At 45.0% G+C, this 52,339-nt stretch overlaps 1 protein-coding gene across 2 annotated transcripts; it reads left to right on the top strand.

Annotated features, from left to right (window-relative positions):
* Window positions 1-19,869: 19,869 nt before the first annotated feature.
* Window positions 19,870-51,478, top strand: LOC138672543 (oocyte zinc finger protein XlCOF8.4-like). Of its 2 annotated transcripts, none has more exons than XM_069760615.1 (7): window positions 19,870-19,933; window positions 34,215-34,383; window positions 35,978-36,145; window positions 36,218-36,377; window positions 36,466-36,563; window positions 45,471-45,522; window positions 50,750-51,478. In XM_069760615.1, exons 2-7 carry the CDS (start codon window positions 34,282-34,284, stop codon window positions 51,346-51,348), a joined length of 1,179 nt encoding a protein of 392 aa, XP_069616716.1. In that variant the 5' UTR covers window positions 19,870-19,933; window positions 34,215-34,281; the 3' UTR covers window positions 51,349-51,478. The 2 variants fall into 2 exon arrangements, with proteins under 2 accessions (XP_069616716.1, XP_069616717.1); XM_069760616.1 differs by having other exon boundaries at window positions 19,875-19,933; window positions 34,234-34,383.
* The last annotated feature ends 861 nt before the right edge of the window (window positions 51,479-52,339 follow it).

The following is a 52,339-nucleotide window of genomic DNA, read 5'->3' as shown; positions in this document are numbered from 1 at the left end:
CAATACTGAGCCGCTGCTGCCGTATGTGTCCCTATTACTGCACCTGATACCCCAATACTGAGCCGCTGCTGCCGTATGTGTCCCTATTACTGCACCTGATACCCCAATACTGAGCCGCTGCTGCCGTATGTGTCCCTATTACTGCACCTGATACCCCAATACTGAGCCGCTGCTGCCGTGTGTGTCCCTATTACTGCACCTGATACCCCAATACTGAGCCGCTGCTGCCGTATGTGTCCCTATTACTGCCCCTGATACCCCAATACTGAGCCGCTGCTGCCGTATGTGTCCCTATTACTGCTCCTGATACCCCAATACTGAGCCGCTGCTGCCGTATGTGTCCCTATTACTGCACCTGATACCCCAATACTGAGCCGCTGCTGCCGTATGTGTCCCTATTACTGCCCCTGATACTCCAATACTGAGCCGCTGCTGCCGTATGTGTCCCTATTACTGCCCCTGATACTCCAATACTGAGCCGCTGCTGCCGTATGTGTCCCTATTACTACAACTGATACCCCAATACTGAGCCTCTTCTGCCATATGTGTCCCTATTACTACAACTGATACCCCAATACTGAGCCACTGCTGCCGTATGTGTCCCTGTTACTGCCCCTGTTACCCCAATACTGAGCCGCTGCTGCTGTATGTGTCCCTATTACTGCCCCTGATACCCCAATACTGAGCCGCTGCTGCCGTATGTGTCCCTATTACTGCCCCTGATACCCCAATACTGAGCCGCTGCTGCCGTATGTGTCCCTATTACTGCCCCTGATACCCCAATACTGAGCCGCTGCTGCCGTATGTGTCACTATTACTGCACCTGATACCCCAATACTGAGCCGCTGCTGCCGTATGTGTCCCTATTACTGCCCCTGATACCCCAATACTGAGCCGCTGCTGCCGTATGTGTCACTATTACTGCACCTGATACCTCAATACTAAGCCACTGCTGCCGTATGTGTCCCTATTACTGCCCCTGTTACCCCAATACTGAGCCGCTGCTGCTGTATGTGTCCCTATTACTACAACTGATACCCCAATACTGAGCCTCTGCTGCCGTATGTGTCCCTATTACTACAACTGATACCCCAATACTGAGCCTCTGCTGCCGTATGTGTCCCTATTACTGCACCTGATACCTCAATACTGAGCCACTGCTGCCGTATGTGTCCCTATTACTGCCCCTGTTACCCCAATACTGAGCCGCTGCTGCCATATGTGTCCCTATTACTGCCCCTGATACCCCAATACCGAGCCGCTGCTGCCGTATGTGTCACTATTACTGCCCCTGATACCCCAATACTGAGCCGCTGCTGCCGTATGTGTCCCTATTACTGCACCTGATACCCCAATACTGAGCCGCTGCTGCCGTATGTGTCCCTATTACTGCACCTGATACCCCAATACTGAGCCGCTGCTGCCGTATGTGTCCCTATTACTGCCCCTGATACTCCAATACTGAGCCGCTGCTGCCGTATGTGTCCCTATTACTGCCCCTGATACTCCAATACTGAGCCGCTGCTGCCGTATGTGTCCCTATTACTACTACTGATACCCCAATACTGAGCCTCTTCTGCCATATGTGACCCTATTACTACAACTGATACCCCAATACTGAGCCGCTGCTGCCGTATGTGTCCCTATTACTACAACTGATACCCCAATACTGAGCCACTGCTGCCGTATGTGTCCCTGTTACTGCCCCTGTTACCCCAATACTGAGCCGCTGCTGCTGTATGTGTCCCTATTACTGCCCCTGATACCCCAATACTGAGCCGCTGCTGCCGTATGTGTCCCTATTACTGCCCCTGATACCCCAATACTGAGCCGCTGCTGCCGTATGTGTCCCTATTACTGCCCCTGATACCCCAATACTGAGCCGCTGCTGCCGTATGTGTCACTATTACTGCACCTGATACCCCAATACTGAGCCGCTGCTGCCGTATGTGTCCCTATTACTGCCCCTGATACCCCAATACTGAGCCGCTGCTGCCGTATGTGTCACTATTACTGCACCTGATACCTCAATACTAAGCCACTGCTGCCGTATGTGTCCCTATTACTGCCCCTGTTACCCCAATACTGAGCCGCTGCTGCTGTATGTGTCCCTATTACTACAACTGATACCCCAATACTGAGCCTCTGCTGCCGTATGTGTCCCTATTACTACAACTGATACCCCAATACTGAGCCTCTGCTGCCGTATGTGTCCCTATTACTGCACCTGATACCTCAATACTGAGCCACTGCTGCCGTATGTGTCCCTATTACTGCCCCTGTTACCCCAATACTGAGCCGCTGCTGCCATATGTGTCCCTATTACTGCCCCTGATACCCCAATACTGAGCCGCTGCTGCCGTATGTGTCACTATTACTGCACCTGATACCTCAATACTGAGCCGCTGCTGCCGTATGTGTCCCTATTACTACAACTGATACCCCAATACTGAGCCGCTGCTGCCGTATGTGTCCCTATTACTGCCCCTGATACCCCAATACTGAGCCGCTGCTGCTGTATGTGTCCCTATTACTGCACCTGATACCCCAATACTGAGCCACTGCTGCCGTATGTGTCCCTATTACTGCCCCTGATACCCCAATACTGAGCCGCTGCTGCCGTATGTGTCCCTATTACTGCACCTGATACCCCAATACTGAGCCGCTGCTGCCGTATGTGTCCCTATTACTGCACCTGATACCCCAATACTGAGCTGCTGCTGCCGTATGTGTCCCTATTACTGCCCCTGTTACCCCAATACTGAGCCGCTGCTGCCGTATGTGTCCCTATTACTACAACTGATACCCCAATACTGAGCCGCTGCTGCCGTATGTGACCTTATTACTGCACCTGATACCCCAATACTGAGCCACTGCTGCCGTATGTGTCCCTATTACTGCCCCTGATACCCCAATACTGACCACTGCTGCCGTATGTGTCCCTATTACTGCCCCTGATACCCCAATACTGAGCCGCTGCTGCCGTATGTGTCCCTATTACTGCACCTGATACCCCAATACTGAGCCTCTGCTGCCGTATGTGTCCCTATTACTGCACCTGATACCACAATACTGAGCCGCTGCTGCCGTATGTGTCCCTATTACTACACCTGATACCCCAATACTGAGCCGCTGCTGCCGTATGTGACCCTATTACTGCACCTGATACCCCAATACTGAGCCGCTGCTGCCGTATGTGTCCCTATTACTACACCTGATACCCCAATACTGAGCCGCTGCTGCCGTATGTGACCCTATTACTGCACCTGATACCTCAATACTGAGCCGCTGCTGCCGTGTGTGTCCCTATTACTGCACCTGATACCCCAATACTGAGCCGCTGCTGCCGTGTGTGTCCCTATTACTGCACCTGATACCCCAATACTGAGCCGCTGCTGCCGTATGTGTCCCTATTACTGCACCTGATACCCCAATACTGAGCCTCTGCTGCCGTATGTGTCCCTATTACTGCCCCTGATACCCCAATACTGAGCCACTGCTGCCGTATGTGTCCCTATTACTGCCCCTGATACCCCAATACTGAGCCGCTGCTGCCGTATGTGTCCCTATTACTGCCCCTGATACCCCAATACTGAGCCGCTGCTGCCGTATGTGTCCCTATTACTGCACCTGATACCCCAATACTGAGCCTCTGCTGCCGTATGTGTCCCTATTACTGCCCCTGATACCCCAATACTGAGCCACTGCTGCCGTATGTGTCCCTATTACTACACCTGATACCCCAATACTGAGCCGCTGCTGCGTATGTGTCCCTATTACTACACCTGATACCCCAATACTGAGCCTCTGCTGCCGTATGTGTTCCTATTACTGCCCCTGATACCCCAATACTGAGCCACTGCTGCCGTATGTGTCCCTATTACTGCCCCTGATACCCTATTACTGCCCCTGATACCCCAATACTGAGCCGCTGCTGCCGTATGTGTCCCTATTACTGCATCTGATACCCCAATACTGAGCCTCTGCTGCCGTATGTGTCCCTATTACTGCACCTGATACCACAATACTGAGCCGCTGCTGCCGTATGTGTCCCTATTACTACACCTGATACCCCAATACTGAGCCGCTGCTGCCGTATGTGACCCTATTACTGCACCTGATACCCCAATACTGAGCCACTGCTGCCGTATGTGACCCTATTACTGCACCTGATACCCCAATACTGAGCTGCTGCTGCCGTATGTGTCCCTATTACTACACCTGATACCCCAATACTGAGCCGCTGCTGCCATATGTGACCCTATTACTGCACCTGATACCCCAATACTGAGCCGCTGCTGCCGTATGTGTCCCTATTACTGCACCTGATACCCCAATACTGAGCCACTACTGCTGTATGTGTCCCTATTACTGCCCCTGATACCCCAATACTGAGCCGCTGCTGCCGTATGTGACCCTATTACTACACCTGATACCCCAATACTGAGCCGCTGCTGCCGTATGTGTCCCTATTACTACACCTGATACCCCAATACTGAGCCGCTGCTGCCGTATGTGTCCCTATTACTGCACCTGATACCCCAATACTGAGCCCCTACTGCTGTATGTGTCCCTATTACTGCACCTGATACCCCAATACTGAGCTGCTGCTGCTGCCGTATGTGTCCCTATTACTACACCTGATACCCCAATACTGAGCCGCTGCTGCCGTATGTGTCCCTATTACTACACCTGATACCCCAATACTGAGCCTCTGCTGCCGTATGTGTTCCTATTACTGCCCCTAATACCCCAATACTGAGCCACTGCTGCCGTATGTGTCCCTATTACTGCCCCTGATACCCCAATACTGAGCCGCTGCTGCCGTATGTGTCCCTATTACTGCACCTGATACCCCAATACTGAGCTGCTGCTGCCGTATGTGTCCCTATTACTACACCTGATACCCCAATACTGAGCTGCTGCTGCCGTATGTGTCCCTATTACTACACCTGATACCCCAATACTGAGCCGCTGCTGCTGTATGTGTCCCTATTACTGCCCCTGATACCCCAATACTGAGCCGCTGCTGCCGTATGTGACCCTATTACTGCACCTGATACCCCAATACTGAGCCGCTGCTGCCGTATGTGTCCCTATTACTACACCTGATATCCCAATACTGAGCCGCTGCTGCCATATGTGTCCCTATTACTGCACCTGATACCCCAATACTGAGCCACTGCTGCCGTATGTGTCCCTATTACTGCCCCTGATACCCAAATACTGAGCCGCTGCTGCCGTATGTGCCCCTATTACTGCACCTGCTGTGTGGTTCTCTGTGCCTTCTAAATTTTAAAGCAATCCTCTAGAATATAGTAATGCCGGGTGCAAGTGCCCTAGAAAACAGTGCCCACATTTTGCCCCCTAGAAAGTAATAATGGTCTGTGTGCCCATTTGATAGTCACAGTAACCAGAGTTCCCCTATAACAATAAGTGCCAACTAGTGATTAGTGAGCGTGCTCGGAGAAGGTGTTATCTGAGCATCAGGTGCTAACCAAGTGTCTTCGTTGTGCTAAAAAAATATGATCGCGTCACCGCAGCTGCATGTTATGAAGTGGGCTCAGGTGCTGAGCCTGCACCATAACCGGCAGCCGTAAGGCTACTTTCACACTGGCGTTTTTTTGAATACGTGCCAATGCGTCGTTTAGGGGAAAAAACGCATCCTGCAAAGTTGTTTGCAGGATGCGTTTTTACCCCATAGAGTAACATTACCGACGCATTGCGACGTATTGACACACGTCGCAACCGTCGTGCGACGGTTGCGCCGTGTTGTGGCAGATCGCCGGGAGCAAAAAAACGTTAAATGTAACTTTTTTTGCTGCCGACGGACCGCTTTTTCTGACCGCGCATGCGCGGCCGGAACTCCCCCCCCACCTCCCCGCACCTCACAATGGGGCAGCCGATGCGCTGGAGAAATGCATCCGCTGCACCCGTTGTGCGGCGCATCAAACGCTAGCATCGGAATCTCGGCCCGACGCAATACGACGTGCCGAATCCGACGCTAGTGTGAAAGTAGCCTAATCTGCCTTTTTGCAGCAAGCAGGACTTGTTCTGATTGCTACTTATTAACCATTGAAATGCTGTCGTCAATCATAAATAATGATAATGCCAATGCACACATGCACTGGATTTCACCAGCCTCCCGCTATGGGATTGCAGCTCGCCAGTTGGTTATCACAGCAGCTAGAGCCAATTCTAGTTTTCTTACTGCCTGAAGTGAAAATTAAAATAACTCTCTTCCCCGCAGTGTAAATCTGCAGTGAATAAGCACAATTCAGTTACTACGGTAAAAATGGCCAGTGAACCTGATTCTCTACGGCTATAGCAAACTTTTATAGATTTTTTTCATACATTTTATTTTTGATATGTAATGCCATTTTTAACATTTTTATTTTTACCTTCCATGGAGTTGCGCGAGGGTTTTGTTTTTTGCGCGGCGGGCTGATGCTTTTAATGTACGAATTTGGGGAAGGCATGATGTTCTGATAGAATTTTATTGTATTTTTTAGGTAGATAAGGTCCCAAAAAGCTGAGTGTCAGTCAGTGCCGGGGTCACTACTCACTGTATACTGATAGGTGACTGAAGTAGCAGCGGTTCTCCCCTATGACTGAAGGCCGGATGGTGCTGGGAAGAATAAAGTTCATTTCCTCCCAGTAGTCGGACCTGGTGAAGCCCCCAATGACTGCTGACTTTGTTCTCCAGTGAAGCACAGCCTGTTTATTCTGTCCTCTGTAAGGCCGGTTTCACACGTCAGTGGCTCCGGTACGTGAGGTGACAGTTTCCTCACGTACCGGAGACACTGACTCACGTAGACACATTAAAATCAATTTGTCTCTGCACATGTCAGCGTGTTTTCACGGACCGTGTATCCGTTTGAAAAACACGGAGACATGTCAGTGTTCGTGGGAGCGCACGGATCACACGGACCCATTAAAGTCAATGGGTCCGTGTAAAACACGTACCGCACACGGATGCTGTCCGTGTGCAGTCCGTGTGCCGTGCAGGAGACAGCGCTACAGTAAGCGCTGTCCCCTGTTATGGCTGGCAATCAGGCAACACAGCGTGCAGTAATCAGCGCACATACAGAGATCTGGCAATAACCAAAAACAATAGGACGAGCTCTGAGACGTGGAATCTCTGTAGACTGCAGTACCTGATCTATCCTCACACAACTATAAGCAGCAGTGGATTGCGCCTAACAACTACCTATGCAACTCGGCACTGCCTGAGGAGCTGACTAGCCTGAAGATAGAAATACAAGCCTGACTTACCTCAGAGAAATACCCCAAAGGAATAGGCAGCCCCCCACATATAATGACTGTTAGCAAGATGAAAAGACAAACGTAGGAATGAAATAGATTCAGCAAAGTGAGGCCCGATATTCTAGACAGAGCGAGGATAGCAAAGAGAACTATGCAGTCTACAAAAAACCCTAAAACGAAAACCACGCAAAGGGGCAAAAAGACCCACCGTGCCGAACTAACAGCACGGCGGTGCACCCCTCTGCTTCTCAGAGCTTCCAGCAAAAGACAATAGCAAGCTGGACAGAAAAAAAACAGAAAACAAACTAGAAGCACTTATCTAGCAGAGCAGCAGGCCCAAGGAAAGATGCAGTAGCTCAGATCCAACACTGGAACATTGACAAGGAGCAAGGAAGACAGACTCAGGTGGAGCTAAATAGCAAGGCAGCCAACGAGCTCACCAAAACACCTGAGGGAGGAAGCCCAGAGACTGCAATACCACTTGTGACCACAGAAGTGAACTCAGCCACAGAATTCACAACAGTACCCCCCCCTTGAGGAGGGGTCACCGAACCCTCACCAGAACCCCCAGGCCGACCAGGATGAGCCACATGAAAGGCACGAACAAGATCTGGGGCATGGACATCAGAGGCAAAAACCCAGGAATTATCTTCCTGAGCATAACCCTTCCATTTGACCAGATACTGGAGTTTCCGTCTAGAGACACGAGAATCCAAAATCTTCTCCACAATATACTCCAATTCCCCCTCCACCAAAACAGGGGCAGGAGGCTCCACAGATGGAAACATAGGTGCCACGTATCTCCTCAACAACGACCTATGGAATACATTATGTATGGAAAAGGAGTCTGGGAGGGTCAGACGAAAAGACACCGGATTGAGAATCTCAGAAATCCTATACGGACCAATAAAACGAGGTTTAAATTTAGGAGAGGAAACCTTCATAGGAATATGACGAGAAGATAACCAAACCAAATCCCCAACACGAAGTCGGGGTCCCACACGGCGTCTGCGATTAGCGAAAAGCTGAGCCTTCTCCTGGGACAAGGTCAAATTGTCCACTACCTGAGTCCAGATCTGCTGCAACCTGTCCACCACAGAATCCACACCAGGACAGTCCGAAGACTCAACCTGTCCTGAAGAGAAACGAGGATGGAACCCAGAATTGCAGAAAAATGGAGAGACCAAGGTAGCCGAGCTGGCCCGATTATTAAGGGCGAACTCAGCCAACGGCAAAAATGACACCCAATCATCCTGGTCAGCGGAAACAAAACATCTCAGATATGTTTCCAAGGTCTGATTGGTTCGTTCGGTCTGGCCATTAGTCTGAGGATGGAAGGCCGAGGAGAAAGATAGGTCAATGCCCATCCTACCACAAAAGGCTCGCCAGAACCTCGAGACAAACTGGGAACCTCTGTCAGAAACAATATTCTCAGGAATGCCATGTAAACGAACCACATGCTGGAAGAACAAAGGCACCAAATCAGAGGAGGAAGGCAATTTAACCAAGGGCACCAGATGGACCATTTTAGAAAAGCGATCACAGACCACCCAAATGACCGACATTTTTTGAGAAACGGGAAGGTCAGAAATGAAATCCATCGAAATATGTGTCCAAGGCCTCTTCGGGACCGGCAAGGGCAAAAGCAACCCACTGGCACGTGAACAGCAGGGCTTAGCCCTAGCACAAATTCCACAGGACTGCACAAAAGCACGCACATCCCGTGACAGAGATGGCCACCAGAAGGATCTAGCAACCAACTCCCTGGTACCAAAGATTCCTGGATGACCGGCCAGCACCGAACAATGAAGTTCAGAGATAACTTTACTAGTCCACCTATCAGGGACGAACAGTTTCTCGGCCGGACAACGATCAGGTTTATTAGCCTGAAATTTCTGCAACACTCTCCGCAAATCAGGGGAGATGGCAGACACAATGACTCCTTCCTTGAGGATACTCGCCGGCTCAGATAACCCCGGAGAGTCGGGCACAAAACTCCTAGACAGAGCATCCGCCTTCACATTTTTAGAGCCCGGAAGGTATGAAATCACAAAATCAAAACGAGCAAAAAATAACGACCAAGGGGCCTGTCTAGGATTCAAGCGCTTGGCAGACTCGAGATAAGTCAAGTTCTTATGATCAGTCAATACCACCACGCGATGCTTAGCACCCTCAAGCCAATGACGCCACTCCTCGAATGCCCACTTCATGGCCAGCAACTCTCGGTTGCCCACATCATAATTACGCTCAGCAGCAGAAAATTTCCTGGAAAAGAAAGCACATGGTTTGAACACTGAGCAACCAGAACCTCTCTGTGACAAAACCGCCCCTGCACCAATCTCAGAAGCATCAACCTCGACCTGGAACGGAAGTGAAACATCAGGTTGACACAACACAGGGGCACAGCAAAAACGATGCTTCAACTCCTGAAAAGCTTCCACGGCAGCAGAAGACCAATTAACCAAATCAGCACCCTTCTTGGTCAAATCGGTCAATGGTCTGGCAATGCTAGAAAAATTACAGATGAAGCGACGATAAAAATTAGCAAAGCCCAGGAATTTCTGCAGACTTTTTAGAGATGTCGGCTGAGTCCAATCCTGGATGGCCTGAACCTTAACCGGATCCATCTCGATAGTAGAAGGGGAAAAGATGAACCCCAAAAATGAAACTTTCTGCACACCGAAGAGACACTTTGATCCCTTCACGAACAAGGAATTAGCACGCAGTACCTGGAAAACCATTCTGACTTGCTTCACATGAGACTCCCAATCATCTGAGAAGATCAAAATGTCATCCAAGTAAACAATCAAGAATTTATCCAGATACTCACGGAAAATGTCATGCATAAAAGACTGAAAAACAGATGGAGCATTGGCAAGTCCGAACGGCATCACCAGATACTCAAAATGACCCTCGGGCGTATTAAATGCCGTTTTCCATTCATCTCCCTGCCTGATTCTCACCAGATTATACGCACCACGAAGATCAATCTTAGTAAACCAACTAGCCCCCTTAATCCGAGCAAACAAGTCAGAAATCAATGGCAAGGGATACTGAAATTTAACAGTGATCTTATTAAGAAGGCGGTAATCAATACACGGTCTTAGCGAACCATCCTTCTTGGCTACAAAAAAGAACCCTGCTCCCAATGGTGACGACGATGGGCGAATATGTCCCTTCTCCAGGGACTCCTTCACATAACTGCGCATGGCGGTGTGTTCAGGTACGGACAAATTAAATAAACGACCCTTAGGGAATTTACTACCAGGAATCAAATCGATAGCACAATCACAATTCCTATGCGGAGGTAGGGCATCAGACTTGGACTCTTCAAATACATCCTGAAAGTCCGACAAGAACTCTGGGATGTCAGAAGGAATGGATGACGAAATAGACAAAAATGGAACATCACCATGTACTCCCTGACAACCCCAGCTGGTTACCGACATAGAGTTCCAATCCAATACTGGATTATGGGTTTGTAGCCATGGCAACCCCAACACGACCACATCATGCAAATTATGCAGTACCAGAAAGCGAATAACTTCCTGATGTGCAGGAGCCATGCACATGGTCAGCTGGGCCCAGTACTGAGGCTTATTCTTGGCCAAAGGTGTAGCATCAATTCCTCTCAACGGAATAGGACACCGCAAAGGCTCCAAGAAAAATCCACAACGTTTAGCATAATCCAAATCCATCAGATTCAGGGCAGCGCCTGAATCCACAAACGCCATGACAGAATACGATGACAAAGAGCACATTAAGGTAATGGACAAAAGGAATTTGGACTGTACAGTACCAATAACGGCAGAGCTATCGAACCGCCTAGTGCGTTTAGGACAATTAGAAATAGCATGAGTAGAATCACCACAATAGAAACACAGTCTGTTCAGACGTCTGTGTTCTTGCCGTTCTACTTTAGTCATAGTCCTGTCGCACTGCATAGGCTCAGGTTTACTCTCAGGCAGTACCGCCAGATGGTGCACAGATTTACGCTCGCGCAAGCGACGACCGATCTGAATGGCCAAGGACATAGACTCATTCAAACCAGCAGGCATAGGAAATCCCACCATTACATCCTTAAGAGCTTCAGAGAGACCCTTTCTGAACAAAGCCGCTAGTGCAGATTCATTCCACAGAGTGAGTACTGACCATTTCCTAAATTTCTGACAATATACTTCTACATCATCCTGACCCTGGCATAAAGCCAGCAGATTTTTCTCAGCCTGATCCACTGAATTAGGCTCATCGTAAAGCAATCCGAGCGCCAGGAAAAATGCATCAACATTACTCAATGCAGAATCTCCTGGTGCAAGAGAAAACGCCCAGTCCTGTGGGTCGCCGCGCAAAAAAGAAATAATAATCAAAACCTGTTGAATAGGATTACCAGAAGAATGAGGTTTCAAGGCCAAAAATAGCTTACAATTATTTCTGAAGCTCAGGAACTTAGTTCTGTCACCAAAAAACAAATCAGGAATCGGAATTCTTGGTTCTAGCATCGATTTCTGATCAATAGTATCTTGAATCTTTTGTACATTTACAACGAGATTATCCATTGAGGAGCACAGAGCCTGAATATCCATGTCCACAGCTGTGTCCTGAAGCACTCTAATGTCTAGGGGAAAAAAAAGACTGAAGACAGAGCTAAGAAAAAAAAATGATGTCAGGATTTCTTTTTTCCCTCTATTGGGAATCATTGGTGTGGCTCCTTGTACTGTTATGGCTGGCAATCAGGCAACACAGCGTGCAGTAATCAGCGCACATACAGAGATCTGGCAATAACCAAAAACAATAGGACGAGCTCTGAGACGTGGAATCTCTGTAGACTGCAGTACCTGATCTATCCTCACACAACTATAAGCAGCAGTGGATTGCGCCTAACAACTACCTATGCAACTCGGCACTGCCTGAGGAGCTGACTAGCCTGAAGATAGAAATACAAGCCTGACTTACCTCAGAGAAATACCCCAAAGGAATAGGCAGCCCCCCACATATAATGACTGTTAGCAAGATGAAAAGACAAACGTAGGAATGAAATAGATTCAGCAAAGTGAGGCCCGATATTCTAGACAGAGCGAGGATAGCAAAGAGAACTATGCAGTCTACAAAAAACCCTAAAACGAAAACCACGCAAAGGGGCAAAAAGACCCACCGTGCCGAACTAACAGCACGGCGGTGCACCCCTCTGCTTCTCAGAGCTTCCAGCAAAAGACAATAGCAAGCTGGACAGAAAAAAACAGAAAACAAACTAGAAGCACTTATCTAGCAGAGCAGCAGGCCCAAGGAAAGATGCAGTAGCTCAGATCCAACACTGGAACATTGACAAGGAGCAAGGAAGACAGACTCAGGTGGAGCTAAATAGCAAGGCAGCCTACGAGCTCACCAAAACACCTGAGGGAGGAAGCCCAGAGACTGCAATACCACTTGTGACCACAGAAGTGAACTCAGCCACAGAATTCACAACAGTCCCCCCAGCTTGTGGTGCTGAATCCGGAATTAATTCCTTCTTCCTAGCAGGTTCGCTGGAGAGAAGGAATGAAAAATCATTGTTTTTTTATTTTTTTTTGTTGTTAAAATAAAGTTCCCTGTTACATAGGGGTGGAGCCGCATATTCATCACTGTAATAAGCGGCACCACGTTACCGCTCATACAGGACAAGCTGCAACGCTGAGAGGAAGCATCGAGGGAGCTGGGTAAGTATTTTAATGCCAGCGGGCAGGCGCACAAGGGGTGGGAGGGGGTGGGTTACAGGGAACTTTATTTTAACAACAAAAAAAAATAAAAAAACAATGATTTTTCATTCCTTCTCTCCAGCGAACCTGCTGGGAAGAAGGAATGAATTCCGGATTCAGCACCACAAGCTGGGGGGACAGCGCTTACTGTAGCGCTGTCTCCTGCACGGTCCGTGTGGTACCGAGTCGGCACACGGGCGGCATACGGCTGCCGCACGTGTGCCACACTGATGTGCCACGTGAGCACACGGACACGGATAACTCCGGTACCGATTTTCCGGTACCGGAATTATCTGGACGTGTGGGACTGGCCTCAAACTGCAGAATATAGAGAACAAGTGATCACACAAACACAGGTTCAAATCCCCCAGGAGGACAAAAATATTAAAAAAAAAATCAAAGTGTGAATCAGTTCCCTTTTTCCTGTGCAAAAAAAAAAAACTATCTTGGTAAAGCCACATCTGTAAAAGTCTAATCTTTGAAAATATTGGACAGGGGAACACCGTAAGGCTGTGTGCACACGTTGCTGAATTTTTGCGTTTTTTTCGCTATAAAACCGCAAAAAAAAAGCATACATTATGCATCCCATCATTTAGAATGAATTCCGCAATTTTTGTGCACATGATGCGTTTTTTTCCGCGAAAAAAACGCATCGCGGTAAAAAGCAGCATGTTCATTAATTTTGGGGATTTCCCACTATATAATGCATTTGGAAATGTCCGGAAAAATCCGCAAAAAAAAAGCACCAAAAACGCGCAAAAAATGCATGCAGATTTCTTGCAGAAAATTTCAGATTTTTCTCAGGAAATTTCTGCAAGAAATCCTGAACGTGTGCACATAGCCGAAAGATAAAAATTAAAACTTGTATTTTTTTTGCAAATATTTAAATGTATCCGTCATTCTTTTTTAACACAACAGGTGATAACAAAAGCCAGTATTTATCACCCAGATTCTGCAGCTTTTAAAGCAGGTCCTCCTGGGTGCAGCAAAACCTCAAACGTGGAGATAATATGTTGCCTGAGTTCACAGCAGAGATCAGAATGGTGGGACCGCCATTTGGCTTTTGAAGGACAGATTTTCGCAAATGATTTTCAGGTACCATCACAGTATTTTGAAAAGTATACCAATCATGTGATGGGTTCTCGAAAAAAAACAGAAATCTCCCAAATGTGGACATAATCTGTTGCCAGCACACACCGCAGGGCTCCAAAGAGAAAAAAATACTATCTAGTTTTTGAAGTACGGATTATACCTAGTAATGAGTGAGCGTGCTGGGATAAGGTGTTATCTGAGGATGCTCATGTGCTAACCAAGTGTCTTCTGCGTGTTCAAATAACATGTTTGAGCCTCCACGGCTGCATGTCTCACAGCTATTCGACATGCAGGGATTGCCTGACATCCACGAGACATTCAGGCACGGCGATTCAAATGTATTTTTTGAGCATACCGAACACATTCAGTTAGCACACGAGCATGCTCCGATAACGCCTTATCCGAGTACGTTCACTTATCACTAATTATACACAATGGTTTTCAGGTGTCATGTTGCATTTGCAGAGCCCCTGAAGTACCACTACAGTCGAAACCTCCAAGAAGTGACCCCATTTTGGAAACTACACCTTTCAAGGCACTTGCATAGGACTGCAGTGAGTTTTGACCACATAAGTGTTGGTTTGTTTTCAGAACTTACTATGCAGTGTATAAAAATTACAAATTTTTCACTGTTATCACAATTTTCACAGCCTAATATTCTGTGCCCAGCTCAAGTCGCTGGAAATATAAACCTGATTAAATGTTATGGGGATACAGCAATAGCTACAAGTGGCTGCAACCTGGTCAAATAAGTGGTATGAGAAGGGACGGACTGTCCTAAGCCCGCTGGAGCACAGAGTTTGCACCATAGTTTGTGGGCACCGTATCATGTTGGTAGAGCCCCTTATGGAAACTACACCTTTCAAGACACAGACCTAGGGGTGTGGTGAGACTTGTGACCCCACAGGTGGAAGGTTCAGGGTCAGAATTACAAGTTCTCCATAATTGTGCCATTTCAGTGCCCAACTTGTGCCTTTCAAGATATTTTCCCAATAATTGTTTTGTAAGTTCTCGGAGATACGCCAATATCCAACATGTAAGGCCACGTTCACACGATCATTATTTGGTCAGTATTTTACATCAGTATCAGTAAGAGATGTGGTGCTCGGCTCTACATTGAGGTCGGCTGTCTGCACCCTCAATTAGTACCAACTGGCACCTGTGTTGATTGACCTTGCTGGCTTGACCAGAGCCAGCCTTGTCTGAAAAGAATACGTCGCTATTTTGTTCCACAGACCCGTAACGTAATAGTCATGAAGTGAGAAGGGGTTAAAGCTGGTTGTCAGTTACATTAGCCCCTTTTCGTGCCCTGACATACATGTACATCAGTGTCAGTGTGTACATATACAGAGCGGGATCAAGAGCTGAGCCCGCACCATACTAAGCTGGTGCTGGCTGTGTTACACAGCTAACTCTTGCTTCTAACAGCAGCGACTAAAACTAGCTTCCACTATCAATCACTGACAGCAGCATTAACATGAGAAGTTGCTGATGCGTGCATATACCGCCAGTAGTGATGACTGAATATGCTCGTTACTCGAGATTTCCCACGCACGCTCGGGTGTCCGAGTATTTTTTAGTGCTCGGAGATTTAGTTTTCATCGCCGCAGCTGAATGATTTACATTTGTTAGCCAGCATAAGTACATGTGGGGATTCCCTAGCAACCAGGCAACCCCCACATGTACTTATGCTGGCTAACAGATGTAAATCATTCAGCTGAGGTTAGGAAAACTAAATCTCCGAGCACTAAAAAATACTCAGAGGACCCCTGAGCGTGCTCGAGAAATGTCGAGGAACTCGTATATTTGCTCATCACTCACCGCCACCCATTGCTACCTCTGCGTGATGCAATCTCTTTGTGTCAATTGATTGTCATGGCATCTGGGGCCAACTGAAGGCCCCGGCTGCTGCCCTCTTTGACAGCCCATAGTACAAGTGATGAAAGGAAAGCGGTTTCAAGTACCCTACTGCAGACCTGGGCAATCTACAGCGGCGGCCACCCTCCCAGCCTTTATCCCGTTTTCACTGGTATCTACATCCTTGGTTTGCAAATACCAGTGTATGTAATGGTGGAGGAGGGAGCTGTCGGCTCCATCTTCCACCATTCAGTCTGCATGACTGAGTATCTCAGCGCAGCAGGCACGATGATGTCATTAGATCGCACCTGCTGTGGAGCCTCAGTGTGCAGAGCAAAGCCTGGAGCGGCATTCCGGGGGATCTGGGGAGAGGTGAGTAGTTTTTTTGTTATTAACTTGTGTGGCAATCATTGTGTGCTTTCCAGTGGTGGGTCATAGTGTGCGGGGGTTATCATAATGTGTTTGGGGCCTGTGAAGAATCATACTGTGATGGATATCATTCTGTGTTGGGGTAGTGGGGGAGTCATACTGTGTGCAGGACATCATAAAGTGTTGGGGGGCTGTGAGGAATCATACTGTGGGGGTCATCATTCTGTATTTGGGGAGCGGGGGTCATCATGTGTATGGGGGCTGTGCTGGCTAATGCTGTGAGGGGTTATAATTCTCTGTTTGGAGACTGTGGAGATGATCATTCTGTTTGCGTACTGTGGGAGATAATACTGTGGGGGGGAAGGGTATGTGCATGCGTTCTGGATTTTTCGCATTTTTTCGGCGGTTTTCCGCAGCAAAAACGCATAAAAAAGGAAACATTAAGCATCCCATCATTTTGAATGCATTCCGCAATTTTTGTGCATATTTTTCCGCTATAAAAACGCATTGCAGAAAAATACGCAGCATGTTCATTAATTTTGCAGATTTTTTGTGGATTTCCAGATATTTAATGCATTGGGAAGCTCCGGAAAAAAACGCAAAAAATCCGCACAAAAAACGCGAGTTAAAAGCAAGAAAAACGAGTACGGATTTTCTGCAGAAAATCTCCGGTTTTGTTCAGAAAATTTCTGCGTAAAATCCTGACGTGTGCACATACCCTAAAGGGAGATTTTCTGGGGTACTGTGGGTATGATTATTCCATGTTTAGGGGACTATGGGGTATTATATTGTGTTGGGTGCTGTGGGGCGGATCATTTTATATTGGGGGATATGGGTGTCATCATTCTGTGTTTGGGAGCTGTGCTAGCTAATACTGTGAGGGGTTATAATTCTCTGCTTGGAGACTTTGGAGTTAATCGTTCTATGTTTGCGTACTGTGGGAGATAATATTGTGAGGGTAATTATTCTGTTTGGGGTTGTGAGGGATCATATTGTCTTTGGGGGACTGCGTGGGGCATTATTTTGTGTTTGGGAGTTGTAGGAGATAATGTGAGGGACATCATTCTGTGCTTGGGGCTATTTAAGATCATACTGTGTTTGGGGGACTATGGGGGTCATTATTGTGTGTTTTGGGATTGTGGAAGATAATACTGTGTGGGTCATCATTCTGTATCTGGGGGATCATACTATGATGGGGTACTGTGGGTATGATCATTCCATGTTTAGGGGACTGTGGGGGATCATATTGTGTTGAGAGTGCTGTAGGGATGATCAGTTGGGGGGCTATGATGGTCATCATTCTGTCTTTGGGGGCTGCAGGGGATCATACTGTGTTGGGGGTGCTCCATGGGCCATCATATTGTGTTGAGGGCTGTGGGGGTCATCATTCTGTGGTGGTTTACATTGCATAGTGGACTATCGGAACTATAGTATAGGGGACTTTAAGGGATATCAATGTGTTGGTGCCGTGGAGTATATAAGAAGCTGCATGGAATCACCCTGAGTGGGTGTCATAATTTTTTGTGTTAGATCAGACTCTTTGCAGTGCTGTGGAGTTCATCATACTATGTATGGGGGACCGTGGGTCCAGTATACTCTGTGGGTAGCTGTGAGGAGTCCGGGGATATCATACTATTTTTTAGGGAAGCTGTTGATTATAGTACATGCCTTGAATAACAGGAGCAATGTGACTTACAGTTTTTCTTTAAACTATAAAAATCAGTAAATTATATGGTTTTGATCTGCTCAATAATAAGACCCTGGTGGATCTATCTAGGATCGTACAAGATTGATCTTCCTACAGATCGTTCACCCATCAAGTCACCATGACTCGAGATCGAGCCGAAGGCCATTAAAGGGAACCTCTCACCAGGAATAACGCTGTTAACCTGCAGATATGGGGTTAATCTACAGATGAACAGCGATATGATGCTGTCTGGCACCTGCATGTAGCCGAATGCAGAGGGGGATAAAATGATCTTTATTCTCCCCACCAGCATTCAGTCATGGGGCGCCGGATCAGTCCCCACTCTTGAGTATCCAGAGCGGCCGCTGTATCTGTGCCCCCAGGCCTTGACTGACACTGGCTCTACATTGAGGTCGGCCATCAGTCAGGGCTGGGGGCGCAGATACAGCGGCCGCTCTGGATACTTAAGAGTGGGGACTGATCCGGCGCCCCATGACTGAATGCTGGTGGGGAGAATAAAGATCATTTTCTCCCTGCTGCATTCGGCTACATGCAGGAGCCAGATAGCACTATAACGCTGTCAGGCTAGGTTCACATTGCATTAGGGCAGTCCGTTTAGCGCATACGCTAGCGGATTGCGCTAATGCAATGTCCCAAAAGGGATCGCGTTTGGCGATCCCGCTAGCGCAGATACCTGATCTGCGCTAGCGAGGAACGGACCTCGGACGCTGCAAGCAGTGTCCGAGGTCCGTCCGAAACTAACGGGACATTGCTAGCGCATGCCAAAAATGGCATGCGCTAGAGATCCGTTAGCACATTGCAGTCAATGGGTGCGCTAACGGATCCGTTACATAGCGCTAATTGCGCCATGTAACGGAGTCCGCTAGCGGACACCCATTAATGCAATGTGAACCTAGCCTTAATGTGCAGATTAACCCCATATCTGCAGGTTAACAGCATTATTCCTGGTGACGGGTTCCCTTTAAATAATAATAATTGCCATAAACATTCTGAAATGAAGAATAATGCTGCCCAGTCATTTTTGGGGCAGCATGGTGGCTCAGCGGTTAGCACTACAGCCTTGCAGTGTTGGGGTCCTGGGTTCAGATCCCACTAAGGACAACATCTGCAAAGAGTTTGTATGTTCTCCCCGTGTTTGCGTGGGTTTCCTCCCACATTCCAAAGGCATACTGATAGGAAATTTAGTTGTGAGCCCCATCGGGGACAGCGATGATAATGTGTGCAACCTGTAAAGCGCTGCGGAATATGTTGGCCCTATATAAATAAAGATTATTATTATTATTATTATTATTATTACTACAATAAACAACATATAAACAAATTTTTCACCATTTCACCCCCAAAACACCTTTTTTTTGTTCCCGTTTTGCAATACTTTATTGGGTAAAGTGAATGGTGTCAGTGGAAACTACGAATCGTCCTGCAAAACAATTAAACCTTGTGCGGCTGCAACACCAGAAAAAAAGTCATGGCACGTGAAAGAAGGAGGAGGAAAAAACGAAGGCACAAACATGGAACGAAGTAGGCGATTTTGCAGGTTGACAGTAGTGACTGGCGGCTCGCCCGGACTGGTGGCCAGGTTTCCGGCGAGTTTACCTGGCACAGCCCTGATCATGCAGCTTTGTAATAAGGCTACCAGGAGCCACTGTGCTCTGAAAGCTGCAAACATATTATTTTCTGGTTAGCCAGTAAAGGTATCACTCCTAGAATACTTCTGTCCTCATTGGGCAGAAAAGCATTCACATCGATTTTTCTGGCTAACACGGTACCACAATACTATTTGTTATTGTACATCATAATAAGGCTAGAATGAGTTAAGGACCTGCCGTGACATCACGGTCACATGACAACTGTTCTCAAGTCTTGCGGAGGAGAAGGACTGTAGAAGCCAAAAGTGACCACAAGGCAGGTAAGAATGGAGGCCGAGGGCTTAGCTCGGCTCCCACCGTCACATGTGCTCCCACCGGTCTGAGAGGGAAGGGGGAACGTGTTTCTCTCTGGGGAAGGGACTGAATGCTGCAGCCGCAGGGGGAAGGAGCACAATGCAGCTTCTGCTGTAATGGAGGGGTGGGAAGGGGGGAGGTGATGCTGCAGCCAGTGGTGCTGTGGGAGAGCACAGGCCGGGCCACAGTTGCAGCCCCGCGTTCCCTCGTGCGGTTTGTACTCGATGACCCCTCTCAGGGCTCATTTGTCAATCAGAACCGTCTTACAGTAAAACTGTCTTTGTTGCCCATAGCGACCAATCAGAGTTCAGGTTTCATCCTAACATTGCAACCAATCAGAGTTCTGATTGCAGATTAACAGAACAACCAATTAGAGTTCGGCTTTCATTTTACCTCAGCAGTCAGTGTAAGAAGTGAGAGTGCTGTTCACACACAGCCTCATTCCTGTCAGCCGGCTGACGCGGTGGTTTGTAGTGTGTGACTGGGTACAATATGGGGACTTGTGCTCACAGGGTCGTTCAGGGAAACACACGACTGTTCAGCTGAGCAGTTTTCACATTCATTTTTACACCATTTGTCATTAGTGTAGATTGTGAGCCCTCGCGGGCAGGGTCCTCTCTCCTCCTGTACCAGTTATGACTTGTATTGTTTAAGATTATTGTACTTGTTATTATTATGTATACCCCACATCTCATGTAAAGCGCCATGGAATAAATGGTGCTATAACAATTAATAATATAATAATAATTAGTAGAGATGAGCAAATCTGTGACATCTTAATTCTGGAAAACCTTTAACCTCTTTACCTTCAAGGGTGGTTTGCACGTTAATGACCGGGCCAATTTTTACAATTCTGATCACTGTCCGTTTATGAGGTAATAACTCTGGAAGGCTACGATAGATCCCGGTGATTCTGATATATATTTTTTTTCTGACATATTGTACTTCATGATAGTGGTAAAATTTCTTTGATATGACTTGCGTTTAATTGTGGGGAAAAAAAATGGAAATCTGGAGAAAAATTCTCACTTTTCAAACTTTGAATTTTCATACCCTTAAATCACAGAGATATGTCACACAAAATAATTACTGTAATTAATAAGATTTCCCACATGTCTACTTTACATCAGCACAATTTTGGAACCAATTTTTATTCTATTTTTTTAGGAAGTTGTAAGGGTTAAAAGTTGACAACCGATTTCTCATTTTTTCAACAAAATTTACAAAACCATTTTTTTAGGGACCACCTCACATTTGAAGTCACTTTGAGGGGTCTATATGGCAGAAAATATGAAAAAGTGACACCTAAAAACTGCACCCCTCGAGGTGCTCAAAACCACATTCAAGAAGTTTATGAACCCTTCAGGTGCTTCACAGGAACTTTTGGAATGTGGAAAAAAAACAAAAAACATTTACCGTATATGCTCGAGTATAAGCCGAGATTTTCAGCCCAAATTTTTGGGCTGAAAGTGCCCCTCTCGACTTATACTTGAGTTACGGTCGGCGGGTGAGGGGGACAGAGGTCTGAGGCATACTTACCTAGTCCCGGCACTCCTGGCGCTCCCCCTGCCGTCCCACGGTCTTCGGGTGCCGCAGTTCTTCCCCTGTTCAGCGGTCACGTGGGACCGCTCATTAGAGAAATGAATATGGGCTCCACTCCCATAGGGGTGGAGCCGCATATTCATTTCTCTAATGAGCGGTCCCACGTGACCGCTGATAGAGGAAGAAGCTGCGGCACCCGGAGACCAGCTGTCTGGGAGAAGGAGCGGGATGCCGGGAGCAGGTAAGTATCGCATATTCACCTGTCCCCGTTCCACACGCCGGGCGCCGCTCCATCTTCCCGGCGTCTCTCCGCTCTGCCTGAACAGTCAGTGCGGAGAGACGCCGGGACCAGACGCTGAGGAGCTGCAAGCAAGAAAGGTGAGTATGTGTGTTTTTTTTTTTTTTATTGCAGCAGCCGCAGCATTATACCGGTAGCACAGCTTTCTATGGCACATCTATGGGGCAATAATGAACGGTGCAGAGCACTATATGGCACAGCTTTATATGGCACAGCTTTCTTTGGGGCAATAATGAACTGCAGAGCACTATATGGCATTTATACATATTAGTCCATATAAGGTTTGACCTAACACATTCAAAGATCAATGCGAACAACAGAAGCCCCCCAAGAATATTATTCAGGGCACAGAATGTTTAGTTCAACATAATTTATTTATCAATAAGAATATTTCATTTTTTTAAAAAACATACATAGTACAAAATTTTGTGCAAGTACCTCCGATCCAAAACAACTGGTCTATATGTGCTTGATAATTAATCCTGACATACTTATAAATTCCTGATCTAGTGTATAAAAATAAATAAGTTCATGCCAAATGCTATGCAGGCTTAGAAATATGTCATTGCAAGGAGACCACTCTTGATTACTAAAGTGCCAATGTGCATAAGTGCATATCTATTTGTGGGGATTTGCAAGGAGCTGACTGGTATTTAATAGAGCAGTACAATATTACACCACTTCTCTTTAGCTCAAATATTGCATATAGAACCCCTTCGTGATCGGCACATACCTAGTTAAGGAAGAGTAAGTAATTATATACAGGCATATTCACCTTGCTGGAGCGCACACACAACACCAGAAACCCCTACGCGCGTTTCGATAGTATCTTCATCATTTAAAAAAAATGAAATATTCTTATTGATAAATAAATTATGTTGAACTAAACATTCTGTGTCCTGAATAATATTCTTGGAGAGCACTATATGGCACAGCTTTCTATGGGGCAATAATGAACGGTGCAGAGCACTATATGGCACAGTTTTATATGGCAGAGCTTTCTATGGGGCAATAATGAACGGTGCAGAGCACTATATGGCACAGCTTTCTATTGCACATCTATGGGGCAATAATGAACGGTGCAGAGCACTATATGGCAGAGCTTTCTATGGCACATCTATGGGGCAATAATGAACAATATGGAGCATTATATGTGGCACAGCTTTATACAGAGCATCTATGGGGCAATAATGAACGGTATGCAGCATTATATGTGGCACAGCTTTATATGGAGCATCTCATGGGGCAATAATGACATGAATGGCATCTATTTTTATTTTTGAAATTCACCGGTAGCTGCTGCATTTCCTACCCTAGGCTTATACTCGAGTCAATAAGTTTTCCCAGTTTTTTGTGGCAAAATTAGGGGGGTCGGCTTATACTCGGATCGGCTTATACTCGGGTCGGCTTATCCTCGAGTATGTACGGTAACTTTTTTTTTCAGAAAAAAAGGACTTCAGATCCCAATTTTTGGGATTTTGACAAGGGTTTGGAGAGCCTCTGATGTGCCTAAACAGTGAAAATCCCCCACAAGTGATACCATTTTGGAAACTAGACCCCTGAGGGAACTGATCTAGATATGTGGTGAGCACATTAAACCCTCAGGTGCGTCACAGAAGTTTATAACGTTGAGCCATTACAAAAAAAAAAATGTTAACGTTTTTACTTTGTCCCACAATGGCACTATCATTTTTTTGCAGGCTGATTGCTTGTATAGCATGGGGATGCATCAGCATCCCCATGCTACGCAAACTGTCAGCTCTGCACTAACAGATAAAGTTGCTGATCATGCACTGCGCATGATCAAGCAACTTTCCTAGCTCTGGTGACCCGAATGTCATCATGACGACATTGGGTCACCTTGGCAACAATCAGGACTACACGTCAACCCGCGGGGTCTCCAATCCAAAGGTAGAGGGGCTGTCATTCCTCTGCCGGCTTCCAGAACGCTGAAATTGCGTTCGATCACATCATTTAGGGGGGTTAAAGTGCTGGGAGCTGTGTGGGACCGCTCCTGGCACTTAGTGCTTTGTGTCAACTGTCAGAATCATAATAACGTAATAATCCGTCCTTGGTCAATAAGTCACAGGGATGTATTGTTACGCCAGATGTCAGAAAGGGGTTAATATTCCTCTTTCCCAGGGCCACACACACCTGTTGCTCCTGCTGGTCCAGTACACCCCCTTTGAAAAGTAAGATTTTAATCAATATCTCACTGAACAGAAGAACAATTTCCAAACTTTTGACAAGACTGAGTTTCATGGAACATTTTTTTAACTCGTAACATGAACGTAAGGTCAATAATATAACTTTCAATACAAAATCTTCAGTTTTACTCTAAGTAGCTGATGCTAAAATAAATACACCCCACATCAAAAACTACTAAAAATGTACTTTTTTTTAAAAAACAGCCTTTGGCTTGATCTCGAGTCATAGCAACTTGAAGGATGAATGATCTTAGGAAAGATCAATCTTGTGCAGCCAAGAGAGGTCCACCAGGGTTTTCTCTGCCAATATCTTGATATTATCAAGCCATCGGGTTGCTGGTTTTCCTCTTCACCTTGTTCTTTCTATTTTTTCTACCTTGATGTCCTTCTCCAGTAATTTTTCTCTTTGTATGATTTGCCTAAAGTAGGCAAGTCATAGCTTGGTGATCCATGCTTCGAGTGACATGTCTGCCTTGATTTGTTCCAAAATTGATTTGTTTGTTCTTCTAACCATCCATGGTATTGATAACATTCTTTGAGAAAGCGTTGATTTTTCTTCATTTTTTTTTTCTTTATCGTCCAGGTTTCACATCTCTATGTTACCACAGGAAAGACTATAAACTATATATAAGCCGTGTCATCATCGCCAATGTACTGTTCCTTGATTTGAAGACCTTGTCCAGTGACTTCATGTCACAAATCATTTAAGGGATTCCTGACAGCTCTGGGTCTGCTGAAATTTAAATATTTAAATGTTGTTGTTTTTTTTCCTTTGGTCCAGCAAGAGATAATGTCAGTCTCTTGCTGGCAGTTTCTTTTGGACTGGTCAGCTATGTTGGTTGGTAACCACTCCCACCTCTCTTTTAGATAGTCACATGACTCTTTTAGATAGTTGATCGTCGGTTATAGAGTTTCTCTTCCATGCAGACCAGCTAGGTGTGTGGAGCTCACCTGTGACAGTGGAGATGCTGCTGTTGGAGATCTGTTATCGTAGTGACATTTACTCTGCTGCTGTCGAGCTTAGCAGCAGAGCCTAAGCTGAGTATTATCCATTTTGTCTGTCCCCTCTTTGTCTCTTCCCCTGTGTGTTATCATCTGCAGTGGCAAGGCTAGTGTCCTTGTCAGCCAGTGCACTAGCCAGGGTTCATAGAGGTGACAGTGAAGGACTAGGCATGGGACAGCGGTGGGGGGAAGAACCCACATGGGGCGTTAGGGAAGCTAAGGGACAGATACAGATTGGTGTCAGAAGGTGTCCCATCCCCGACTGTTAGTCTTCCTCTTTTTTTTCCATCCTGCTGTATTTATATGCTGTCATTTGCCACACTTTCCTGTGTCCGAGCGTGACATTACAACTGACCTGCACCATTTTCCGAAGTTCTTATGACTCAAGTTGAAGTTTTTGCACACCTGATCCAGACCCTTACAGATGAGGTTACTGAGTCGTGGTCACAGATGGCGCAGAAGCTTTAGCACATGTCTGTGTTCTTGGTCTCGGCTCATGCCCTGGCTCAACCATAACCCAAAATATCTCTTCCTGACAGGTTTTCTGGAGAGAGAGATACATTTATGGTTTTTAAAGAAGACTGTAAATTATATTTCAGGCTCTGCTCTCATTCTCCAGGGAGTAAGGAATAATGAGTGGGGATTGTAGACTCCCTTCTTAAGGGTGATCCCCAGTCCTGCTCCTTCTCCCTACTGATCGACTCTCCATCTTTGCGGTCAATGGACTACTTTTTTGCGGCTTTTCCCTGGTGTACGTTGATCCTGATGGCATCTCCCTGGCTGAGTTAAAACTCTGTAAAAGCAAGCAGGAGGCCTGGCCGGCTGAGGAGTACTGCTTGGAGTTCTGGAGATGGACAACTGACACTCAGTGGAATGACCCTGCCCTTAGGAGTCATTTTTGCCAGGGTCTGTCAACTAGGCTTCAGGATTCTGGAGTAGCATATTGCACCAGAAAGTCATTGGAGACTGCCATGGCCTTTGCTATCGAGGTGGATAGACACCACATATGTGAGCCTTCTTCAAGCTCACACATGGAGCTGAAATGTTGCTTGATGGATTATTAAGCAATATCTTTTTGCACTCGAGATTGGGTGCTGCTTCCAATTTTTTCTAAATATAATAAGGACTGGTTTGTAACTGGGAGGCCTTGCACCCAAAACTTGTTAGACAGGTGCTGCTCTTTTTTTTATCTATCTATCTATCTATCTATCTATCTATCTATCTATCTATCTATCTATCTATCTATCTTTTTTGCATTCTTCAAGAACAAACTCTTTTAGAGCCTGGCTGGAGCGTGATACTCAACTTGTCTCTTCATAACTCCACAAAGGTGGGGAAAATGCTGCAAAGTATCAATGCTTTCTAAAGAAGTGAGCAAAAAGAGAAATCTGAGGGTATGTGCGCACGTCCGGATTTTTAGCGGTTTTTTTTTTGCGGAATTTCGCCATAAAAACGCTATAAATCCGCTAAAAAAATGCCAACATTATGCATCCTATCATTTAGAATGCATTCCGCATTTTTTGTGCAGATGTTAGCGTTTTTTTCCGCAAAAAAAACGCATACCGCAAAAATCCGGACATGCTCTATCTTTTTGCGGATTTTTTGCGGATTTCCTATCAAAAAGGACATTCCGGGAAAGAAAGAAAAAAACGCAAAAAATCCGCGCAAAAAACGCGCAAATTCCGCGAGAAATCCGCACGAAAAACACGCGGATTTCTGGCAGAATTCTCAGGATTATGTCAGGAAAAAATCCTGACGTGTGCACATAGCCTAAGTCAGATCATTATTTGGTGTTATCGCCCTTTGTCTTCATCAATTCTTGTAGTCACACTTGCTCACAGTTTTTGAAGGAACTGGAAAGGGAGGTTGTTCCAAACATCTTGGGAAAACTAAAAACAGATGTCCTGCAGGTGCTTCTTGTGCAAATCAATCTGTCTCTTCAAGTAACTGCAGATAGACTGGATGATGTGGAAACGGAAACCTGGGCTCTGTAGGGACCATATTATCCCTTCCAGGACTCCATGTTCTACTTAACGCTGCAGATAGTTCGTAATTACATTGGCTGCATGTTCTGGGTTGTTGTCCCACTGCAAAATAAATTTGTAGCCAATGTGACTCTTCCCTGATGGCATTCAATGATGGATAAGTATCTGCCTATACACTGTGCAGAATTATTAGGCAAGTTGTATTTTGACCACATGATACTTTTTATACATGTTGTCCTACTCCAAGCTGTTCAGACTTGAGAGCCAACTACCAATTAAGGAAGGCTAGTTTCACACTAGCATTTAGCCGGGCTGCGGAGGGATGCGGACTTCCTCTGTGAAGCTCCGCCCACTGCTGCGCCTCTTCATTCAGTTCCGCCTACGGCTGCATGCGGTGTGCACACCCTATCTTTAACATTGGGTACGCAGGCCATGGCGCTGTATGCGGATGCCTCCGCATGCGTCGTTTTGATGGTGCGATGACCTGCGGCGAACACAACGAGTTGCATTTTCGTGCAGATGCCGCACCGTCAAAACGACGCATGCGGAGGCATCCGCATACAGCGGCATGGCCTGCGTACCCAATGTTATAGATGGGGTGAGCATGCAGCTGTAGGCGAAGCTGAATGAAGAGGCGTGGCAGTGGGCGGGGCTTCACGGAGGAAGTCCGCAGCCCGGCTAAACGCTAGTGTGAAACTAGCCTAAATCAGGTGATGTGCATCTCTGTAATGAGGAGGGGTATTGTCTAATGACATCAAAACCCTATATAAGGTGTGCTTAATTATTAGGCAACTTCCTTTCCTTTGGCAAAATGGGTCAGAAGAGAGGTTTGACGGGCTCTGAAAAGTCCAAAATTGTGAGCTGTCTTGCAGAGGGATGCAGCAGTCTTGAAATTGTCAAACTTTTGAAGCGTGATCACCGAACAATCAAGCGTTTTATGGCACATAGCCAACAGGGTCACAAGAAGCGTGTTGGGCAAAAAAGGCGCAAAATAACTGCCCATCCATTGAGGAAAATCAAGCGTGAAGCTGCCATTTGCCACCAGTTTTCATAGCTGCTACGTTACTGTAGTATCAAAAAGCTCAAGGTGTGCGATACTCGGGGACATGGCCAAGGTAAGGAACGCTGAAAAACGACCACCTTTGAACAAGAAACCTATGAAACGTCAAGACTGGGCCAAGAAATATCTTAAGACTGACTTTTCAAAGGTTTTATGGACTGATGAAATGAGTGACTCCTGATGGACCAGATGGATGGGCCAGAGGCTGGATCAGTAAAGGGCAGAGAGCTCCACTCCGACTCAGACGCCAGCATGGTGGAGGTGGGGTACTGGTATGGGCTGGTATTATCAAAGATGAACTTGTAGGATCTTTTCGGGTTGAGGATGGAGTGAAGCTCAACTCCCAGACCTACTGCCAGTTTCTGGAAGACAACTTCTTCAAGCAGTGGTACAGGAAGAAGTCGAACTCGAAAAATGATTTTCATACAGGACAATGCTCCATCACATGCCTCCAACTACTCCACAGCGTGGCTGGCCAGTAAAGGTCTCAAAGAAGAAAATATAATGACCTGTCCCCCTTGTTCACCTGATCTGAACCCCATAGAGAACCTGTGGTCTTTCATAAAATGTGAGATCTACAGAGAGGGAAAACAGTCCACCTCTCGGAACAGTGTCTGGAGGCTGTGGTGGCTGCTGCACGCAATGTTGATCGTTCATCATAAAGAAAGGTGGCTATATTGGTCACTAATTTTTTGGGTTTTGTTTTTCAGAAATGTTTATTTCTAAATTTTGTGCAGTTATATTGGTTTACATGGTGAAAATAAAGAAATGAGATGGGAATATATTTGGTTTTTATTAAGTTGCCTAATAATTCTGCACAGTAATAGTTACTTGCACAAACCGATATCCTCCCAAGATAGCCAAATCTAAAAAAAAAACCACTTCAGTTTCCAAAAATATTAAGCTTTGATATTTGAGTCATTTGGATTGAGAACAGAGTTGTTGATCAATAATAAAAATAATCCTCTAAAATACAACTTGCCTATAATTCTGCACACAGTGTACTTCTCAGTGTTAAAGGGAACCTGTCATTAGGATTGTGCATAGTATCCTACACACAGTGTCAGGTCAGCACAGTTATACTGAATAAAATGATTCCTTTGTTGATGAAATACGTCTTGTGCTTCTTTTTTAATCCTTATTTATTTATTTATTTTTTAGTTAATGATATGTCCGTGGCCTAAGGTGCGGTTCATGAATGTGGTGCTCTGATTATATATTCATAATGCAGACTGCTGGCTGGTTACTGATCTCTGAGTGACCTGCCCTCTAGTTTACATAATGAATATACGAATGTGTGTTTAGGTTACTATGCACAACCCTGCTGACAGGTTCCCTTTAAAGACACCAAGAAATAGATAATGTTGAGGAACGTAGAGGCAGTGGTTGGTCAAGGAAACTTGCAGCAGATGAAATACACATCATGGTTAATTCCGTGCAACTCTCAAGATGTCCAACTCTGTCATCAGCTCAGAACAGGCTGCGACCAATGAGACCCAGCTAAACCCATCTACTATTTGAAGAATTCTGGCTAGAAGTGATCTTCGTGGAAGAATAATTGTGGCCAAAAACCATACCTTCCACAGGGAGACAAGGACAAGAGATTCAGCTACACAGTGTAATAAGATCGCTCCTAAGACTTAGTTTTTTCTAACTGAATAACCCCAAGTTTGATAACCTGTCCTCATATTGCAGGTCTCCCATTCCCTTAAGTGCATTAATTACTCTTCTTTGCACAATCTCTAGTAAAAGGGAAAGGTCTTTGAAGGGGAAAAGAGTTTATGTTCGTGACGCCACCTGTGGTATTCAGTCAGGGTGACTGACGCTGCTTTGAGGCAGCTAGATGGTATACCTTCCCACAGGTGAAGTATGTCCCCAGGGCGTCCCAGTGTGTAGACGGTGGATGGTGAATGGCGCAGTGAGGAACAAGGACACAGGGTTGCAGTCTCTTTACCTTTACTGAAGACTTCTGCAGCCACAGTTCAGGGCACCAGATCACAGGGCAGGCAGAGTCCGGCCGGTTTGGAGGCAAGTCCAGAGTTCCCTTGCCCAGGTGGAAATCAATAGCCTTCCTTTGCGCTGCGGTGGTGTAGTCCCTTACTGCCTATGGCTTCACATAAGGGTCTCACAGATGTGGTGTTTCGCTCTCTCTGTCCCCCATATAGGATAAGACAATGCCCATATGACTAGTGACTTGAGCCTGTTTATAGGGTCTCTTAGATAACCCTGCTCTGTAGGTGTCACCTAGCCTCCTGGGTGTAAGTGCGGACAGGTAACCTGCAATTCGCTGTCCTGCCGGTCTCTGAAATAAGGTGTAGAGGTCCTTACTCCCGTGGTGTTCCGGCTCCCGGGATGTTGTGCCTCAGGAGACAGCTTGATCAGGGCTGGTCCACTTCTGGTATCCTCTCCTTTGCTTTGACTTCCTTCACGCTCGCTGCAATATAGTTCTGTCTTTCAATGTCTCTTTCTGGGAGCTGCAGCTCTGAGGGCATGCACAGCTCCTTTGACCCTCTGTCCTCCTCAGACTCTAGTCTGAAACCAACAGAATTCCTGTCTGGAGCTCTGCCAGGAACTGACTCCTGTCTGGAACTGACTAACTTTCCCTACAGACTACTAGTTATATCCATATGGGAAGTGACCTAATAAATAGGAGCAGAAGCTCCCCCTGGTGGTCTGGAGTGTGAAATGTGTTGCATGTTTGTGATACCTGGATGCAGTTATCCTTCTTTGCCTCCAAACGTTGCATCACTCTCCCCGAGAGGAAAGCAATACCACTGCGACGACCAGGACCCTGGGGCGCCGCATATGTCCTTCTTATAAATTGGAGCCCAAAATTGTGCACAGTATTCTACGTGTGGACGCACTAGTGACTTGTAGACGTATAAAGGTAAAACTATGTTCTTGTCATGAGCATCTACGCCTCATTTAATGACTCCCATTACTTTATTTGCCTTGCCAGCAGCTGCCAGGCTTTGGTCACTAAAGTTTTCTACAAATTTGTATATTTTGTTTCCACTGCCAAGTGCATAAGCTTACAGTTAGCTAAGATAAACTTCAATTGCTATTTCTCAGCTAAAACCTGCAGTTTTTTCAAAGCCCTTTGTAGTATTAAATGATCATACTCTATGTTGATTATTGCTATTATTATATTGAAACCAGTGCAGATTGACTACCTTGAGCTTAGTTTCATCTGCAAATATTGAAATTCCATTGTGTGTGACTTCAGAGGAGGTCATTAATAAATATGTTAAAAAGAAGACGGCCCAATACTGACCACATGTGGTACCTCACTGTCAACTGTGACTCAATCATGTGTGAGTTATGAGTGTGGTTCATTAATAACCACCCTCTGTTTCCTATGACTAAGTCATTTCTTAATATACAAAAAAAGGTTGCACTCTATCGTGCCAAAACACGTCAAATATGAAATACATGAAACATGAATAGCAAAATTGCTTTTTGAACGTAAGGAAAAACATTTTTTTTGAGACGCTTAGCACAGAATTTGGCCAAATAGTGTGAGCCCATCAACCATTGTCAAGGTGGTCCCATTAAAACTGATGGGTACCTGACCTCCCTGTCCAAATGTCATTAAGTCATTTCTTAAGCCAATTATACATATTTTCCCCGTTGTTCTCCTTTTATGTACCAAATGCCTTTGAAAAGTCCAGAAGCTTGACCACAATGTTGGGATATTGCTTATGCTGATTGTATGTACAATTATCCACTCGTCTAAAACCAGCATTAGAGATAGTTTTTCACAATTAGAACTTTCCTGTATGGAAATTAGATACAGAACCCTGAAGTTCAGCGTTTTCTGTAGATCAGTTTCTGTGTGAATCCATATCTGAATAGGAAAATTGAGTGATCTGATCAACTTCAAACAAGACCTGGGCATTGATTGTAGACAAATCGGGGCCAGAATCGTTCTGATGAACAGGCAGTGCACAGTCAAGAAAAATGTATACTACCCTGGTGTTTAACTAATTAGACTGAATGCACAGCTAGTCCCTATGCGCGGATGGTTTTCAACAGACTAGGACAAATGACAGCACCCCTGCGGTTTAAAGGAAACATAAAGTGGTTTTAGGGATCAAAAAAAGGAATGACTAAATTACTAAGCATTGGGAAAACATTGATCAGATGAATCTAGATATAATTACTGATGAGAAGGTCAGAAATGGCGCAAGCAGCATGCATCAATGAACCCTTCTTCTTCTTATCTTTATTTTTTTTATATAGCGCTAACATATTCCGCAGCGCTTTACAGTTTGTACACATTATCATCGCTGTCCCCAATGGGGCTCACAATCTAAATTCCCTATCAGTATGTCTTTGGAATGTGGGAGGAAACCGGAGTACCCGGAGGAAACCCACGCAAACACGGAGAGAACATACAAACTCTTTGCAGATGGTGTCCTGGGTGGGATTAGAACCCATGACTCCAGCGCTGCAAGGCTGCAGTGCTATCCACTGAGCCACCGTGCTGCCCTTCCTGTCAGGCGTAAACATTTTAGCATGATGGAGGTTCAGTAATGATGTGAGCCATCTTGGGTCCTCTGATACTTTTGGACAGTAGGAATTTACCTTGAGTGTTCTGATAAAGAAAGTTCATCCCTTGTTAGCAACTGTTTACTCTATAAGAGAAGGACACTTTAGCAGGACAATGTGCTATTCATAGAATGGTAGAGTGGGAAGGGACCTCCAGGCTCGTCGTGTCCATCCCCCTGCTCAAAGCAGAATTCACTAAACCATCCCATACAAATGTCTGTCCAGCTTCTGTTTGAAGTCTTCCATGGAAGGAGAACTCACTACCTCTCATGGCCGCCTGTTCCACTCATTGATCACCCTCACTGTCAAAAAGATTTTTCTAATATCTAATCTGTGTCTCCTCACACTCAGTGTCATCCCATCGCTTCTAGTCTTTTCTTGTGCAAATGAGAATAAAGATGATCCTTCTACAATGCAAGGGTCATATTGTAAAATTCATGCCTCACACATAAACAAAACCAAGCCATGCTTAGCTCAGAGATGGCCATTTTACACAAAATGCTCACCAGTGTTTTCACTATTTTTTGTTTGCCAAATTGTCACAAACACTCTCCACAAAGGAGGGATTGATGTGTCAGTCTAATGATAACAGAAACACAAAGAAAGGCCTCCTATACCTACAAATTATTAGCCTAAAGGCAGCCATACACATTAGATAGGTGTCTGAGTAATGCATAAGCCAATTACTCCATCCACAGTTATCTTGGCCGCGTCTCCCATATACAGCATCGCTTGTTCCGCTAAACAAGTGCTGCATTGTTCTTTATGAGAAAGCCACCAAGAAACATTTTCTCCAGTGGTTTATCTTCAGGAGAATACAGCGATTGGCAGTGTGAAATTGGACATGCCCGATCAACATCTCCCCCTCATCCTCACAGAAGTGTCGTTCGAAGCCATCGATGTTGGCAGATTTGTCCGGCCTTAGTCTAATGTTGTTTGAGGATCTTAAAACCGATTGTACACTGGTGATTTTGTCATTCGTTATAACTGATTAGTGTCAAGACTATTAAACACCAATCACAGTACCATCTGGGAAAAATCCAACCTAATGTGTTGGACTATTTTCAGTAGCTTTCATATGAAGTGGCCAATATTTTTGGTTAAGAAATTTGAGCCCACAGATAAAAGTCAGAAATATCAGATGCTGATTTGGTGTTTTAACTTGCGGTAACTCAGACTCACCAATCAATTAAAATAAATTAAGAAAGCTAAAATCTCTAGTCTATGGCAAGCTTAAAGGATTGTGATCTAGTCATGACCTTCGATCTACTGGTTGCCTACCTGGGCTATAAACCATATCTAGGATGAGGTAGAACAGGCTGTTAAGAGTATTAGTTCCTCTATCTAATTTGTGAGAAACTATCTTGTCGCATGGGTCAATATTACTGCAATGTGATTTCAACAGCTAATGGAATCTATAGCATGACAAGTTGCTAAGGTTCTGAAACCAAAGGAGGTCCAAACAGCTTCTAAATGGGTATCTATAATAAAGTGGCCATTTAAGACACTTTAGTCACCTCCACACGCATGTTGTGAGTATCCATTTACAATTGATGATAAGGGCGATACTGCACATCATGTAAGTTTTTATTTTGCTTTCAGTCCTCCATGTTTTGCACAGGTTCCTTAGGTACGGAACAATCACTGCTACAGCTTCCGTTGAAAGACAATGGTTTTCAATGACCCACCAGCAATGGACAAGCACCGAAACCACATGGCTGCAGATATATTAGACCTCGCTCTTGAGATAATCTACTTGATAACTGGAGAGGTAAGAGATCCACGTGCCATCACTATTATTAATAAAACAGGTCAATGATGGGAAAGGTGAAGGATTTATTAGAATACATAGTGGGGAAAATAAGTATTTTATGCACTGCTGATTTTGCAAGTTTTCTCACCTACAAAGAATGGAGAGGTCTGTAAATTTTTATGGTAGGTGCACTTCAACTGTGAGAGACAGAATCTTAAAACAATCCAGAAAATCACATTAAATGATTTTTACATCATTAATTTGCATTTTATTGCATGAAATAAGTATTTGATAAAATAGAAAAACAGAACTTATTTGGTACAGAAACCGTTGCAATTACGGAGGTCATACGTTTCCTGTAGTTCTTGACCATGTTTGCACAAACTGCAGCAGGGATTTTGGTCCACTCCTCGATACAGAACTTCTCCAGATCTTTCAGGTTTCGGGACTGTCACTGGGCAACGTTGAGTTTCAGCTCCCTCCAAAGATTTTCTATTGGGTTCAGGTCTGGAGACCAGCTAGGCCACTCCAGGACCTTTGAAGTGTTTCTTATGGAGCTTGGCTGTGTTTTTCTGGTCCTTGTCATGCTAGAAGACCCAGCCACAACCCATCTTCAATGCTCTTAATGAGGGAAGGAGGTTGTTGGCCAAAATCTTGTGATGCATAACTTCATCTGTCATTCCTTCAATACGGTGCAGTCATCCTGACCTCTTTGCAGAACAGCACCCCTAAAGTATGATGTTTTCCCCACCATGCTTCACGTCTGGAATGGTGTTCTTGGGGTTGTACTCATCCTTCTTCTTCCTCCAAACACGACAAGTGAAGTTCTACTTTGGTCTCGCGACCACATGACCTTCTCCCATTCGTCCTCTGGATCATCCAGATGATCATTGGTGAACCTCAAACTGGCCTGGACATGTGCCCTGCAGGATTTTAATCCATGACAGCATAGTGTGTTACTAATGGTAATGTTTGAGACTGTGGTCCCAGCTCTCCTCAGGCCATTGACCAGATCCTCCCATGTAGTTCCGGGCTGATTCTTGACCTTTCCTAGAATCATCCTTACCCCACGAGGCGAGATCTTGCATGGATCCCTAGACCGAGGAAGACTGACAGTTCTTCCATTTTCTAACAATTGTTGCCTTCTCACCAAGCTGCTTGCCTATTGTCCTGTAGCCCATGCCATCCTTGTGCAGGTCTACAATTTTGTCCCTAGTGTCCTTAGACAGCTCTTTGGTCTTGGCCATGGTGGAAAGGTGGGAGTGTGATTGAGTGTGTGGACAGGTGTCTTTTATACAGGTAACAACTTCAAATAAGTGCAATGAATGCAAGTAATAAGTGCAGAGTAGGAGGCGTCTTACAAGTCTGTGAAAACAGAATTCTTGCTGGTTGGTCGGTGATCAAATGCTTTTTTCATGCAATTTAATTATTTAAAAATCCTACAATGTGATTTTCTGGTTTTTATTTTTAGATTCTGTTCCTTACAGGTGAAGTGTACCTATGAAAAAAAACTTTTTGCAGGTGGGAAAACTTGCAAAATCGACAGTGCATCAAATACTTATTTTTCACACTGTATATAATGATATACTGATCATTATCTCGCCACACACAGGATTACACAGTAGTAAAAAAGCCATCTGGCAAGAGAGTGACCCCACAAATGTCAAAAGAAGAGAGCGAGACCCAGAGCGACATCACCGAGTCGATGCTTCCATCTCTGATACATGAACAAAAGATTATAGAACTTACCAACAAGATCACCGAGCTGCTGACCGGAGAGGTGAGCGCTGCTGGGAACGCTGGGACATTACACATGGTGTCAGAAGGATGACGGTATCATTGTGTGTGTCAGGTTCCTTTCAGGTGTCAGGATGTCGCCGTCTATTTCTCAACGGAGGAGTGGGAGTATTTAGAAGGACACAAGGATCAGTATAAAGATATGATGAAAGATCACCAGTCCATCACATCCCTGGAGACGGAGAGACCTTTACTGATTAAAGAAGAGATAACAGGTTGGTGGATCACCTAACTTTATAGTCACCAATCATCTGATGGTTAGATATAAATAATTTATTCAGTCCCTGTTTTTATTCCTTATAGATGGATCAAGTATGGGAACTCCGCTAGAAACATGTCCCTATCTTATATATTCCCATGAGTTTCCAGAAAAAATGCCAATTGCCCAGCTGGATCAAAAGGTAGACTGAGCTTCAGTTTCTGCAAATTATTTATAGATTGACAAAGTAAGCTTACTATAATGAAGTATACTCTATGCTCTATTTTATTTTCAGTTTTTTTTTTATATGTTAGGTAATGGCTACAAATGGGTTCATTGTCATAGCTAGCTTATGCTGCATGGCTGGAGGTTGTTATTGGAGAAGGCGTTTGGTGGATTTATGTGTGACTGTTTCTAGATTTTTAGTGTGATAATTCCCTTTCTTCTTCTACTTTGGTTTATCCCCATCCTCCACTCCCCGATGCATTCCTCTGTTGTTTGTGTGAAAAAACTAAGATTGGTATTTTCCTTTATCCCTGTTCATATTACCTTGTTAGTCTGGTTGATGTATAATGGTAAACTACTAATCCTCTCTTCCCTGGGTGGAGGAAAGGTACAGACTGAGGGCGGATTCAGGAGGGCAGATTCAGGAGCTAAGACAAGGTATATGGTCCCAGCACCTACACCATCAGAAGTAATCCAGGGAACAGGGCGAGCTAGGGCACCCCTAGCAGTAGGTACTGGGAAGAAGTCCCTGGTCCTGGAACACCCAACAACCATATGGGCAAGTAGGATCAACCGTTGCTTAAAACCGCCATATGCTGGTGGGTGCAGTGTTCAGTCAGGAGTGTATTAAAAATGTCAAGAGACTGACCGTCATAAGCTAAGAGAAAAAATTTATATGTAAGTGACAAATTTAATAACCGCTTTAATTTGTCTCAAGAAGCCATGTCGAAATATAGTAAGTAGTTTTTTATATAAAGTCACAATAGAAGACCACTCCTCTCCAGCAGCGATTAAAGGGACTCTGCACATGAATTTGGAGGGAACAATTTTCAGCCATAGGGGCGGGGTTTTCGGGTGTTTGATTCACCCTTTCCTTACCCGCTGGCTGCATGCTGGCTGCAATATTGGATTGAAGTTCATTCTCTGTCCTCCGTAGTACATGCCTGCACAAGGCACAAGGCAAATTCAGGTGACAGAGTCCCTTTAAAGTAGTTGTCCACTACTTAGACAACCCCTTCTAAATTAACATACTTCCCCATGGAAAATAAAAACAGGCTGTACTCAGCTCTTGTGCCGGTGCTGCTCCAGCAATGTTGACAGAGTGAAGCGGGCCATTGATTGGTACTGAGGACGCACATGACCTAAGGCTTCTTTATTGTAAAGGCGGTCATGTTGCTGATCTAAGAACTGGTATTAATACTCACAGATGTCCTCTTCAACGTGGATTTAACCCCTTCCCGACCTGTGACGCCACGTAGGCGTCATGAAAGTCGGGGCCAATCCGACCTGTGACGCCTATGTGGCGTCAAGGAGGGATCACGTCCCTGCAGATCGGGTGAAAGGGTTAACTCCAATTTCACCTGATCTGCAGGGACAGGGGGAGTGGTAAATCAGCCCGTGGCTACAATCGCTCTGATTGGCTGTTTCACTTTCAACAGCCAATCAGAGCGATTTGTAATATTTCACCTATGAAAAGTGGTGAAATATTACAATCCAGCCATGGCCAATGCTGCAATATCATCGGCCATGGCTGGAAACTCTGATCTGCCCGGCCACCGATCTCCTCCCCAGTCCTCCATCCTGTGCTCCGCTCACCTCCGTGCTCCGATCCCACCCCCCGTGCTCCGATCCCACCCCCCGTGCTCCAATCCCACCCCCCATGCTCCGATCCCACCCCCGTGCTCCAATGACCCCCGTGCTCCGATCCCACCCCCTCATACTTACCTAGCCTCCCGGGGTCCGTCCGTCTTCTCCATGGGCGACACCATCTTCCAAAATGGTGGGCGCATGCGCAGTTCGCCTGCTAAATCGCCCGGCCGGCAGGTTCATTCCAGGTACATTTTGATCACTGTGATTGGTTTTATCACAGTGATCAAAATAAAGAAAAATAGTAAATGAACCCCTTCCTTTATCACCCCCATAGGTAGGGACAATAATAAAATAAAGAAAATATATTTACTTTTATTTTTCCACTAGGGTTATGGTTAGAACTAGGGCTAGGGTTAGGGCTAGGATTAGAATTAGGGTTAGAACTAGGGTTAGGGTTAGAATTAGGCTATGTGCACACGGTGCGGATTTGGCTGCGGATCTGCAGCGGATTGGCCGCTGCGGATTCGTAGCAGTTTTCCATCAGGTTTACAGTACCATGTAAACTGTTGTGAATTCTGTTGTCGAACTCCTTCCTGTGGTCGTGAATGGTACTTCGGCGAGTTCTGTCTATGGGCTCCCTCTGGTGGCTATGAGTGAAGCTGCTGCTTCTGAGGTTCCTTTATATAACTCCGCATAGCGGCGTGCTCTGGCACAGATAAATTAAACAGACGGCCCTTAGGAAACTTACTACCAGGAATCAAATTAATAGCACGGTCGCAATCCCTATGAGGAGGTAGGGCACCAGATTTGGGCTCTTCAAATACATTCAGGTAATCTGATAAAAGCTCAGGGACTTCAGAAGGAGTGGAAGGCAAAATTGACAGCAATGGAACATCACCATGTACCCCCTGACAACCCCAGCTGGACACAGACATAGATTTCCAATCCAATACTGGATTATGGACCTGTAGCCATGGCAACCCCAAAACGACCACATTATGCAACACCAAAAAGCGAATATCCTCCTGATGTGCAGGAGCCATGCACATGGTCAATTGAGTCCAGTACTGAGGCTTATTCTTGGCCAAAGGCATAGCATCAATTCCTCTCAATGGAATAGGATACTGCAAGGGCTCCAAGAAAAAACCACAGCGCCTGGCAAACTCCAAGTCCATCAAATTCAGGGCAGCGCCTGAATCCACAAATGTCATAACAGAATAGGATGACAAAGAGCAAATCAGAGTAATGGACAAAAGAAATTTCGACTGTACCGTACCAATGGTGGCAGACCTAGCGAAACGCTTAGTGCGCTTAGGACAATCGGAGATAGCATGAGTGGAACCACCACAGTAAAAACACAGCCCATTCCGACGTCTGTGTTCTTGCCGTTCAGCTCTAGTCAAAGTCCTATCACATTGCATAGGCTCAGGCCTATGCTCAGAGAATACCGCCAGATGGTGCACAGCTTTGCGCTCACGCATGCGCCGATCGATCTGAATGGCCAAGGACATAGACTCATTCAGACCAGCAGGCATGGGAAATCCCACCATGACATCCTTAAGGGCTTCAGAAAGACCCTTTCTGAAAATTGCCACCAGGGCACATTCATTCCACTGAGTAAGCACAGACCACTTTCTAAACTTCTGACAGTACACCTCCGCTTCATCTTGACCCTGACACAAAGCCAGCAAGATTTTCTCTGCCTGATCCACTGAATTTGGTTCATCATAAAGCAATCCAAGCGCCAGAAAAAACGCATCTACATCTCGCAATGCAGGATCTCCTGGCGCAAGGGAAAATGCCCAGTCTTGAGGGTCACCACGCAACAAAGAAATTATGATTTTTACTTGTTGAACGGGGTCACCAGAAGAGCAGGGTTTCAAAGCTAGAAACAGTTTACAATTATTTTTGAAATTCAAGAATCTAGATCTATCCCCAGAAAATAAATCAGGAATAGGAATTCTAGGCTCTAACATAGGATTCTGAACCACAAAATCTTGAATGTTTTGTACCCTTGCAGTGAGATGATCCACACAAGAGGATAGACCCTGAATGTCCATCTCTACACCTGTGTCCTGAACCACCCAAAGGTCTAGGGGAAAAGAAAGACAAAACACAGTGCAAAGAAAAAAAAATGGTCTCAGAAGTCCTCTTATCCCTCTATTGAGATGCATTAATACTTTGGGCCAGCTGTACTGTTATGACCTGGTGGTTAGGAGCACCAGGAATGACCTGATAGTTAAACTCATACAGGACGAGCTCCGGGATGTGGGAGCTCTGCTGACCGCAAGCCCTAATCCTATCACACACACTAAAAATAGCCGTGGAGCGCTCCTGACGCTCCCTAGGCGCCTCGTCACAGCCTCAGAGCTAGCTAGCCCTAGAGATAGAAAATAAAGCCTACCTTGCCTCAGAGAAATTCCCCAAAGGAATAGGCAGCCCCCCACATATAATGACTGTGAGAAAAGATGAAAGTCACAAACGCAGAAATGAAATAGGTTTCAGCAAAGAGAGGCCAGACTTACTAAATAGACAGAGGATAGGAAAGGAATCTTTGCGGTCAGCACAAAAACCTACAAAAGACCACGCAGAGTGTGCAAAAAAGACCTCCGCACCGATTCACGGTGCGGGGGGGGGGCCACTCTGCATCCCAGAGCTTCCAGCTAGCAAGACAAAATCAGGATAACCAGCTGGACAAAGAAACAATGAGCAAAAATAACAATAAGGAACTTAGCTTCTGCAGGAGAAGACAGGTCACCAGGCAGATCCAGGAGCGAACTGAACCAATGCTAAAACATTGACAGCTGGCATGGAGTAACGATCTGAGTGGAGTTAAATAGAGAAGCCAACCAAAGGATAAACCACGTCACCTGTGTAAGGAACCTCAGAAGCAGCAGCTTCACTCATAGCCACCAGAGGGAGCCCATAGACAGAACTCGCCGAAGTACCATTCACGACCACAGGAGGGAGTTCGACAACAGAATTCACAACAGTAAACCTATGGAAAACCAAATCCGCTGTGCCCATGGTGCGGAAAATACCGCGCGGAAACGCTGCATTGTATTTTCCACAGCATGTCAATTCTTAATGCGGATTCTGCAGCGTTTTGCACCTGTTCCTCAATAGGAATCCGCAGGTGAAATCAGCACAAAAAACACTGGAAATCCGCGGTAAATCCGCAGGTGAAACACAGTGCTTTTTACCTGCGGATTTTTCAAAAATGGTGCAGAAACATCTCACACGAATCCGCAACGTGGGCACATAGCCTTAGGGTTAGGGTTGGAATTAGGGCTAGGGTTGGAAATAGGGTTAAGATTAGGCTTGTGGTTAGGGTAAAAGATAGGGTTAGGGGTGTGTTGGGGTTAGAGTTGGGATTAGGGTTAGGGTTGGGATTAGTTTTAGGATTAGGGTTAGGGTTGGGATTAGGGTTAGGTGTGTTGGGGTTAGGGTTGTGGTTAGGGGTGTGTTGGGGTTAGGGTTGTGATTAGGGTTATGGCTAGAGTTGGGATTAGGGCTAGGGGTGTGTTGGGGTTAATGTTGGAGTTAGTATTGAGGGGTTTCCACTGTTTAGAAAAAAACAAAAAACAACTAATCTAAACAATAACTTTATTTCAAAACCATTGGATTAAAACAAGCACGACACCCCAACCCCTTATGATAGGAGTGGGTTTATAAAAGCCCGGTTTGGTGAGAGAAGGGCAAGGGTAAAGGGAGCAAAACATGGGATAAAAAATCCTATGTATCCCTAGCATATGTTCCCTGCCTATCTGCGGAGGTTGGCACCCTCTTGGACGCAATATGGCGCCCCCGCTCCTCGTCGACTGGCCCTAACTGCCCTACAAGTCCCTTAATGTGATGATGTCTGATAAAATATACCAACAGGACACACACACCAAATACCAGGTAATAAATCACCAACGTGCAAGCCCAGCCGGGCTGGTCTGACCGTACAGAGCCCTACAACCTATAGTACTCTGCTGATAGCTAAGGCTAGTACGCCCTAGGGAGTCCCTAACCAAGAGACCCTGCCTGTCAGCGGAGGTTGGCACCCTCTTGAACGCAAATGGCGCCCCCGCTCCTCGGCGGCTGCCCCTGTTGTCCCTCACTGTGTCCCTACAAACGTAGGTGGATCCTATACACAGGGGGTGCCTGAGGGGCTAAAACGGTGACCCATAACTCTGAACCCTTCTAGCTTCGGACAGACCATAAAAAATACACACAACAACACACAAGCTGATATCAACAACACTATATTAAGTATCTTGCTGCAAAGACGATTTTTATATAGGATGGTGGATGAATATACCACCTCTACCACCTAGGCAAATGTACATGAGTAAAGATATTTTTATTCTAATAGTCTTACAAAAAATGATATACCCAATACCAATAGCTGAAATATGCAGGGTATTTTTTCAAAGTTCTAAAATACTTCAAACAGGGTGACTGCTAAACATAACACCCCCACCATCTGAGGAAATACAGATAAGCAAAGATACACTAGCCTCAGTGTTGAAGCCGAAACTTAGTATCCCAAAGAGCACTCATGTTCAATATATGTCAATAAAGCGTCTATGATTGGTCAAATTTACAAATAATAAAATTAAAAAACCCGATCCACTTATCTGCGGTCAAGTTTCGCCTCTACGCGTTTCCCCCCCATGATGTGGTTCCTCAGGAGGCATATGGGAAATTAGACTTCCGTGTGTTTAAGTCACATCAGAGATGAATGCTGTGCCCGGTTGTAGGGCATTTAGGGCCAGTCGACGAGGAGCGGGGGCGCCATATTGCGTCCAAGAGGGTGCAAACCTCCGCAGATAGGCAGGGGACATATGCTAGGGATACATAGGATTTTTTATCCCATTTTTTGCTCCCTTTACCTTTGCCCTTCTCTCACCAAACCGGGCTTTTATAAACCCACTCCTATCATAAGGGGTTGGGGTGTCGTGCTTGTTTTAATCCAATGGTTTTGAAATAAAGTTATTGTTTAGATTAGTTGTTTTTTGTTTTTTTCTATTGATATTAATTCTGGTCTATCAGAAATTGTACTTTTTTCAGGTTTCCACTGTTTAGGCACATCAGGGGTCTCCAAACGCAACATGGCGCCACCATTGATTCCAGCCAATCTTGCGTTCAAAAAGTCAAATGGTGCTCCCTCCCTTCCGAGCCCCGACGTTCGCCCAAACAGTGGTTTACCCCCACATATGGGGTACCAGCATACTCAGGACAAACTGGGAAACAACTATTGGGGTCCAATGTCTCCTGTTATCCTTGCGAAAATAAAAAATTGCTTGCTAAAACATAATTTTTGAGGAAAGAAAAATTATTTTTTATTTTCACGGCTCTGCGTTATAAACTTCTGTGAAGCACTTGGGGGATTAAAGTGGTCACCACACATCTAGATTAGTTCCATGGGAGGTCTAGTTTCCAAAATGGGGTCACATGTGGGGAAGCTCCAATGTTTAGGCACACAGGGGCTCTCCAAACGCGACATGGTGTCCGCTAACGATTGGAGCTAATTTTCCATTCAAAAAGTCAAATGGCACTCCTTCCCTTCCGAGCCCTGCCGTGTGCCCAAAGAGTGGTTTACCCCAACATATGAGGTATCGGTGTACTCAGGAGAAATAGCCCAACAAATTTTAGGATCCATTTTATCCTGTTGCCCATGTGGAAAAGAACAAATTGAGGCTAAAATAAATTTTTTGTGAAAAAAAAAAAAGTACTTTTTCATTTTTGCGGATCAATTTGTGAAGCACTTGGGGGTTCAAAGTGCTCACTATGCATCTAGATACGCTCCTTGGGGGGTCTAGTTTCTAAAATGGGGTCACTTGTGGGGGAGTTCCAATCTTTAGGTACACAGGGGCTCTCCAAACGCGACATGGTGTCCGCTAACGATTGGAGCTAATTTTTAATTCAAAAGTCAAATGGCGCTCCTTCCCTTCCGAACCTTGCCGTGTGCCCAAACAGTGGTTTGTGACCACATATGAGGTATCGGTGTACTCAGGAGAAATTGCCCAACGCATTTTAGTATCCATTTTATCCTGTTGCCCATGTGAAAATGAAAAAATTGAGGCTAAAAGAAATGTTTTGTGAAAAAAAAAAGTACTTTTTCATTTTTACGGATCAATTTGTGAAGCACCTGAGGGTTTAAAGTTCTCACTATGCATCTAGATAAGTTCCTTGGGGCGTCTAGTTTCCAAAATGGGGTCACTTGTGGGGGAGCTCCAATGTTTAGGCACACAGGGGCTCTCCAAACGCGACATTGTGTCCACTAAAGATTGGAGCCAATTTTTAATTGAAAAAGTCAAATGGCGCTCCTTCCCTTCCAAGCCCTGTCGTGCACCCAAACAGTCGTTCCCCCCCACGTATGGGGTTTCGGCGTACTCAGGACAAATTGTACAATAACTTTTATCATCCAGTTTCTCTTTTTACCCTTGGAAAAATAAAAAAAAATTGTTGCTAAAAGATAATTTTTGTGACTAAAAAGTTAAATGTTCATTTTTTCCTTCCATGTTGCTTCTGCTGCTGTGAAGCACCTGAAGGGTTAATAAACTTCTTGAATGTGGTTTTGAGCACCTTGAGGGGTGCAGTTTTTAGAATGGTGTCACTTTTGGGTATTTTCAGCCATATAGACCTCTCAAACGGACTTCAAATGTGAGGTGGTCCCTAAAAAAAAATGGTTTTGGAAATTTCGTTGTAAAAATGTGAAATCACTGGTCAAATTTTAACCCTTATAACTTCCTAGCAAAAAAAAAATTTTGTTTCCGAAATTGTACCGATATAAAGTAGACATGTGGATAATGTTATTTATTAACTATTTTGTGTCACATAACTCTCTCTTGTTTAACAGAATAAAAATTCAAAATTTGAAAATTGCGAAATTTTCCAAATTTTTAGCCAAATTTTCATTTTTTTCACAAGTAAACGCAAAAATTATCAACCTAAATTTACCACTAGCATGAAGTCCAATATGTCACGAAAAAACAATCTCAGAACCGCTAGGATCTGTTGAAGCATTCCTGAGTTATTACCTCATAAAGGGACACTGGTCAGAATTGCAAAAAACGGCCAGGTCATTAAGGTCAAAATAGGCTGGGCCATTTCGATTATTGTGTACAATAAATGGGTGAATGTCGATGCTGGCGGTCCACCATTTGAAGAGATCTCTCTACCATTAGAAAAAAAATGGTTAACAACTTCTAGGGGTACTGACCTTTTACCTGGATATAAAATAATTAGGACTCTCTTTTTTGTGTTTTTTTTTCCCCGCATTTCCTTTGTGTGAACCTTTCAGAAAAGTTACGGTGAAATGACGAGTGACCTTGAAAAGGTCGTATCTGTGAAAGGTAAGATCCTATCAATTGATCTGGTGTTTTATGTATATCGCAATGGAATTTCTCCTCAATTGAGTTGAATCAGTTGATATCAACATTTATTATAAGGTTAAGAGGAATATTACTTGACAATTATTTACTTCTTTTTTTGATAGGAAGTCTAAAAAATGTTTTCCTAACGAATAACATTATTACAAACAGCGCCACTCTAATAAAACTTCCTAAGAACGTAATTTGGCCCTCGTAGAAGTTCACTGATAGCAAGCAGAGGTCTTTGTGAGGAATTCAAACACAATCTATTGGAAAGTTGTACCTCTTTTCACTTAATGGTTAAAGGTACCGTCACATTAAGCGACGCTGCAGCGATATAGACAACGATGCCGATCGCTGCAGCGTCGCTGTTTAGTCGTTGTGTGGTCGGTGGAGAGCTGTCACACAGACAGCTCTCCAGCGACCAACGATGCCGAAGTCCCCGGGTAACCAGGGTAAACATCGGGTTACTAAGCGCAGGGCCGCGCTTAGTAACCCGATGTTTACCCTGGTTACCATTGTAAATGTTAAAAAAAAAAAACACTACATACTTACATTCCGGTGTCTGTCGCGTCCCCCGGCGTCAGCTTCCCTGCACTGTGTCAGCGCCGGCCGTAAAGCAGAGCGGTGACGTCACCGCTGTGCTCTGTTTTACGGCCGGCCGGCGCTGACACAGTGCAGGGAAGCTGATGCCGGGGGACGCTACAGACACCGGAATGTAAGTATGTAGTGTTTTGGGTTTTTTTACATTTACAATGGTAACCAGGGTAAATATCGGGTTACTAAGCGCGGCCCTGCGCTTAGTAACCCGATGTTTACCCTGGTTACTAGTGAAGACATCGTTGGATCGGCGTCACACACGCCGATTCAGCGATGTCAGCGGGTGATCCAGCGACGAAATAAAGTTCTGGCCTTCTAGCTCCGACCAGCGATGTCACAGCGGGATCCTAATCGCTGCTGCGTGTCAAACACAACGATATCGCTATCCAGGACGCTGCAACGTCACGGATCGCTATCGTTATCGTTCAAAAGTTGCTCAGTGTGAAGGTACCCTAAGAATGGCCGAGCTCCTAAACCTGGAAAAGCACAGCAAACTCCATTAAATCAAGCTGGGTCACATAAAGTCTTTGCACGATACTTTTTCTGAGCCATATTGTCAGTCAAGACGGAACTAAATATATGATATAAGACCTTGTGAAGACCCAAAGGATATACTCGATGTTCAGCACAGTACATCAAGTAATGTACAGCATATCCAATAAAGTCATTGATGGTTTACTGGTGAGCATAGCTGCCTTACAGTGGTGGGCATAGTTAACTTGTATATCCAATATTGTCAATTATAGTATACTGGTGAGCATAGCTGCCTTTCTAGCGGTGAGCATTACTGTCTTATAGCGGTAAGCATAGCTGTCTTATAGCGGTGAGCATAGCTGTCTTATAGCAGTGAGCATAGCTGTCTTATGGCGGTGAGCATAGCTGCCTTATAATGGTGAGCATAGCGGCCTTATAATGGTGAGCATAGCTGCCTTATAATGGTGAGCATAGCTGCCTTATAATGGTGAGCATAGCTGCCTTATAATGGTGAGCATAGCTGCCTTATAATGGTGAGCATAGCGGCCTTCTAGTGGTGAGCATAGCTGCCTTATAATGGTGAGCATAGCTGCCTTATAATGGTGAGCATAGCTGCCTTATAATGGTGAGCATAGCTGCCTTATAATGGTGAGCATAGCTGCCTTATAATGGTGAGCATAGCTGCCTTATAATGGTGAGCATAGCTGCCTTATAATGGTGAGCATAGCTGTCTTATAGCGGTGAGCATAGCTGCCTTAAAATGGTGAGCATAGCGGTGAGCATAGCTGCCTTATAGAGGTGAGGATAGCGGCCTTATAGCGGTGAGCATAGCTGTCTTATAGCAGTGAGCATAGCTCTCTTATAGCGGTGAGCATACCTGTCTTATAGCGATGATCATAGCTGTCTTATAGTGGTGAGCATAGCTGTCATATAGCGGTGAGCATAGCTGCCTTATAATGGTGAGCATAGCTGCCTTATAGTGGTAAGCATAGCTGCCTTATAGTGGTGAGCATAGCTGCCTTATAGCAGTGAGCACAGCGGCCTTATAGTGGTGAGCATAGCTGCCTTATAGCGGTGAGGATAGTTGCCTTATAATGGTGAGCATAGCTGTCTTATAGCGATGAGCATAGCTGTCTTATAGCGATGAGCATAGCTGTCTTATAGTGGTGAGCATAGCTGTCATATAGCGGTGAGCATAGCTGTCTTATAGCGATGAGCATAGCTGTCTTATAGTGGTGAGCATAGCTGTCTTATAGCGGTGAGCATAGCTGTCTTATTGTGGTGAGCATAGCTGCCTTATAATGGTGAGCATAGCTGCCTTATAGTGGTAAGCATAGCTGCCTTATAGTGGTGAGCATAGCTGCCTTATAGCAGTGAGCATAGCGGCCTTATAGTGGTGAGCACAGCGGCCTTAGCGGTGAGCATAGCTGCCTTATAGTGGTGAGCACAGAGGCCTTAGCGGTGAGCATAGCTGCCTTATAGCGGTGAGGATAGTTGCCTTATAATGGTGAGCATAGCTGTCTTATAGCGGTGAGCATAGCTGCCTTATAGCGGTGAGCATAGCTGCCTTTATAGTGGTGAGGATAGCTGTCTTATAACGGTGAGCATAGCTGCCTTATAGTGGTGAGCATAGATGCCTTAAAGCGGTGAGCATAAGCAGCCTTATAGCGGTGAGGACAGCTGCCATCCCAACAGTTGACCCATATTTAATACCTAGCATCTTTCAGCACACCCCGCAGTTCCTCTCATGACTTTATCGGGGGGATAGCAGTCACCACGTCATACCTTTTAGGAGATGGTGTAATCATCAAGTTGTGATTCTGGTAGAGAGAGAGAGATTAAAGGGAGAAAATGAGGCCAACCGTGGTGTCGAGCTGCCAAAGCTCTCAGACATGAATGGGAAAAGTTTCACCAATATTTTAGACGTCAAGACCCTTACATTATTACATCACCGTCGTAAGTCAAAATTAACTTGTTCACCAAAATAAGTAACTCTGCAATCGTATCGTTACATCACCATTTGAAGACACCACAGCAAATGACACACATATGTCCAACCCAGGAGATCAGACCTGGAAACAGATTCTGACAACACTCTGTAAATAGCGGTCAGCTTCGACATAACCGTGATATCACTTGCGGTACACTAGGTCTACCACGTCTGCAAAAATATACATATAGCAGAATTTCAAAAGCTCTTGTTTTACCCCATGGATTTCAGTGATCTCAGTACTTTATGCCAACTGATAGCTCTACTTACCCAACCACCGCCTTAGATGCCCCACATGTAGTGTCTTGTCCTGATGCCCCGGGACCAGATCCAAGCTGAAACACAAGCACAATATACAAAAAGAAATTTATAAAATGCAAATAATATTTATATGCAAAATTGTATAACCAAATTATATAATTTTATACATGGAGGATGATAATACCTGAGGGGGCGACAAACGTTACCATAGGAAAATCTACACTGCGTGGAACCACATTGGTCATCATATTATGGTCGTCAAAGCTTTTGAAAACTCGGACATTGGGTATTACCAATGTAATATGGTCCAGCAATGTATTTATTTCATGCCGAGGATTAAGGCTTAATTAGGGTGGTGCACAAAGAATGGTCCTGTCTTACTCACTCAAAGGAGTGTGAAGGCAGAAGAGCATGTGGTGAACACATACCATGTTCTATCAGGACTAGGAGCAGATAGGAATACCCTTAATTGGTCAAGCACCATATTCCAGTCGGGGACACACAAGATCTTCTCTTGATCAGTGCTGGCTGGGCGGGTTCATATATAATGAAAATCATCTTGGAAAATGCACCTAAAATTGGCCCCATATTCATTGTGTGACAGACTTGAACCCCTAGGAATCAAACAAACTAAGAGTAAAAAACAATTCAGGTTTCCGATTCGCAACTGGTCATCAGACTTCTTCTTAACCACTCCAAATAAGTACAAAACTACCCATCTGGCCATATGTACCCCCGTCTTCTAAAAAGCTAAAATTCCATCCAAAATTTAGGACATAGTGCACCTGCTGATCATCACAGTCCTCTGCTAAAGGGCTAAAACATCTTTTGAAAAAACAAACAGAGATTGCCAGTATGCCGCAACCTCAACCAACCCGTTTAGCCTCCAAAAACAAGTTCTGGGAGAAGATACTCAACACCATCTTCCGAGGGCTGCTTTCCAAACCACGTCTTAGAAGCCTTCATCGCAAACCATAGTATATAAGGTTTTAGTATCATTATAGCGTTTTGCTTTGTATTACTTGGGTCCTGGCTTTGAATGCAGTCTGAAAGAAACACAATGAGTTGCCTTCAGGTTTATGGACTGCAGTTGTCACTTGGCAAAATCAATCACTAGTGTTCCTTGTACCTTTAGCCTTAAAGAGGACCAGATGTAAATGCCACCTCTATCCTTAATCCGGCATTGTTTTTCATGTGTTCCTTCACCTCACCTTTTCCTGGGATGTGGCCCCCTTTTTCCTTGTATATAAGGCTACTTTCACACTTCCGTCGGTACGGGCCCGTCGCAATACATCGGGCCGACGTACCGACGGATGTTGTGAAATAACTGCAAGACGTGGGCAGCGGATGCAGTTTTTCAACGCATCCTCTGCCCATTCTGCAGTCCGGGGAGGAGGGGCGGAGTTTCAGCCGTGCATACGCGGTCGAAAATGGCGGACATGTCGCCAAAAAAACGTTACATTGAACTTTTTTTGTGCGTCGCGTCTGCCAAAACACAACGGATCCGTCGCACGACGGATGCAACGTGTGCCCATCCGTCGCGATCTGTTGCTAATACAAGTGTATGGGCAAAAAACGCATCCTGCAAGCACATTTGCAGGATCCGTTTTTTGCCCATAACGAAGGATTGCAACGGAGGACAAAAGACGGAAGTGTAAAAGTAGCCTAAGTCAAAAATCTATTTTACTAATCCCACCTATTGAAGATGGCAACCCAGGCCTTTACTTATAGGGTAGCAACCTCCAACCTATGGAACTAGCTCGATAGTTTTGGACTGTATTCTGATATGACTTGACTGCATGTTGCTCACTGTTTGGATTTCTTACCTAAAAAATGAAAAATCAGTAGTTTTGTTCCTGAAAAATTCTGATTTTTTTTTTTCAGATGAAGACTTGATGAGTGGCTCCCAGGGACCAGTCCTTATATCTCCCTTTTATGAACTGGAGTATTATCAGTTCCTGATTGACAGAATTTTTGCATGTTCTGAATGTGGAGAACATTTTAAAAATAAATCTCATCTTGCCATGCACGAGAAAACTCATAGAAATGAAAAGCCGTTCTTATGCTCAGAATGTGGGAAATGTTTTAGTAAAAATTCAAGTTTTGTGGAGCATCAGAAAAAGCACACAGGAGTGAAGCCGTTTTCATGCCTGGAATGTGGTAAAACTTTTAATAGAAAAGCTTATCTTATAGGTCATCAGAGAACTCATGCAGGGGTGAAGCCATTTTCTTGTTCCGAATGTAGCAGGAGTTATAATCACAAATCGAGTCTTATGAAACATCTGACAAATCACACTGGATTGAAGCCGTTTTCATGTACAGAATGTGGGAAATGTTTTAACCGTAAATCGGGACTTGCAGATCATCTCAGAGTCCACACAGGGGAGAAGCCGTACTCGTGTTTGCTATGTGGGAAATGTTTTAGTCAGAAATCGGGTCTTCTTGTACATCGAAGAACTCACTTGAAAGACAAACCAATGTAAAGTTATATTGCCGAAATATGGCAGGGGTGGAGCTACATTGTAGGACTTGCTGCTTCGTGTGGTTTTCTGGGAATTTCCCAAAAACATTAAACAAATTTGTAATATGTGGAAATAAAACTAATACAACACATTGATGTCTTTGGACACCATATTCCTTCTCTTTGCCGTTTGCTCATCTTAAAATATTCCTTTTTTGGGACGTTCTGCAGTCATCCCTCTACTACAACTCCTATACAATATGCTTGAACCTCCATCTATACCTCCTTAGTACAATCCATCTCCGGCCAATGCAACTCAAGCTGCGTTATTCGTCGCCCACCACACCTCATATCTAGTTACTTTCCCTCCCTCTTCACTACCTTTCTTTACATAACACTTGACAAGCTCAAAGTTCCTTCTGTATGTAACTAGCTCATCTGTGATTAAAATCTCTGCGGCTGCTGTCTTCGTAATCTAGATTGGTTGGCAATTTCTGGTCAACCAATGTGTAGAAATTCTAAAAAATATGGGGAATCTTAAAATTGCTACTGAATAATTCTAGACAACATAGGATAAGGTCAAATGTAAATATCCGAAGCGTTTCTGCATCGTCCTGATCTACATCATATTTGAGCCTGCCTGATATCGGGGCTTGGATTGCGCATGCGCACTGTAAACGTTTGACGCATGTGCAGTTAAATAAAGAGCGAAGATCACTTACACTTGTCATGTCATGTATTGAGCAGGGAACGATTGGGTGTCCAATGTTCCACACATGTCCCACAAGTCAAGAAGCCAAGTAAGGAAAATAAAATGGCTAAATCTGCAAAAAAGGTGCATAAGCAAGATTTTAAAAAATATAATAATCCCAGAAAAAGACTTGTTGTGTTAGTGTTATACAAGTAAAATGAGTTTAACAAGGGTTAAAAGTTCATTTTAAGCAACTAACAAAATGCAAAGTGAATGAACAAAAGAAAAATCTAAGTCACAGCAATATTTGGTGGCCATCCTT

This window comes from Ranitomeya imitator, chromosome 3 (assembly GCF_032444005.1).
Source record: "Ranitomeya imitator isolate aRanImi1 chromosome 3, aRanImi1.pri, whole genome shotgun sequence".
Lineage (NCBI taxonomy): Eukaryota > Metazoa > Chordata > Amphibia > Anura > Dendrobatidae > Ranitomeya > Ranitomeya imitator.
Note: the sequence above shows the minus strand (reverse complement) of the source record. Positions and strands in the feature narration are given on the sequence as shown.

What these genes read in the sequence shown, in the direction of transcription:
- LOC138672543 (XM_069760615.1), top strand. Translation starts at nt 34,282, where the DNA reads ATGGTTTTCAATGACCCACCAGCAATGGACAAGCACCGAAACCACATG. An exon ending in TTGCCCAGCTGGATCAAAAG is followed by an intron (nt 36,564 to 45,470) that starts GTAGACTGAGCT and finishes TGAACCTTTCAG; the next exon opens with AAAAGTTACGGTGAAATGAC. An exon ending in AAAGGTCGTATCTGTGAAAG is followed by an intron (nt 45,523 to 50,749) that starts GTAAGATCCTAT and finishes TTTTTTTTTCAG; the next exon opens with ATGAAGACTTGATGAGTGGC.